Source organism: Lygodium microphyllum, chromosome 15, assembly GCF_053477565.2.
Source record: "Lygodium microphyllum isolate KBCC chromosome 15, Lygodium_microphyllum_v1.1.10, whole genome shotgun sequence".
NCBI lineage: Eukaryota > Viridiplantae > Streptophyta > Polypodiopsida > Schizaeales > Lygodiaceae > Lygodium > Lygodium microphyllum.
In genome coordinates, this window is record NC_141149.1 from 54118828 (window position 1) to 54190916 (window position 72089).

Here is a 72089-nt window from a genome sequence, read left to right on the forward strand (position 1 = left end):
TAGTCATTATCTAAACAGGTTTATTTCAATGGTGTGGCACCTAAGGATAATGTGTGGTAGTTATGTGAAAAGATATGCAATCTTTATGATTACAAGGAAAGTCTTGCTTCACACATGTATTGGTTGAAGTAGTTATGGACCTTTGCATGAAGGAAGAGACTAGTGTATCCACACATTTGAATGGGTCTCACTTGATTTTCAACTAGTTGACTTCGCAAGAGCATTGAGTTTAAGGATAATCTTCCTCCCTTAAAGCAACACATGCATAACTTATTGATAACTTTTTTTTTTTGCTCTAATACCACATTGTCGGAGGGGTTTTTTTCGAAAGGTCAAATCCACCGGGGATCAGAAGTAGAAGGAAGTAGAGATAGGAGATGGAAGAGAAGATAGACAATACCCAAGTGGTAAACACTACAAAGACAAAGCACAATGAATTGAATCAATATGTATTGAAAGAACCTGGAATCTTCGCACTACTCAGAAGCAATCCCCACGCATTAGATCTCTTGGAGCTTCTTTGTAGACCAAAACGTGCATCAAAATTACAAATCCTTCTCTGCTGCTCGAAATCCAAATCTAATGGCTCCGTTGGCTTCGAAAGGGGGGTAAAACTCAAGACACCTGATCATGGATCTCCTAGATCACTCCTTCTTCTTCCTTCAGTTCAATCTACAATTTGTAGCCTATTTATAGCGATCGCGACGCGCGCGATTTCGTCAATCTGTCCCCCTTGTGAAAATCCCATAATTGGTTGAAAAAGCAACTAGCTTTTTGCATGCCATCCTAATCTAAAAGCTTTTTCTAACTTTTTCTAATTTTTACAATAAATAATATCAAAAATAGGCTAAAATTATCCAAAAATCTAGTATTTTTGGATAATCCATGCAACTCACACTAGTACTAATGGCTCAGGTCACATTGACTCTCTAGATCAATAAAGAAGTCAAATGATGATGCATTCCATACTTTTTTACATTGTGTCCTCATAACATCACAACAACGTGTAATGTATCCAATTAAAAATCCCTCAATGACACAATTTACTAGTCCATTAAGAGATTTTCCTAACAGATGCTACCCAGTACTCCTTAGAATAACATGACATTCATCACCTAAGTTCTCTCAAGTCCACTTTGTAATAAAAGGTTTTGACCGTAACCCATAAGAATGTACCTAAATTTGAGTTCCTAATTTTGATACCAAGGTTACCTAACATCTCAGCTAGCATTGGTTCTTGAGCCATTACATTTGCAAGTCAACTCAAGCCAAAGCATACCGATGCTGCACTTGATCCATAGTGAGCGAGAAACAAGGGGGAGTGATACGTGTCAACCCCTCTATCCATAGGGTGTAGTCTCAACTCCGATCTCTTGAAATGGCATTGATCGGGTTCTAAGACAATACACTAGATAGTCAAGCATTTAGCTTTTTTATAATTCTAACACTTTGGAGGAAAACTCTTGGGCTCACCGAGAGACCACCCATCTGTAGGAAGCACCCATTGAGGGTTCTGCTCTTTTGCTTTCCTCAAGGGTTTGTTTTGTTATTTAATTATCCTAATACATTTACATTTGATATATAAAGACATGTTCCTTAATTAGTCATTAACATTGGTTCCTTCACATAATTTATTGTCAGAGACACAAAGATAATATGAAACAGTCCTTTGAAAGCAATTACAAAACAATGAATTGATCTTATACTTTTTTCAAGATGCAATATATATCATTTTCTCCTCCTTTGCTCTCTCCAATTGGGAGAGCAGCTCAGCAACGTATTCATTGTAACCGACTGGTGGCGTCATTGTTGTGCGGGTGGGGGTGGTTGAGGCCTCCATGCATGGGCGCTTTTGATTCTGCCTTGATTCAGCATCTGCAGCGCAGGCCTTTTTGGTCCCATGGTCATAGTTTCCATGCTTTTTCCTTGGGCCATTTCCTTGTGCTGATGAAGTATTGCATCTGGGCCACCAGGTTGGACACTTCCAAGCTGGTGGGGATGCTGGGGGTGGGCGTAGTGGGTTCAGTGGGGGGTGCCATGAGGGTGGGGATGGGATGCAGGGGTGCTTTGTCTTTTCCTTCTGGAACTGCGGGGGGCGTGGGTTCTGGGGCCTGCATGCTGGAGCTAGGCCTCTCTTTCCTGGGCTGATTCCAGGCTTCTGGGTCATCTGCCCTGCACCGCTGCTTGATGGACCGGCGTGTAGCTTCTGCCAGGTCCTCCTCCTCTTTTCTTCTTAACTCCTCATCCTCCTCCGCGACTCTTCTTTTTCTTTTCTACTCGGCCTTTTTGCATTCTTCCTCTAGTTTTTCTTTTTTCTCCTGCTCTTCTTTTCTTCTCCTTTCGGCTTCTCGCTTGGACGCCTTTTTAGCCTACCTGACTTGTTCTGTTGTCTCTTCTTCTTCCTGCTTTCTCTTCCTTTCTCTCTCCTCTGCCTCCTTGAGGGATTGTCGTTTCGCTTTCTCCAAGTCCTCCCTCTCCTTTCTACGGCCTTCATCCTGTTTCTTCTTCTTCTGCACTGCTTTTTTCTTAGTCTCCTTAACCTGCTTTTTGCTCTTCTGCTCTTCTCCTTCTTCCTCTATCTCCGTCCTATCGCTAGACCTGTCCTGGTGTTGATGGGGCGGTGATCGGTCGGGTGTTTCTCCCTCCCCCTCTTCTACTTCCTTTACGGCCTCCTGGATAAGCGCCGTTAAAATGCCCCCGTATGCGATGAATGAGGCTTTGGAGGAAGCCCTTTTTCTTTCTGCAGTCTTCGACATCGGTGATTCTCCTCCTGCTGGCAGGCTTCCTAAGGCTAGCGCTCGAGCTGCCTGATCGATAGTCTTGCGCAAGTAGTTGTTCCAGTCGACTTCGTGCAAGGTCTGGGCCACTACATTTTCCAAGATTGGTACGCTGATTCGATGCATCAGCGCGTTATAGCACTAGCTGGAGAAGAGCGCATGTACGAGCTTCGTCTGTAGCCTGGTCTCTGCACTGGGGATGTCCTGGATACTGATGCCATCGTTCGTCAACACATCCTCCTTTCTCATCCCCAGCATGGCATAGACGTCCCTCTTTTGCTTCTTTTCCACCTTCGGTTCCAGTCCCAGTGCCTTCTCCACCAAGGCCGGGGTTAGATGGACCAGCACCTACTTAGCATTTTGTTCTCTCCCCACTGTGACAGTGCCACACTCTCTATCAGGATTGTAGGACCTGAGAAATTCCACACAGCTCGTGTACTTAGGTTGTCGTGCGAAACTTTCCAGGTACTTTTTGAGGTTGCAGCTGTCCATGATGCTCCTGGCCGCCTCTTCCTTGGCCACTAATTCTTCCAAATTGTGGATAGTTCGGAATTTCAATTGATTATAGACGCAGTTCTCCAGGTTGATGTTATACCATGTTCTCTCTTCCTCTGTGAAGGGGAGTCGGTGGGCTCGGTCCTACTGCGACATTTTTTGTTCCTATTATAATCGTAATTTTCGTTAGTGCTTACGACATAGTAATCGCTAAAACAGAAAAAACTTTATGCCTTTGAATGAACTCATTAAAGTCTAGTACAGGTTCACTTTTCAGACTTTGACTTTTTGCCGTTTAATTTCAAGTTTTTGTGTCCTCTTTTCTACCCCATCCGTTTTCCACAATGTATGTCTACGTACTTCACTAGCTTTGATTAGCTTTATTACTTCTGATCTGATTCACCTTACCCCCTCCCCTTTTAGTTTGAGAGGAATCCTTCCTAGGATGAGGGTTAGAAGGTGTAGGTCTTTCAGCATGGATGGCTATTTGTGAAGGAGCCAAGTAAAGAAATTGGGATTGTATTCCAAATGGGCTTCGCAGTCCAGGTCGGAGGGTCCCCACTTGGGTGATGTAAGTGAGAACATCAGTCAGGAAGTCACCCGAGTTGACTCAGCTAGTAATGTGTAACTCCTCTTCGGTCAACAAGCGATCGAGGTAGGGGTGTCCCTTGATGTGGTCTTCTATAGGACGGCCCCGCAGCGTGGTTAACACTCGATATGATGTCGGCGCGACGTATGTGGGGTCGTACTCTGCCGTTTTGATAGCGCGTTGCTGCTCGGCGTTGGTCATTACTCGACATCCTTCAACCTCCCATTGCAGTCTAAGATCGTACCAATGCCTTAAGAACTGGGATTTCGTCTCAGCAAGTTTTTACAACTCTCCCACTTCTTGGTCAGTGATGGCAGAGGTGGTTCGCTGATCATACGACGTGATGAGGTGTTGTTTGATTGCCTGCTCTTTTGAGATCTCACCGCTGAGCAACTTAGCAGCAGGAGGTAGGGGCTTTTGCAAATGCGAATTCAAACGTTTCCCAAGAACAGGGCATCGTTTGAACTTCGGCTGCGAAGGATTCATCCAATAGGCCTAACTGGAGGCGATCGTAGCTCAGAGCTAGCGATACAAAAGTAGCGTCCAATCGCTTAATGTAATCCACCATGTCATCCCTTGTTTCTTCAACTAAATCAGCTACTAGTGAGAGAAAGGATTTCCTCTCATAAGAGGGCCTAAGGCTTGCGGGTGGTTGGGTTTTGGTGGGACTTGAGCCTTTGACGGCGGAGAGTTGCTGTGGTAGGACTTCAGGAGCTTGCGATTGGGTCATTGGGACGGAGGCTAGATTAGTGATGGCCTCGAGTGACGGTGTATTGCTTCTAGGATGGATTTGGAAGGCCGGATCATTTCCTGCTAGTGATGATGCTCGAGCTGGCGGTTGTTGATTGGTCGGACAGGCTTGGGCGATTCGTGTAGATTCGCGCGTGGATGGACTCGATGGTTGTGGGTCAGGGAAGCTCTGCGGCTTGTGTTTTCGGGGTCCTACGATTTTTGGGATGAACGAGCTTGAGTTTGGCGTACGCGTGGTGCCTCTGGCCACGTGGGCCTTAGGTATCCATAGCCAAGCATTGCCCTCATAGTAGCCTTGCGCGCGCAAGAGAGCCTTGGGGACCCATCTTTGGCTGATCATACGTCTATTCCTATGACTATGTTTGGGCCTCCTAGGTTTAGAATTTCTGGTCTTCTGAGGGTAGAAGCGTCGACTCCTAGGCGGCTGTTGCGAATGTTTAGGCACCCATTGGAGGTGAGGTTGTGGGGCCTCAGCTTTGGCTGGTATGAGTTGCGGGCGATGAGATTCAGGGAGTGGCAGCTGCACACTACCCCCTCTTTAGAATTGCCTACATGTGTTTCTATCGGTGGCTGGGTGGCCCGGGATGAGGTTGCGCAGCCCTTGCTGAAAGCTGTAACAATGAGAACGTTGCCTATTGCTAGGTGGATGCGCAACGACGCGTAGTCGACATTCCAGTGGGTCTGCTTTTTGAAGGTGTGCCCTAGTAGTGACTCCGTGCCTGCATTGTTAGCTTTTGGCAGCATGTAGAAAAGCATTGGAACAGTCTTAGACTCGATAGAAACGGCCGCCTTGCACTTGTCGATTAGTGTATAGGAATGAGCACCATATGGGCTTGAAGTTGTGACTGGCCAAGTTGAGTCCAATGATCGTAGGTCAGGATGTTGAAGTCTGCTCCCTCGTCGATCAAGGCGGTGAAAGCACATGTTTGTTTGGCCATGACCATGATACAAAGATATGCGGGTTCCATGGCTTCCTCGTCCTTGTTGTCGATTTCAGTGATTGTGGCTATTCAGACCTTGATAGGCAGTTCTAACATCGGTGGTTCGTGCAAAGGATGCGTAGGGGGGTAGAACTTCTTGACACGGCTGCCATTGAAGAAGCCTATTCCTTCACCGTTTAGGGTCTCGAGTTCGACGTTGCATGTTTGGCTCATTGCACGAACTTTGAATGGTCCAAGACATCTAAATTTCATATTTTGCTTATGCCCTTTAACTGAGTAGAGGAGCACTAAGTCACCCTGTTCGAACTCGCGCTGCTTGACGTGCTTGTCAAACCAGCTCTTGCGTCGGGCTTTTTTGCAGATTAGTGTATGGGTGGCAAGAAGACAAGTCTCTGAGAGATGTTCGAGCTCAACTAGTCGTTGCCTCCATGCCTCCTTTCCTTCCCATCGCTCTTGAAGTGCTATTCTCAGGCTAGGGACGAAGAACTCTAACGGTAGAATCGCTTCTGTCCCATATGTCAGCCTGAAGGGGGTTTGACCGACAGCCGTTTTATAAGCGGTTCGGTTAGCCCACAGAGCTGCCATCAACTTGTTGTCCCAATCGATGCATGAAGCAAAGATGACCTTGGTTAGGGCATTGAAGAGAATCTTATTTGTTGATTCGGCCTAGCCATTTGCCTGAGGGTAATATGGCAAGGATTTGCGATGGATGATGAGGAAGGTGGACAGGAGGTGCAGATCACTTCATTGATGAAGTGTGTGCCTTGGTCACTGACCAGTTCGATGGGGCAATCGAATCGTGAGATTACTTGCTCCCATAAGAACTTAGCCATCATTCTAACATCGTTTTTTCGTGTGGCTCGTGCTTCTACCCACTTAGTGAGGTAATCCGTGGCCACAATGATGTACTTAGCTTGCGCGAATACTGTGCTACAGGACTGATGGGCCCAATGAAATCAATTTCCCATTTTTTGAAGGGTTGTTGAGCAATAACCGGGGTTAATTCCATTCAATCTTTGCGAATTGGAACCTTTGTCCACTGGCACTCATTACAGTGATTGATGAATCATGCTGCGTCGCGGAAAAGTGTGGGCCACCACAATTGAGACTGCAACACTTTTCGTGCTGTCATGTCTCCACTAAAGTGCCCTCCGGCAATGCCGCCATGCGCTTCTGAGAGCACATCGTGCACCTCATGTTCGCACACGCATCTATGCAACAATCTGTCTTGCCCCAGCCTATAGAGTTGGCCTGCAATCAGCTTATAGGGCTGGATCTTAAGGATTAATCACCGAAGCCAGGCTTTTTCGATTGATCGATCAGGCAATCCGTGCTCAAGCACTTGGACTATGTCATCTGCCCAATACGGTGTTAGATCAGCCTTAAATAGGTCTCTCTCGCTGGAGAGGTTAAACAGATGGGCATCGGGCAGTTCATCGATAACACCTTGTCCAGTGGCCTCTCTGGTGGGAATGCGCGACATGTGATCAGCCATGTAATGTTGTTTTCCCTTCCATACCACTACGGAGAAGTCAAACTCTAAAAGCAGAAGGAGCCATCGAGCTATGTGTCCTGTAGCACAAGGTTTGTTTACTAGATATAGCAAGGCTTGATGGTCCACAAAGAAGGTGAAGGGCGTGGCCAAAAGGTAATGCCAGAATTTCTTTACTGGGAATACCATGGGTAGTCCTTCTCTTTCCGTTGTTGAGTAATTCATTTCCGTCTCAGTGAGTTGTCTGCTAGCAAAGCTCACTGGATAATCTAAATTGTGTTCGCCAGGCTGGCACAACACTGCCCCCACGGCAAACTTAGAGGCGTCGATATGCACGTGGAAGGTGATGGTCCAATCTAGGGCTCGTAGGATTGGTGATGTGGTTAGAGCCTTCTTCAACTCTTCGTATGCCCTTTGGCATGCTTCAGTCCATTCAAAGACTATAAGCAGCTTGTACAATGGTCTGGCGATCAACGCATAATTGAGTACAAACTGTCGATAGTAACCGGTATGGCCTAGGAAGCATTGAACACCTTTGTAGTTGCTTGGGGGTGGAAGGTCAACAATGACCCTGACCTTCGAGAAGTCAATGGCAATGCGGTTCTTTGACACCATGTGCCCTAGAATGCATCCATGCTTCACCCAGAACTAGCACTTTAAGGGGTTCAAGGAGAGGCAGTATAACCGACACCACATAAAGACTGCTCGGAGTCTGTCTAAGTGTTTGACCCACGTCGAGTGGACACAAAGGTCGTCGACAAAGATTTCTAACTCCTTGCAAAGCATGTCCTTAAAGATGGTGCACATGAGGCATTGAAAAGTTGTAGGGGGCACTAGTCAACCCAAAGGGCATGACTATGTAAGCAAAGACACCCCACTCAGTGGTGAAGGCAGTCTTATGCCTATCCGCAGGATGCACTTGCACTTGGTTGTACCTTGAGAAGCCGTCCAGGAAACTGTAGGCTTCCTTGCTTGTCACTCTCTCAAGCATGTGCTCGGTGTATGGGAACAGATAGTTGTCCCTCTTGGTGGCAATGTTCACCTTCTTGTAATTGACGCACACTCGGATTTTTCCATTCTTCTTCATCACAATGACTATGGGTGATACCCAGTCGATGTGCTCAATTTCATAAATGAATCCTGCTCTCATTAGCTTATCAATCTCCTCCTTGACAGCATGAGCATGTTTAGGATTCATAGGGTATGACGGCATTTGCGTCCGGTGTCATGGGTATGTTGTGGGTCACGACACGTGGATCTACCCCCTTAAGCTCTCCTAAGGACCAGGCGAACACGTCTATGTACTCTCGCAAGAGAGCGACAAGACTCGTTTCTTCTTCATTAGTCAAATCATCAACAATGAAAACTAGTTAGGGTGGTTCCCCCTCTTGGGCTAAGTCCACCTCCTTGACCTTGGCTGGTCCCTCAATTGGTTCGCTTGTCTGTGCTTAACATTTGGCACCTAACAGCACTACCACCCTATCCCCCTTTTTGAATTTCATGAATCGTTTAGGGAGATCTTGCGGTTTTCGCTGCTCTTGAGCGTCCCTAGGTTGTTTTGCCTTTTCCTGTCTCAATCGCCTACGCCTCAGGTGGACCGGTAGGTCCCCCTTGGTGCATTTGGTTATGGGCGGCCTAGGGATCTCTGGATCACTATCTCAGCTAACCTCTGATTCAGAGTCAAATCCCCCTCCCTCGCTAGAAGAGGTGGTCTCTCCTGGTGGGCGCAGTTCAGATGGTGATTCAGTTCTAAACACCGACGTCATTCCTGGCTGGGCTAGTCCTGCTTGCTCGAGGTCTATGGCTCCTATGTGTTCCAACCATGCGCGGTCACATTCCACGCTCATGAATCCTCGCTCCCTCTGGAAGATACTCGTTCTCTGCAGCTTGGAGTCTGCTCATATTTGCTCTATTTCTTGTCCTTCAGTGTCTTATTCCACAGTGTCCACCTCACCCTCACTTCCATCATTGAAGGACTAGCAATCTTCGTATTCGTCGTTCGAATTTTCTTCATCAGACTGCTCGTCATCTCCTAGGACTCGGTCTATCCTGTCGTTGGTCGAGCATCAGGGCTCAGTTATACATGAGGTTTAAGTCATGCACTCTGGTCCATTGCCATTTGGATTCATCTAAGAGATCCTGGAGTGGTTTGAGATTCGCAGCTAGATTGCTAGATAGCTTGTCTGATAGATATTACAGTACCTCCTGGAGTTCCCTTTTGTTGGTTGGGATGTGGGAGTAGATGGGCTTTGGCTTCCCTTGGAGGCTTCCTGCCATCATGCAGACTGGCACGGAGGGTGTGTCGTCAGCCTTGCCGATTGTTTTGATGGCTTGCTCATATGCTTCATGATCAGAGAACGGAAGGTCGATTGTAGCAACGACATGAATAATCCCGCTCGTCCTCTGGGCATGGGATATACCTAGTCAAGGGTCTGTAGGACTTCTTGGCCTGAGCATTACCTTTGAGCATAGCAGAGATGGCATCTAAGTCGATGGATGAGGTCTTCCAGGTGTCCATCTCTACTCTCACAGTGTCCATCCTATTGCCAAGGAAGATTAAGCCGTTACCCCAATCTTCGATGACCCTAGCATTGCGCATCCAGGACCGGCCTAATAGGATGTCGTAGTCCACTCCCTTCATGACTATGAAGTCAATAGAGAACTGGACACCTGCGATCTTCACTGGCCAATTCTTAAGCACCCCGAATGGCTTGACTCTCATACCGTTCGCTAGTGTGATATTAAACCTAGCCATCTCAACAGGTGGGTTTCCCCAAGTCTGGAGCACTGTGTGGCTGAGCACACTAACCCCGGCCCCCGTGTCTACGATTCCCTTCCTCGTTGTATCGCCTAGGGCTAAGATCGGTAAGACTGCATGCATCTCGGAGCCTTCCCAAAAGGCATTGACGTGCAAGGACTTCAGCGCAGTATGCAACGTCAAACTCGGTATTTGTGTTTCTGCCTCATGGTCATGAGGGTTTGTTGTGACCTACTCTTGTATCCCTTCAACCCACTGCTTAAGGTTCTGCCATAGGGTGGGGTGCTGCCTAAGCAAATCTCCCAAGTTGAGTGTTACAGGGGTAGTCACTAGTGTGGTTCAGGAGATTGTTGGATGTTCGTCTCTCTTCTAACCTAGATTGTCCTGGCCAGTGGCCGTGACTGAACCGCGGCCCTGTAGCAACGCCGAGGCTTGGCCTTAGTGATACCTCTTGTGGTGTAGTTGCTTCTCTTGACTTTGGTTATGGGAGTGAGGTCGGCGTACTTATGCTGGAGAGGTCATTGATCCCATCCTCTATGATGGGCTCGGTGTCCTTTAGGTGTTCTTGGGCTTCCTTCACCCATTCTCTCACCTTCTCTATGGCCCCTAATTGTTGCTTTGGTTGCGGGTATTCCCCTACCCTAGCGCTTCCCTTTTCGGCTGTCTTAGGCGCTGACGTCTCTACTTTTGCGTCGGAGACTTTCTTTCCAATGGGCAGAGTTGTGACACTCTCCGTCTTTAGTGAGATTTTGACTTCCGACTTCCTCTTCTGCCATCTACGACCCTTCTTCCCGATCGAGGCTGCATCAAGATTGCTAGGTCCTGGCAGAGAGATGCCAGCCTGCTTCGTTTGGGCATGGGTCATGACCCGCAAGGGGATAGGCATGGCCTCCCCGTCGTGGTTCTCAACACCGAACAGCCCTAATGGGACCGATGGTTCGTTGGTTGAGCTAGATGACAGTTTTTGCCTTGGGCAGTCGACGAAAAGATAGGTGATTCCGCATTCGGCACACCTTTGGTCAGCCTTATCTCTATTTTGCTACTCCCTCTTAGGGCAGCGCCATGAGACATGACCTGGGTGGCCACAAGTTCAACAGGTGATTGGGTCCTCTGCCTACCCTCCTAGGCCCTTACCTCGTCCTCTTCCCAACGACATCACCGGGACTGGGCAATAATCCATAAGGACAGTGTTGCTCTCGTCGTCATGTGAAACATAAGGGCATATGTAAGCTTCCTCCTCGTTTGGTTCTTCCACATAGTGGACAGGAGCGTCACTCGATGGGTGGGTTATGTAAGGACCAGGCGGCCTAGGAATGCCTGTAGGATTTATTTCCATCCTAAGAACGGCTGGCTTAATGTCGTTGGGTGCGGGGAGGGCCAGTGGGGCTCCCCTTCCAAAAAATGGCTACGGCCTGTTTACTAGGTAAGGCTAGCCGTATGGTTGTGAGTATGGAAGTCTCCTTGGCAGTCTACAATGCGCGACGTCATGACCAAACCTACCGCAGTTAGCACAAGGTCGTGACCTAGGGTCTTGACACTCGGCTGGCAAGTAGGTTTTGCCACAGTACACACATTGGATGTGTGGGCATGTTGGTCATCTCAACATATCTTGCAACTTGGCTAGTTCCATTCTAACGTCAGCCAAGTCTTGATTTGTTTCAATGGTTTTCCCCTTATCCTGGAATGATGGTGCTGATCGCTCACTCGAGGCTGATGCTCTTTCTGAGCTTTGCGAGTTGGCCTCCTATAGGTTCACACTCCTGGAGCTCTGCTCTTTCAGCTGATCGTCAACTCAGATGGCCTCCTCAAAGAACCTGGCTAGCGTGTCCCGCTGCAAGCTCGAGTTGCCTGCCAAAGCCTTGTATAGTTCCTCGTTTTGAATCCCGCTGATGAATACAGTTGACACTGCTCTTTCAGTCGGTCGCTCTCCAGTAGGGATTCTCTTGAAGAGACTTCGTACATGGGTCACGTAATCGCGAATGTCCTCCTTCTCTTTCTGCTTGACGTTCATCAAGCATACTAGTAGATTATCGAAGTATCCGGGCTAGGCAAATCTCTTAATGAAGAGATCCTTGAGGCCATCGAAGTTGGCTCGCTCCGTGTTATCTAAGCTCGTATACCACGTTCTACCCTTGTCGCCCAAGACAAGCCCGAACGCTTGCGAGTGTTGGGTCAGGTCGTTGAGGCCGTTGGCTTTGCAGACTTGCTCGAACTGCTCGACAAAGCTACATGGATCGTCATGGGGCTGGTACTTATCGAGTTGCTTGGCAACAATAGAAATTTTAGCCTGGCTCTTTGAGCCTTGGTTTGCTCCTAATCCTACGAGTAGCGATATCGCTAGAGCCGTGGCGCTTTGCTCTGCAGCAGCCGTGTTATCGAGTAGTCGCTTCATAAGAAGCTCACTCAGCATTAAGTCTCCTTCTAGTGCCCTCTCATGGTCCGTTTGATTCCTGCTAGCCAAGTTCAGTACCCGTTGCACCTCTCGCAACTCCATGCCTTGCCTTTGGTTCCTAGCCTGCTAATCCCTATTGTACTCAGCCATGCTTTGCAATGCCTTGCAGACCAGCTTTCTCTCCTCTTCTAGATCTGCAATGATAGCATCTGTCGTCCTACCGAGATGCTCGTACCGAGCATGAGCGTCATAACTACTGACCAGTTGTTGCTAAACTGCATCTGGAAAGGCTCCTAAGTCGAATTCCTCGTTGTATCTGTGGTCTAGACTTTCTTCTATCATTGTCGAGTTGTCGTGCTCCACCAAGCTATCGACTAGGTTCAGTAGGCTCATCAGATCCACTTTGTAGATGTCCCTTGCTTGGTCCTATCTCTAAGCGTTGATGGTTTGTCTCTGTATTGGGTTCTCTCCTATTGGTGGGTTCCTTGAGTGGTTTATCTGGGTGAGTTCCTTCAGTTATTTAATACAATCCTCAATTTATGGCCACTCAATGTGTCTTTCCTCGTGCACTTGTGCTCAATCAGGCTTTCAGTTTCCTTAAGTGTACTTCAAGTGCAAGAATTCAGGGTGAGTGCAGCAACCACTTCCTAGTCGTCTTACACACTCGCATTGTTTTGGGCCGAATAGGCTTGTTGGTCAACTTCCTGGCCGTCTTGTCAGGGTTTAGGGTTTCCCTAAGTTGTTGCCTTGTTCGTTTCTGGTCCGATTAGGTCTTACAGCTCAGCAATTCGCCTCTAAGCCTCTAGGTCTCGCAACTACCCACTTCTAGCTGCTAAGCAGTGGCGCCCTACGATTTTGCCCACTCCGCGTGCCAAAATCAAGTTCTGAGTGCCCTACGGGCTTTCACAGTCTGAGCTGTTGAGTCTTAGCCGAGTCAGGTCAATTTTTTGAAAATCTGGTAAAAATCTACACTCGGCCCAACTAGTCCGAATTGTAGGGTCCGAGTGGGTTACTCGGACGGGCCGAGGCGCATAGGCCGAGGGCCGAATCCGGGAACTTGGACAAGGTGGACTTGGACGGAGTCACTCGGACGTGGTCACTCGGACAGGCCGAGGCAAGCAGGTCGAGGGTCGAATTCGATATGTGGCCGAATTATAGACTCGGACGAGCCGATTAGGGTTTTGGTCGGATGGGCCGAATTTGACACATGGCCAAGGGCCGATTTTGGGACTCGGCCCAGGAGTGGCCACTCGGACGGGCCGAGCGCAGCGCATGTAAACAACAGAAACTCGATTTCGATTGTTTCTCGTGCTTCACTCAATCATACCATGCATAACCTTCCAGATCCAACCTAAGGGAGTAAGAGAAGGGATTCATATACCTGGATGGAGTGACGGGCTCATCGTTGGTGCGATCAAATCGAATCGGCCGGTCTCTCTCTCTCTCTCTCTCTCTCTCTCTCTCTTTCACATTGAACTGTTGCAAATGAGTGTTTCCTTGGCCTTTTGGCTCTTATATCCCTTCCCGGGTATGGTGTTGACGCCCCCAATCACTCACTTACCATTCTTAAGCATCACAAGCGAGCTTTTTGCCATTTTTGCACGATTTTTTGCCCTGTTTTGCAACAATAAACCCTACCCTTCTCCGGTGCGATTTCCTAATCCTATCCTACTCTAAATGCAACACGAATCAAAAGTAAAATACTGAACTGATTTCTCCATGTTTCCTAATCATTAAACAACCAAAATAACCCAAAATACTTACTTGTTTTGAAGATCAAAAACACCCAAACTTCCTACCTATCTCAAGCTCCATTTCGAGGATGAATCCCTTACTTCGATGCTCGATATGAGGCGCGCTAGTGCTCAAGCTTGAATCCGTTGGTCCCGGCAATAGAATCAAAATGTGGGAGCTTTCGCTCAACCACCAATACCCACGGACCGCTTATTGCTTCAAGCGTTCCAAGGAGCCCTAATGGCTATCTCTCACCTAGCCGACGCGCCGTCGATCGTACGAGTGTAGTGAGCTTACCTTAGTGCCTATAGGAGTTGCCTCCTCTCTTCCACACTCCGGTAGCTCCACGATCCTAGATGCTAGCTCAAGCCTCCTCCACCTCCAAGCTCCATCCTCCATAGCCGCGCGCGCAAGAAGAGAGAAGGGAAGAGAAGAAGAAGAAGAGGAGATGGTGAAGAGCTTCACCGTTTGATCCCTCACTCTCTCACACACTCACTCCCTCACACTCTCACACTCCCTCTCTCAAGAGCACACACAAGCAAGAAGGTGAGAAGGAGAGAAGAAGAAGAAGACTCCTTTTGCCACACACCAAAGAATGATCTCTTATTCACTTTTTGAACTTTATATATACAAACCCTAAAATCCCATGGGCACCCATCCCTTTTTTTAATAACCCACCATTGTGGCAAGGTCCTTTTTCCATTTTCCTCTTTTAGCCCCGTGCCTCTAGCCTACACCCATCTAATATTTTACAATGGGCACAGGAGGGAGCCTGGCGCTCTTTTACAAGGATTTTTTGAGTTTTTTGAGGCATGTGGATTTGATACACACAGACTAAGCATATGGATTTGATACACATATGGATTTTTTGAGTTTTTTGAGGCACACAGACTAAGCATATGGATTTGATATCATCATGTCAAAAAGAGACTCTTTCTAAAAGAGGCCAACTTAGTCTGTGTGCCAACAAAGGACAACCTTGCAAATAGTTTGAGAAAATATTTGCATCATGAGAAGTCCAATTTTTTGGAAAGCTTTGGGCTTACTCCCATTTATGGATTAATCTTTTTTTTAAAGGCTTAGAACTTTCTATGCATGAGTGCCAACTATTGTTCACCACATCACTTCTAGCGAGGATTTGTTACTATATGTTGGTAGTGATGTGTGTGAATGTACCTAGAACTATTGGGGTACTTCTTCCCTCACTAAAATGTTTTCCCCTTGGTATTTTATACATGGCAATTCACCCTAGGGAAAAATTAATCTTGTAAATTGCGTACTTGACACCTCTAAATACACTTTCTTCTTTTGTGCTCTCAAGCTTCTTAACTTGTGTGTGTGACTTGCAACCCTAAATCCAACATTGACTGGCTTAGGATACACTTGAAGGTAAATGGAAAAGGTGGCATGGCATTCATCTAAGCTTGTCAAGTAGATTGGTTGTTTTCAATGTATACTCTATGATTCATTAAGATTCATTGGTGTAGGTTTTCTTTTTAGCAAAGTTGCATGGGATAAAGTAGTTCAGAGACTTCTTTTGGGCCTTTGGTGAAAACAAGTCAATAACCCCATCCCTTTGTATCTAATTATGATTATTAAATTAAAAGGGAGCTTGGAATTGAAATCTTCGAGGTAAAAGGCCTATAAAATTTGGATCTCTTAGCTAGGATTGACTCCCTCCAAGCCTAGGCTACATTATTTCATGTAAATGGTGAAGCTACTAAGCAATGGGACTATAGACTTTTCAATGGGGACTTCATCTTAAAGTGAGAAATTTTCGGGCAAATAATGCCATTTTATATTATGTATTCAACATGGTAAGCGACTCCAGTCACTTACATCGGTACAGCCACAAGCCTTTGGGATAAGCTTGATTAGGCCATGGCCTAGAGAATTAAATACTTGCTGCCTCTGCTTGTCCATCCTTGCCAATATGGCTTCATATCTGGTAGAAAGATATAGGAACCAATCCTTAATCATCCGATCATACTCATTGACTGGGCTTTAAACAATGAGCAGGGCAAGCGCATACTCATCAACATGGACTATAAAAATCTTACGACCGAGTATCATGGACTTTCATGATGCACATGCTGGAGAGGATGGGATTCACAGCTAGCTTTCGCACAATGGTTAGTGTCCTCTTCCAAAATGCCACAGCCAAGGTCTCAATGAATGGTTACCTTTCTAATGGCTTTCATTTGCAACGCTCAGTCCGATAGGGGTGCCCACTCGCTCCTATACTCTTCACCATGGCTATGCAGCTCCCAGGTGGTGATCAATTCATCATGCTGATGTTTGTCGATGATAACGCCAACTTGGTGCTTTGCATAAAAGGAGACAATTCAGGAACTCCAAGAGGTCTATTTTGATTACCACCTCACTTCTGGATCCAAAATCAGCCTTGCTAAAACTAAGTTATTATACCTAGGTTGGAAGGACATGCCTTCCTGGATAAGCTCCTTAGGCTTCAAGATTATCAGCCAAGGCTCAGTCCTCTATTACCTAGGGTGCCCAATTGGTGTGGGTGTTTCCATGACACAAAAATTTGAGTGTTTTTTTACCATAGTGCAAGCCAAGTCAAGCCATTGGCCCACTGTCCCTAAGTTCTCCATCCCATTGTCATTGGAGGATAAAATGTTCTCTACAAAGGTCAAAATAGTGATCAAAGGCCCAAATTTTGTCAAGTCACTAGTGGGTAGTTAAAGGAGGAATCTCAAACTAGTTAAGTGGTGTGATGACAGCTAGGGTAACACTTCTTAATGGTTGTGATCAAGAATGTATGGACTACAAGGAACTCCAGGTGGAAAGGTGGGTCCATGTTTTGTGGAAATGGCATAAATGGCATGCTTATTAAGTGCTTAAATGAGGCTAAAGGGTTATTTAAAGCCTTCAAGGGTAAGTGCTAGTGCTTTAGGATAGTAGCAAAAGTATTTACTTAGGCTTCAGTCTGCAATTTCCCTTTGTAGCCAAAGTCCCTTTTGGTCTTCAAGATTGATCCATTTGGTTGCTATACCTATCTTTTTTTACTTCAATTAATACATATTTATTTGTCCACATTAAATAATAATAATAATTCCATTTTTCAAGCATGGAATTCTTTCCTCATGAAATCCTCATTAGTAGGAGTTAAAGAGAGGGGATCCACTAATATTTGGAGTGGACTTACAAAAGGCTTAAATAGCTAGCTCAATGACTTTTTACTAGTACCATAGACACCTTTCTAGTGGTGTAACTATCAATATAAATGTAATAAGTATTTATTGCATTGAAAAACTTATTCACCTTCTTTTTCATTCAACATTTTTTACTAAATAGTTATATTGTATTGCTTATATTTTTACATATTGATCTTTGTTTTGATATCCTAAATAACAATTGCATTAAGTTGTGTGCATATTATAAGAGTTCACTCATAAACAAGAAGCAATATTGTATTAATCAACTTAAGAAAAAAACAACACTATCGCCATGAAAATGATTGCCCACCCAATGTTGCAACCACCATGGCATTATAAAAGAGGTGAGAAAGAAATATGTCACTTTGAATTTTTTAAAATCCAACAAAGCCCAAGTTTTAGACTTCCTACTTGTAATAGTATTAAGAATATTTCTTGCTTAGGTAAATAAAATGCAAAATTTAATATTAAAAATTCACAACATTCATAATATGATACCCTTATTGTACTACAAATAAGAACTTTATATGACTATCTTCATAGGAAGAAAGATTGTGTTGTATAAAAGGAATAGTGTGTAACCTATTATACATGTCTTCTTATATCTTTTGCACAAAGTTTTTGTGAACCTAATTGTCCTTTTTAATCCCTTTATTATGAAAAGACATCATAGTCAGACCCTTAAAGTGATCAACAAAAAGGTTTTTAGGTGAGGCTCCACATATCTGTGAAAAATAAATTGTAAAAGACCTTGTACTATTACTTTCATCCTAGTTCAAGCAATGAGGATGCTTTGTCACATGTGGGATAATGTTTGCTCATAAAGAAATGTGAGTATGTATATCAAGATTAATTGACTCTAGTGATTTTTAACATGTTTATAAGACATATCAATATCAAGGTCTAGAGATTTACCATGCTACATTTGTCACTCTAGTAAATAGCCTTTAAAGCATTGCCATGACCTCATTTATGTTAGAGAAAAATGTATCTCCTCACTAGTAAATAGCCTTTCAATCATTGCCATGACCTCGGGGGAAACAATAGTTTCGTATCCTTGAAGAAGAGTTTGAGCTTATCCCCATAGAAGAGAGACTTGATAAGGTTCAAGCTGCCTTCATAGTCTTTGATTATGGCTCCAACTTCATCTTCAATAGAAAAAATAGCCTCCCTCCTTTATTTCACCTTGAAGACATTATTTCCTTCAACATTGCATTAAAGATGTAAGGGTAAAAGTGAAGGAAATGTGCACATGCATTGTTTTGAATGCATGTTAAGGTATGAAAGTGACCCATATAAAGAAATGTATACAAGATGCATTCCATAGATACATTTCTTTGTATGGGTCACTTTGGTACCTAGCCATGAATTTAAAATAGTGAATATACACATTTAGTTCATTTCATACTTCAAACCTTTCAACACATTGCATACATGAATTTCTTCTTTCCCCCTTAATAAGCACAACAAATAATCCTTCAAAAATCACCATATAAGGTCTTAGTGGAGGAAGTAAGATTTTCATAGCTATGCAATTCAATGCACTCTTAATATGCTAGTAGTAAGAAAATTGATCATTATTACATTTCTACTAGTGCACACTTTTCTAATAAGACTACATGTTTCTTGTATATATGATAGTGAATGCCTTTCTAATATACTAACTATTAGAAAATGTTTTAGTCTTATATGTCCATTTGTGAATAACTTCGAATAACTGAACATTAAAAAAGGATAGCTCTTTTGGGTGAGACATTAGAATGCTTTATGAATTTTGAATATATCATCAACAAAGAACTGCATGCATGTGGTTGGACTCTCTATTTCAATCTCATATACAAATAGGAGGAGGAGAGATCTAGTATACTGCAACTATGTGGAACAAAAGTGTGTGGGTAGAGGGTTCCCCCATCCCCTAATCATGAAAGTATGTAGGAGGAAGTAGGAAAAAACTAATTAAGATGGAAGATAAAAACAATGATGATTTGGAAGCTTTTAGAAATGGTATATAAAGGGATGCATTTTTGGAACATTTATATTGTCTTCTACACTTCAAAGAAGGAACCTCCTACACTTTCATATTTGTCCCATTCACTTGTGTATAAATAGCACCACCCATTTTGAAGAGTATAATAACAAGGAATCAACTTAGTAGATGTCTTTCCTCGGTGTATAAAAAGCTAAGTTGTAAGGCCCAATGCATTGATTCTTCATTATGATGCACTTTTCTACCTTTATAAATATGCGAGCATGTGCATTACAAAAAACTTGATAGATAATAATGAGTATGCAGCCACCCATAGATGTGTAAAGATCTCCATTTATAGTCCAATATAGGTGGGTTATAGTAAAGCCATGGTGAATCAAGAGGAAAGAAACTAGGGAAGACTTGATCTTGAAAATATTTCAAGAGAGAAAGAAACTAGAAAGACTTGAATCTTGAAAATATCGCTTCATTGAATTGATATAGACACTACTATAATTGATGTAAGGCGAGCATTTCATAAAGTTATTGCCAAAGTCACAATTCATTTGTAAGAAGAAAGTTCATCCTTTTATTAACAATATGATATAAATTTGAAGGAATAATTTCTAGAGATCCAATGTACAATAATGCTTTGAGGTCATCCAATAGTAATTCCTCATTCACCCCACCATATATATGCCACATGGGATGTTGTGCCACTTTATATCAAGTAATAGTAGCTCTAATGCACAAAAGTGCTTTGAGCTCATCCCATTCTAAATCCCTTATTCACCCCACCATTACATGCCACATCGGTTGTCATGCCACTTCATATCTGAATAGGCATATGGATAGTTAAATATGTGTCCATCTTGTTTTACACAACTTTGTTGTAATGTTGAACTTAGTGCAATGAAGTATATATTCATGTTCCACTTTCTTCTCAAGAATTCAGCCCCACAGATGAACATTGTCAATCCATTCTAAAAAATCATTCAGCTTTTTATTTATTCGGCTTTCTCTCACATGTAAAATTGAACAAGTGTATCAATATAGATCATACAACATCCATTGAATATTATCTAGCCTAGCTTGCATATTATTGGTCTTAACTGTTATGTAGGCCTATTTTTTAATGATAAGATTATCTCACAAATTTTAATAATTATGCTTTCATGGACTTTTAAGTTCCTTCCATGAATAAAGATCACTATAAACATCTAAATTACAATGATGAAGTCACCTCAATCTTTGAGAAATGAGCTATGCTTTCATTGTGGCCTTTTATAGATGCTTTTTATACACCCATGAAAACAAATAATCAAAATAAAATTGCTTTTCCTCAAATCAAGCACGTCATGTTTTTTACATCCCTAAGAAAAATAAGACATAATGACATCATATGTGTAGATGTGAGTAGGAGATACCACTATGGAAATCTTGCAATTTTCAAAGCACAATATCATTATACCTTTCAAAGCACAATCCTCAAAGGCGTGTGAATAACAAAGCTAGTAATTGTTTTGGGACTATTGGACATAGTTTTATTATGATTATCAATATGTAAAGTAAGATTTGCAACATAGATCTCACTTTCTTAGTTCTTGAAAGCTTGTTGAATCTCATCATGGTAGCATTATTATGAATGTCAAAATCTAGTTGGAACCGAGCTATGGCAAGTGACTAGTCCAAGTATGAGAAAATTAATTGGCAACAATGATTATTTCTCATTAGCAATGATAATTCATCTTTAAAATTAATGTGAGAGCTTTATAACAACTCTCATTGGCATGTTTTTTAAAAGCATTATTCAATGACAAGAAATTAAGCACACATGCTAGAAGCATGCAAGCAATTACCACAAACATATAATAAACGTAATTCAAAATATCGATAAAATAAATTAAAATGCACACATATCAAATAGGATACTACATTGGATGTGTATGTGTGTGAATATTTATATTTCTTTTTCAAGTTTCTTTGAGAGAGAACAAGTAAGAGAAGAAGCACCAAAAAGCAAAAAACAAAATCACACAACATGCTTACATACAATTAGAGTTGGTGGTTTTTAAATAGTTAGGATTTTTTAAAGGAGAAGATAGGGTTTTGCTTTTCAACCTTTAAGGGACTATTTATATAGAAAATACAAAACCAACCAAGTGAGGAGTGAAAAATAGGGAGAATCAAGTCCATTTGCTTGGCAAGTCATTTATTCCATTTAAATGAGTCATGGCCTCCACCTCACACATGTGCATTGGGCAAGAGATCACACAAAAGAATGAGGTTCCACCTTCATCAACTCAAGCACATGTCCCCATCTTTGTATTCTATTTATACTCTCCCTACAATATATGGTTTAAATATTGATTGAATGAGAGAGTTAAGATGATACATGATAGATGATTACTACTCAAGTTTCGAATGTCCTTATGGATTCCCTAGGACTTAATGCACATAGATGATAAAGTAGTTGCCTATTAGGATTGAACTTTTGTAAGGAGTATCCCAACCTATGATGAAACTAAGTCCATACATAACATGCTATCTTAATTGATTAAATTGTCTTTACTTGCAACAATGGGATGATTGTTTAGTAGCTATAAGGGATCGTCACTTAAGATTATAATTAAAATAACAATAGAATTAGTACCATTCTTTTCCTTAAAGCAGATGAATAGTACATGCAATCATTTTAAGGCTAAAAGAAGACTTTACATTCTTTTGATGATTCATACTTGATGAGATTCTATTCTTTGAAAGGATTGACTACTAGAGTATTTATTTCTTAACTATGAATTATTATCTATTTGATTAGTAAGGTAGGGAAATTTAAGACAAAATAGTTTAAGAGGACCTCCAAGTCTATACACTTAGAGAACCTTTTTCCAAGGTCCCCTACAAATGAAGGTTTTCAATGACCTTAGAATAGACCATTGTGATGAATCCTTGTAACTTAAGTAGAGGCTAAGGTTGAGGAAGACTAAAGGCCTCAATGAGATATGAACTTGAACTTAGGAATGAATAAAGTTCCAAGGAAGGGGATGGGATAAACTAAAGGTGCCATAGCAATCCCAAGATCAAGTTCCTTCCAAAGATGTGGATTAAGTTCTACCTTAAGTTCATTACAACTTGATTGATTGAGTAGAATCCCGTGCTAGAGGGAAAAATACTTAAATAAACCCTATGCAGAGATTGTATTGCAAAGGATTGCTTGATGCATTGCAAATGATTGTTTAACTATTTGTGTATTCTAAGTCAAGATTGTGCCAAACTAGGTTGATTTTGAGGAGTGTGCTTAGTCCCCCCCAAGGCTAGATGTTGGGTTGTTTCACCTAGGAGCTAATTGTCCAATCCAAATACTAAGATGGGTATCAAATGTGAGAGCTCTCTTCGTAGGGACTTGTAGCTAGCTAGGAGGCACCAAGGAGCTAACGAGGCTCTGGTTGCAATTCGTTGGACATTCTAGGACTTGTCTAATCCCCTACAAGATCAAGATAGGTCTCTTGAAAGGTCTCGATGCTAGCTAAGGGCAGATTGGCGGTTTTGCCTTCATACAGAGTTCTCTTTATGGACTAAAATTTATGGAATAAGGCAAGGATTGTAAAATTCTATTGGAATAAATATTTACTCTTTGTCAATGACTATTTCTCCACTTGCATTTGATTTTGGGTGAAAATTAGTAAATGTAAGCATGAGTTCGACCTCACTTTCCACTAGTTTGAAAAGAGGTAAAGGGAACTTAAGCTGTAGTGAAATCTCAAAAGATAATGGATGCATCTAAATAATAAGATGTATACAATTGCACATTTGGGAGCCAAGCTTAGAGTTTCTTAAGCAAGAGTGTCTAAAATCTACGCTATGAATGAAAAGTACATAGCTTCCAAATTTGAAATTGCTAAAATGTGCCATACATTTGGCTTCTTAGTCCCACTAACCCAAATGTTCTTGAAAAACAAAGTTCAAGTATGCCCAAATTTTAGATTCACTTATAAAGTGACTCTTACTAGTCTTGAATCCTTTTAAGACATAAGAAACTTGATAGAAAAGCAACACTAAGCTCAATCATGTCTTGTTTATAGAAACTCAATCATGGGCACATGCACACATACATGTGCAATTCATTCCATGCATTTGAAAAGTTTGATATATTTAGCTCAATGTGTGTCATTACATGCCATAGTTTGTGTTTTTGTGTAGATCTATGAGAAGAAAACTCAAACTTTTTTTACTGAGGCCCACATGACTTTGTCTAATTGAAAAGGTTTAGTAGCCTTTGTCATACTTATAAGTACAGATAAGATATTATTGTATATTTAACCTAAAGTTCACAAGGATGCTAACTACCTAAGAGTGCCATGCACTCTCTCGAGTATTTTTTTTTTCTTGAGGGTGTAAGTGGGTTTAAGAAGAGGACAATGACACATGGACTAGCCATAGCAAGGATAGAAATGACATGTTTTGTGCCCTAAGGCAAGCAAGATTTGGAAAGGACTTAGCTCATAGGAGCTCTTGTTTTCTAAGTAGTTGGTAAGGTTTTCTCTATTGGCTAGCAAAGGTTTTATTTGGCAATGCCATGGTTGTGAGTTAAGAGTTTGGTTTATTTGGATGAGTGACTCAAGGTACAAAGACTGACAACTTGAGCTTGAAGATGGGTCTATCATCACCAACTGGGATTCTAGAGCATGAAGTCATATTGATGAAGGCTATGCATTCATTTTGAACAAGTTGCTCATGGATACATACATTTTATGATATCGTGGTTCCCCAGAGTATGTTTTCAAACATAGATGGACTATACATATCTTGAAGGACATGTGCACGCATGCAACCAAGTTGTTAACACTTTTAGATGGACACGATCATGGAGATAATCGGAAGCATATTCTATTTTTTAGTATGGGCAACCCTTGTATGCACAGAAAAGGAGTGCCAATGAGACATAATGACATGATGGTTATCTAATTCATGTGGATGGTCTAATGTTGATGATGATGAGGTGGAAAAAGTAGCAGCCAATTTACATTGCCTTTCTTAACTACCAATAAAGTAGATGGATGATGCTTTTTTAAAGGATATGGAGTCAACAATGATACCATAGAGGAAAGCAAGGAAGCTTTGCAGATGAGATGATGGCTAAAATGACCACCATTTCTTAAAAGTAAAAGTATAGCCATGCTATGTGGAAGAAAAAGTTTGTATAAAGCTCCAAAGAGCTTATATAAAGGGTGGAAGTTTTTGATATGAGAGGGGGGGGTTCTTGAGGGTGTAGATGCATCACTAATTGGTGTAAAGGCCAAGGAGAACTAAGGAAAGTGGAGGTATAATATGTTGAAATATCAAAGTGAGAGCATGAGAGTGTGCACAAGAGGGAGAGATAGAGCTCAAGTATAAGAAGAAGATCTTGCTTAGTGAGTTGTTTACAAGTACAACTAGTACACTCTCCTCTACATTGAGAGTAACCTTTAGCTTGTTTATATAGCCTCTGGATGGCTAGGGTTACGGTCTCCCCTTGCCCTCTAGTTCATTCACACCCAGCTACCCTTATTCACCCTTGCATATGTAGGGTTCACATGCCTATCTCTCAAGATCTCCACCCCTCAATGCCAGAGTGGCTTTGGACTACAAGATATGTTAATTCCCCCCCTCAAACAAAGTGGGATGCCTTTATAAATCAGGCTATAAGGACAATTAGGTTTCAAGTGGTTTTTGGTTTCAAATTGGGTCAAGTATGGATGCTAGAAGCAAGGGGGCTACTTAAGCTAACAATAGACTCTAAATCAATTGTATCACATAAAATTTTGGTTTTTGGGCTTCATCTTTCCCCATCCTAACTTTCTACAATGTGATGTTTGGCTTCCTTCTCCTAAGGTCAACATAGCATAGATCCTCCTTTGAGGAGCTTCCCAGCCCTCTCACGTCCCAAGTAATTAAGGTGAGTCAATTGTAAGCCCTCATCCTCACCTTTGAGCACTTCATATATGTTCTTGTTGATGAGTGGCTTGCGGGCCAATTTTTAAAGCAAGAATTTCAATTTCTTTCATCCTTGAGTCTCCTTCTTTCATAGTGTTTGATTCTCCTTGTTGGCATTAGCCATTAGCCTCGCTTACTCCTTATTTGACTACGCTTTAACCCTATCCTTAGAGTCATACTTGTGTGGGGGTGTGGCCTCCCTTGCCTTGCCCTTCCCCTCCTCAAGTGCCTTCTTCTTATTGAGTAGGGGATGAGGGAAAAGCCATGTGGCAGTCACTTTAATGGCAATAAATGCCTTTTGCACCATGTTCACCCAGTTGCTACATCAGAACCCAATGCAATTTCTCCAGACTCCCTCCAACTTTTGTCTGTTAGCATCACCTGTAAAGGCATGTTGTAGTGATGGTTAAGGGGATCATTGCTTCTTCTTGAGGGAAATTTACTTCTAGTTAATAAGCACTTTGTGTGTTTTCTTTTCTTTGTTTCTTTTTTTTTTTCTCGTCTTTTGCTCGATTCCTCTTTTAAGGACTAGATTCTTTCCCTTCTGAACCATCAAATTTAGGAGAAGAGGAAAAATAAAAAACATTGGTCATTTTGAGTTATTTGTTGATTTTAAATTTATGCAAGTGTTTGGTACTGTTAGGTGCGGGTGGGGTCAAAAGGGAGTAAGTAAACGTCAAGCAATTCAACAAGCAATTCAAGTGTCTCTTTCGTCTATTCTTTCCTTTTCTTTTGCTGCTGCTTCATTGGGCGCCATAGCCAAAGCCCCCCCACCCTCCAAGGAACAGACAGAGGGCGCCTCTGAGGGGTTCTGACCTGTCAGAACAAGGATTTGCGGCTTCTCCGAGAGAGAGAGAGAGAGAGAGAGAGAGAGAGAGAGAGACTCTGGTCGGCACATCCGTGTCTCTCTCTCTCTCTTCTGTCGGTCCGTGTGCTCTTGTATGCCCTCGCCTTCTGTGTTTGTGAGGTTATGACGAGGAACTTTCACAGATGGGAGGTGGATCCCTTCTTCTCCGCGGCAGAGGAGGTGCAGGATTCGGCTGACAGGTGAGATTGCTCGTTCGATTCTTTCGGATCGATCCTTTGCAATACCTAATTGTCGATTCGTATCCTTGGTCGTACATTTTGCCAAGCTATGGATTCATTCAGACGGTCAAAATCTGGCATTTTGGCACGGGTTTTCTCTGTACATGACTGTTTACAGAGTGCATTTTTTTGTGTAACTGTGGTTACACGTGTTTATGAGGTCCAACCAAGGTATAGGGTGTCATTGTTTTGACATGGTGTCACATACCCCTGCACGTGCTTATGGATTGAACTTGCCAGGATTTGGGGTGAACTCGTGAAAATTACTCTGTACAGTTATTTTGATATGGTGTCACATACCCCTGCACATGATCATAGATTAAGCCTGCCAGGATTTCCCGTGAATGCCTGAAAATTACTTTCTGCAATTATTTTGACATGGTGTCACATACTCCTGCATATGCTCATAGATTAAACTCGCCAGGATTTGCGGTTGAATACATGAAAATTTGTGTGCGCTGATTCTTCTGTTGTTTTGTTTTCTATGTTTACATCTATCTCTTTGGGTTTGCACAGGCTTGAATCAGTGTACAGGACTTGGATACATGCGAAATCTATTGTAGAGGTGGCAGATGACTGGAATTCTGTCAATTTTTACAGACGAGAGCTGACCACAGCACTTGGCACCACAAAATGGCAGGTTAGTGAATACCCTTTATATTAATACTTCGTGGATTTGCACTTTGCTTGTTAACAAAACAGGACCTTTGTGTAACTATCAACACTGATGAGGCCCTTACTTCTATGTTGTGTCTTTACATTTGAAAGCTTGAGGAGTTTGAGAGGGCTGTGGCACCTTTGGCGATAGATGGTGAACAGTACTGTCGAGATGATACCCCCTCAAGGCATAAACAGTTTATAGAGGCAATTCGGAGCCAGATTACTTCCATTGAACAGGTGCTATTGACCTCAGAAGATAGCAGTGAGGTGAAGGCTCTTCCCACTGTGAACCTTGCCCAAGAAGAGAAAGATGATCTTGCAATGTTTTTGAGTGGATCTAGGGTGCATCCAAGGAGTGAAGTTGGGTCTCTATCAAAAAGTCCCTGTGCTTTAATAGACAGGGATGTTCCTTGCACTTCACCTGAGTCTGTTGAAAGTAAGATCGACATAACAGTGCTGTCTTCGATTTCTAAGAAAGCTCTCAACCATCCAATCAAGTCAGATATATCTCACCAGCCGATGTACTTTGAAAATATAGATGGTCAGCGTGCAGGTCGTTTTCATAGACCTGGCAGGATAGCTAATACATTTCTTGAAGTAAGTGTTGATCAAACTGAGAAAGCAGCTTCTGATCCTGCTCCTGAGCATTCCCACACAGATGACAGCGATGGAATTGGAATTTCAGCAGAAAGAGTAAATGGACATCACCGAAGCGCCAGTGTTGGCAGTGGCTTAAACTTCTGGAAAAGTGGTACTGTCACTAGAAGTAACAAGAGGCAGCTGCACAATCATGTTGAGGATGAGTCTAACCTGTCAGGCTTTTGGAGCTTCTTGAAAAAGAAGCAACACACAATTGAATTGAGACTTTCTAAAAGTGGTTTCAAGAGATGGAAAGATGGAGATGCAGATATAAGAGACCAGAGTGAGGTGTCTAGACTGATGGAGGGTGTCAATGATGTCGAGAAGGTTAGTCTGCTGTCTTTTGTTTGTGGTGGTAGCAAAGTACTCTTTAGTTTGGACTCCTTGAAGTCTTCAGAAGGTTAGGTATTAGATGGTCACGCTTTGAAATTGCTTAGTTATCATATCTTTACTTTTACTGGGTTAACTCTGGCCATAAGTGGGAAATGTCTTGCCAGGTTTGTTGCTAACTGTCCTTAGAGGGGGGCCGTGCCACAACTTGCTGGAATTTTCTAAAAGACAAATAACCTCAAGTTTAGGTGGTGTGGCATTGTCTGCACCTCCTTACTTTCTAGAATGTGATTATTTTTGCTTGATTAGTTTAGTTAATGGCTAGGTGTGGCATGACCCTTACTGTTAACGTTTTCAGGGGGCCTCATGCCTTCAAACAATTTTCACTGTATGGTTGTATGTAGGTCAAAATTAAAGGATAGGTTTGCAGGAATCTGGCCTTTACTGTTGTTGACTGAAAATTTCATGGTTCTAGTTTAAGCTGCATCATGCTCAGCTTATTTATTTCATGTATACCAGACACGGCTGTTTGAACAAGCTGTCTATACTGACTTTGACAGGTCAATGCGGGTATTCGGCTCGGAGGCAATCGTTCTGGAGCTTTTCAGACTTTACAGTGTTCACACCAAGCTCTTTCTTCTAGCCGACCTGTACAGATAGCTTCAGCTGTTCTTGTTACCGTTGGGTTCGTAGGTCAGTATTTTTGTCTCCTACATAAGCATTTCTCGCTTGAATCAAAATATTCATTGCTGTTATATATAGATTGAGTTTTTAAATTTGTGTTGTTTTTCATTGTGTAAAACTGTCCTTTGGGGGGTTTACATTCTGAAGCACCATCTGATTCTTGTCTTATCTAGTGATCAATATGCTTTGAAACTTGAATCTGTATTATTTGACCCTTATACAAGTCTTATTTTTTGCCTTTATGGCTGTAGGTCTGCTTTCCTTCCACGTGACTTCTTCAGCTCTCTAAGTTGACTGCTGGAGGTCCTATTCAAGAATGTAGCACTCTTTCATTGGCTACTCGTTCAACATTTTTATCCCCACTCTGGCTTCCTGCTTTTTTGATCCAAATGTATGGCTGTACAATATAATATATTTGAATAATAGCAGCTGTATTTTCTGCTGAAAATTTCAAAATGGTTTGGTGTTATGAAGAGTATTCATGCCAGTATGCCAAAAATTTGAAAATGCACTGGGGAGGGTTATGTGCTTTATTGCTGCGCATACTTCTGATTACAACTTTGACTAGGGGTTGCCAGAGTAAACTGCAGGAATGCAAGCCGAACAACTAGTTTCCTTATCCAGAGAGCAATTGCGACCTGAAAGTCAAATGAGCAATTATCAAACAATGTTGCATATGCTTTGAATAAATGTTTTTTAGAAGATACTTGTGAATGTGGATGTTTTGCATTCTTTGTAACTCATTTTTCTTTTGAAGGCATGTTGGGACGTAGAGAAAATTTGTGCAGTTGGCACTGTAAGTTGGTGTCTTCTGTAAGTTGGTGTCTTGTTATTTTGACTTGATAAGTCATATTGTTTGTAACATTGGTGGGATGTCACATGTATACATGGGAGCTATGCCTGGACTCACATGATATGGGGCTTTGGTCACCAAGGTGTGAGTTTGGGTTTAGGGGGTGTTGTAAGGCTAGGTTGAGTGACCATACTCAACTTTAGGGCACAAGGCTTGATTTTTGAGCATAGAAGGCGGCTGGGAGTTAAATCCCTATTATCCATTATGAAATTTGTTGCACTGATATCAGAATAGTGAGATGCATGTGGAGGAGCCTCCATGCCTTGGTATAGTTGTGATTGGGTCTTGCAAAAGTGGGTGGTATCTTCTCTAAGCTTCACTTATTAAGCTGTGTGGCAAGAGCAAGCCCTTTTAATTCAGTGCAAACTACCTTATTGTCATAGTCAGGTTTAAGGGTTGGAAAGGTTAGGCGTCTTTACCAAGCCTCTCAAATTAAGCTTTTTTGTGGCAAGAGCAGCCCAAGTTTACGTAAGTGCAAATTGCATCGCCAATAGCCCAAGTAGTGCAGCCATGCAACCAGCCAGCGATGATAATCTGGCTGATCTTCCCTTCCTACTGCAACTACGTAATCTCTTAGCAAATTGAGGACATGTGCATCTGTGAGATAACTCAGTTGGCATGTAGGTTGCAACACATTAGCAGCCAACACTTATTGTGTAGTGTTATAAGTAGAACTATGCTAGATCTACAGTTAGATATCAAAGTGTGATTTGTCTCGTATCAAATGATGCTTTGTCTTTTAATTTTCATTTATGAATATTGCTGCAAATATGGGAGACTCTTTTGGGCCATTGCCATATTTCAGGTTCAATTTACTATTTTTGAGATCCTTTCTTTTTTGGGGGGGGGGGGGGGGGATTACGTTTGCTTATTTAATTACTTGGGATGAATATCAAGAACCTTAATAACTTTATACAAATGAAGAATTGTCATAGGAAAAAGCTATTTTAAAAGGACTAGTAGGAAAAGCTACTTTTGAACACTTGGAAGCCTTGGCAAGGGCTAGATGGTACAATAAAGGGGTCGATAAGGTGATGCTTGCCAAAAGCAAAACATGTCCCCTTCCAATGGAATGATACTTTTCCATAAAAGATGCCTTTGTTTAGCTATTTAAAGTTACAATACTAATTTTTTATTTATTGTACGTAAGCTAAATGAGAACTAAACATTTGAGCCATGCAAAATTTATATTTCGAATTTTGTGAAGCCTTAAAACAATGCATGCTTGAGTGACATTCTATTGGCCCCTCATTCGGCTTTAGTGAACCTTTTCATTAATAACTAAGTTTATTGGATAAAAATATCAAATTGCCCTAAATTTTTTTAATTGCAAAGCAATATGATGTATATAGTTCCATTGTTATATTTTTTTCACTAACCCAACTTAGAGCACCATCTAATAATCCCCCATTATATCTTTTTTTTTTTCAAGTGATTAGATATTGCTTTGTTAACCACTTCAACTTGGAAAGTGATGGCAATGAAATTGCACAAAGATTAGAGAGATTTAATATGATTTCACATGCAAAGTAAGAGTGTAGTTCATTACATTATGATGATGGTCCTTATGAATACCTCCCATTTGCACGAGGGCTATCCTTTTTGGACTACATGGACATTCAAATGGCATTAAGCCATTATTTCACCACTATATAGATTAGGATGATAGTGCACACCCATTTGTATGTTGTTCCCCTAGTATAACCTTTTAGATTCATCTAGGTTTTATAGTTGGATTAGATAGGAATGGTGGTTATTATATTGGACCATTACTCCATCATGTTTACCAATGTCACACTGAACTCGAGAGGGAATACTTCTCTATGAGAGAAACACGATGTTTTAATATCACATCTTAATTGTTATTATGAAATTGTAGTGCATAATTTATTATCAATTTGGTTGATATTTTTTCCATTAATGATGTTGAATTTGTTATGGAAATTGCTAGGAAAATAAGATGATTTTATATTTACTTATTATACATTTTCATTGTTTATTAGTGAATTAATATGTTTTGTGTTGTGATGAGCAGATTAATAGGCAAATAGACAATGAAAATAAATAACTAAATATAAAATCATTTTGTTCTCATAGTAGTTTCCATAACAAAATTAAGCTACACTTAAGAGAAGTTATGAAAGGTTAGATATTCTATTAGTAGCTTGAAGATCTACTTGCAGGTTTTTAACTATTAGGCATAGAAAAAAATTTGCTACTTGAAACATGGCTTATAAATAAAGCCTCATATGGTGAGAAAATTTGATACCTAGCACAATCTCTTGTGTAGGAATGGGATACATTAGGTGTAGTCATTGACCTTGAAACAAAACTAGTTTTATTGGTAAATCTCATAGATCTTATGACCAATAAGGTGATCATCAAAGGTATAAAATGCCACATACTAGCTAGTTGTTTGCTCAAATGTGCTAAGTAATTTATGAACATTCATTAAGATATCATATCACTAGGGTAGAATCAAGATATAAGATGCACCTAAGTCAACCTTTTGTACCACTATGGGTATCATGAATTTCTATTGAATACCATTCGTGTTTAAAAAAATCCTACTACTTCATGGCATGTCCAATAGAGTTTTGAAGGTGTAGTTTGGGGAGTTTATATTGGCCTTTTTTTGTTCACATACTATTATTTAGCCAATGACAACATTAAGATCTTCAAAAAGTTTGGAGCTTTTGCATGGGCATATCCTATTTGGTAAGAAATATGATCTTGTTACTAAAATTGTTGGTTGAGTGTACACGTGCTTAAGGTTTTCTAGAAGTAAATGACTTACTTTTCTATATCGGTAACACTATAGGTTCATCTTGGTGAGTAGCACTGTGCAAGATGGTGAATTGAATAATGAAAATGGGGATCAAATGGAAGTGCATGTACAGGTGTGCAAGGCCACCTATAAAGTCTTTGCCTTAAGGTTTTGCAGCTTTGCATGAGTATGTATGCATCTAGAAGGTAGAAAGAAATGCTATTTAGTCCATGAGCACATGAATTGCTTTTCAATACATGGTCGCGGTCCTATATCTAGCATTAAGCTTGTCATCCATTACATATTGTTCATTCTCTATAAGATACTTGTCGTAATCTTTTCTCAATGGGATCCTAGATGGGCAAGCTTAACAAGGCATGGATGTGCTTAGCATACTTATGTTAGCTCTCTTCTTTTGCCTAAATTTTGAAAAAATTAGTAGATTTTTTGGTCCTAGTCATATATTTAAACATTGAGCTCATTATAATGTCACAATTACACAACTCTTTAGTAATAAAAATGCATAATTATTAGGTATTTAAATCAAGGTGCAAAAGTTGTCTAATAAGTGTTTACATTGAAGAAAAGTAAAATGTGCAAATGTGCTCACACTACAAGTTGCTAAGCAGTAGTTGAAGCAATTGAATTTACTTTGTACACTCAAAACACAAGAAAACTTGAAAAATAAAAATGACATATTTAACATGGAAACCAAGTGAAACCATATGCATAGACGCGTTTGTTTCAAAAAATTATTTACTCTACAATTTTATGATACGTCAATTTGATATAAGGAGTGCTTAAGACTAATCTCAAGGGAAACATATATAAGAGTGTGCTTTTTGTGGCAATAAAATATTAAGACAATTTTTTCAAAAGGAGTAGAGAGGGTGAAAATATAATTTATTTTAGAAAAGTAAGAGGGATAAAAAATGTAATTAACTTTTGAAGTGCATGACATTCAAATTCCAATTAGCTTTTGCCTTTTTAGCAAAGAAAGCATTTAGTATTTAGAAAAAGTATGTCCTACTCTTCCCTTCATCTTCTCTATGTTAAGTTTTCTTTTTAGGAAAAATTTCAAATAGTTCTAATTAGCTTGAACCCTTGCATCCATGTATCCTCGAGGTGTAGAGGAGTCCATTGGTGCCTTCAATAAAGTTGGCGAGTTTTCACACACTTCAAATCAACTTTAACCCTTGCATCCATGTATCCTTGAGGTACAGAGGAATCCATTGGAGCCTGCGATAAAGCTCTTATGATGATTTGCCCTCTCTTCTCTCCTTAAGCATCAAGAAACATAGTGCTTGTTTTGCTACTCTCTTTCTTCAAATTCTCCCAAACATTCATGCTATCTCCAAACATTATGACACTTCACACCTAACCCTTTCTCCTCACTATCAACGATGTTTGTAGGCAAAGACTATGGGAGGCCATGGGAACAAGCAAATAAAATTGGATTGAGCCACAAAACTATGAGAATACTACTAGAGTCCTACCCATAGCAAAACAATGTTTGGAAGTCATACTCTTGCATGCATATAAAAGTTATCCCCAATACTATTTTCTTTAACCTTGAAGCGACATATAGAGTTTGTGTGCAAATTAATTGATAACGAGCCAATGATTGAAGCTTATATGCAATTTGAAGTTGAAGCACAACCTAAGGAAACTTTAAAGGCCCCACAATCCAACATTACCATGTTCATGTGATGACCCCAAGTTGTGGTAATTAATACCATGTAAGGACATTAGCCTAATGATGAAAATCAACTAGGAAAAATTTAAAAATTAATATTGTTTCCTTAAAATTCTCTTTTAATTTCTTGAGTATTTCACTTGAATTAATGATTTTGAATTAAGCGAGCATGAAAAGAAAAATTTGAGAGTGTTAGATATGCATACTAAAAATTGGATTTGATTTATAGAAATAATATCGATAGAGAATCAATATAAATGAAAAGGAAGAGACCTTGAAACCATTTTTAGAGTCACTTTGCTTATTTTTAAGGATGATAAAACAAGAAAAAGTAAGGGTATGTTTATACATGACATGGTTTGTTAATAAATAAATGATGCTTTGTGTTTACATTTGTGATTGAGATTAACACTTATCATGGATTGGTGCTTGTGTGACAGCCAGATGGAGAAAAGGGTATTATGGTAAGGGACTGATTGGATCCCCACACCAACAAGACTTGAGCATTATGTGCAATTCCAAAAAAACTCATATTGCTAGATGAGGGTCCTACACTCTTGTGGAAGTGATAGGTGTTTTGCTTTATTATGACTACTCGAGTACTTGTTAGGGCAGAGGATTGAGCGCTAAGTGCTCTTATGATGTGGCCGGGCTTGTAGGTAGCATAGAAGAGCTTAATAGGGCTCTGAGCTCATAAATCTCTTGGACATGGAAAGAATGCAATCACGTATGACATTGCAAGGTTGAAAGGTCCCATTCTAAGTGGGAAAATTTTGGCCACTCTTATGAGAGTGAAGGTTGAATTGTCCCATTCTAAGTGGGACAATTTTGGCCACTCTTATGAGAGTGAAGGTGTTGTAATAAATTATTTTGATTAGTGTATTATTTTTAAAATAATATTTCTTTTGTGCTTAAGGCTATGGTAAGGATCCTTATGTAATGGGATTATTAACCAAAAGTTGCTTTTATATGTGCTCACAGTGTGGTAGTATGCCTTGATAATTAAATAACTAAAATGAACATGTCAAGGAAAGTAGGAGATCTCAATCCTGAAGATAAAGCATCTATGGTTGGGTGGACTTGATAAGTAGGGTAGGCTTTCTACACTAGATAGAGCGACTAGAATACGACCCTCCATTTTTGTTGAATAGGATTGACATAACACTGTTTGAGCACCATTTTAGGGAAACAAAGTGCAGATGAGTATTGGTACTAATGGTTGTGGAAAACTAAAATATAAATTATACTTTTGTTAGGCCTTGGCTTTGACATGCCATTTGCTAGTATCATATTCTAGTATATCTTAGACTTCTTTAGTCATAGACTTGGATTATATGTAAAGTGACTTTATCTTTCATGAGATGAGTTAGTCTCTATGCTATAACAAGCACGACTTGCATTTTTAGGACATCATTCTTGACCACACTTGTATGAGGATGAGAGTATTGTATGAGGGGTTGGTGACATAATGATCATTATGTCACCAACCCCTCATACAAGTTTATTCTTTTTTTACTCTTCATTTTATGCTGTTATTTCTCATAATCTAATGTCTTTCAATGGTTTCATAACACTGTTGCTTGTGTCTCATTGCTAAATCTCCTCATGCAGTTCTACAGTTTGTTACAATACCTACAATAGTAATGCAATCCCTCCATATATTATGTATAAGGATTAGGATTGTAAAACCTTGGAGATCTCGCCTATGATACCCTATACCTTTGCTTCAAATCTCATGCAAAAATGAGACTATTTGATGGCATATTTTTGGAATTCCTGCAAATCTTGAAGGGATGGCACACTCTATTTAGTAGGATAATGTAGGTTAAGGGGTTGGTTTTGCATTTATGTTTATATGTTGGGGCTAATTACACTTAACCATCAAATTTTATTTTGACAGCAAGAAAATCTACAGAGTTGAGGAAATTAATAGAAAAGCAGCAGCAACAAGAGTCACTACATAATGAAGGAGGAGAAGTAACCTTGGATGAGAAAATATATACAAATTACACATAGGATTACCTAGAAGTGGGTACCTCTAGATGAGTATCCTTGGTGTATCATTCTCCTACAAGTTGTGCTAATGAAGAAGAAGTAGATCTCTTCTTCCAAACTAGATCACTCCTCCTCATCAAGTGGCTAAAAGGCTACAACATTAATGCTTGCTACTACTGCAGTCCTTTAGCAAACTTCTATAGTGGTAGCAAAGAAGTCTTCGAGTTTCAATTATTTATATGCTTTGAGGAAGAAAGACAAGCATCCTACAATGGCTCGACATTGCCATTGCAAAAAATCTAGTGTTTCATGCGCGCACCAAACATATAAAGATGCAGTATCACACTGTGTGCGATTTGATAGGGGATGGGATAGTGGAACTGGTCTACTATCCAATAGAGGAGAATGGAGTAGATATCTTCACCAAAGCACTTATGAAGGATCTGCTTCAAGTTCATCTTTAGAGACTTGGCATTGGGGTGAGAAGATAGTTCACCTGCGGGTGGACATTGAGGGGGGGTGTTAGATATGCTCAATGCCCATGGTACTCAAATTTTTAAGGGCCCCATTAAGGAGAAGCCATGTTTGAGCCCAGATATTGGTTAAGTCCTGACTTGTATGTCAGATGAGGTCTATGTGATCGGATGGCAAAAAGGTGACCGTTGTGGGTCTAATCTTTGGGTTAGATGGAGTAGTTAAGTTGGTAGCAACTTGAGGTGCATTGAATCAAGTTGCAGGGTAAGGGAGTTATTAGGGGCCCCTATTTTAGGGTTCGGGGGTTTCGCGGCCATTAGCTAGGGGGTCAAGGGAATATTCCTTGGCCGACATGGAGGCTCATATGGTAAGTCGGTCAAGCCGACCTAATCACCTTCATGGGCTATAAAAGCTAAAACCCTTCACAGCCACTCATCATCTATCTTTCACTCAATCAGAGTTGTTCCAACTAGCCTTAACCTCTTCACCTATCTTCTATCTAGATCGCCATCTAAACTTCACAGTGAAAGCGCACAGGTGGACATTGCCACCTTTTTATCAATTGTTTGGAGCTAAAGATTCTTTTTTAATTCTCCTCTTATATGTTGTGTACTCTCTATCTCTTTCTCAGATTCTGTTCGTTGCACCGTGTAATTTTTACAGGAATGAGAGAGAGAGAGAGAGAGATATATATATATATATATATATATATATATATATATATATATATATATATATATACACACACACACACACACACACACACACACACACACATACATATATATATATATATATATATATATATATATATATATATATATATATATATATATATATATATATATATATATATATATATTGAATAGCCACAATCTCTTGTAAGTGGTCATGAAGCCAAGGATCTCGTACACAAGAGGCAAAGCTTGAGAAAGGCTTCAAGTTAAAAGATAGCTCCTTTAAAGGAATCTAGGTGTTTCCTCTTCCCTTTGTCTACTTTGTGATTTATTGCTAGTCATAATGAGTTTTTAGATCACAGCCTTAATTCCTAGATATCTAAGCTAGTTACTATTGCATAGAAATGATAGAATGATCACTCATTTAAGTAAAACTTATGGGGTTGGAATGAAGAAAATCATGCACAGATTGTGCATTAAACCTCCCCCAAGATTATTGGAGGGAGCCCTTTACCAAGGGGTTGGTTTGAATGCACTAGAGGCTAATACCAGTCCCATATGTGAGAGGCCTCTCCATAGGAAGGATGTTAGATAGGCTAGGAGGTGACAAGGGTGCTAGGGGAGCTCTGGCCATAAATCCCTTAGGTGTGGCCTAAACCCTACGAGCCCATGATGGAATTCCTAGAAGGCCTTAATGCTAGAAAAGGGAAGCCAGATTGGTGGATTGTGTGCCATGAGACTTGGATACAAGTCCTAGATTAAGGAATGGATTACTAGGGGGGTCACATTGCACCTTGGAAAAGGTGCAATATAAATACATTGTTTTGTAACTGCTTTCAAAGAAATTTTTGACATCGTCTTTGTGTTTGTGATAATATATTACACGAAGAAACTAGTAGTAATGGCTAATTAGGGAATATTTATTTGTAAGTCAAATATATATGTGTTAGGATAACTAAGTAACTAAAATACAACATCGAGGAAAGTGAAAGGGCACAATCCCCAATGGGGATGGGTGGTCTCAATGAGCATAAGAGTTATCCTTCAAGGGGCTAGAAGTAGGAAAATACCAAACACTTGACTCTGCTTAGTGTATCACCTTAGATCCAAATCAATGCCATTTTAAGGGATCTATACCCTATGGGTAGAGGGATCGATACATATCACTCCCCTCATTTCTCACTCACTATGAACCAAGTGTAGCATTGGTTTGCTTCGATTTGAGTTGACTTGAAAATATAGTAACTCAATGATCACATGGATGCTAAGCTTCACGGCGAGGAAAAATTCATCTTGAAGCAAATCAAGCCATGTGAGTTCATGGGGGATAAAGGATACCATGTTGAGACTAATGATGAAGTCTGGATCAAAACCCTTGAAGTCTATTTTGATGGAGTAGAAAAAGGTATAGCTAATGAAGCTATGATTGCCAAGTTGAAGCTACCAGGCAAGGCATACTTACACCACTAAAACATTACCATTGATATTCTTGTAAGCTAGGAATATATCAAGAAGAGATTAAGACAGAGATACTTGCCGCCTTTCTATCGTACCATCAAGATGAACAAGTTTTTTTCCTTGTATCATCTAGGATTAAGCTTGGAAGCCTATTATTATTATTAATAAACCCATTTACAACTAATAGCTTTTTTTTTGTTCAAGTAAAGGCACCAACTTCCATGTGTCATTATCCTTAAGTGTAACCATTTTTTCATCCATAACATAATCCCAATACTCATTATCCACCACTGCATCCTCAAAATAGGTGACTTCCATATCCTACACAATCTTACCTATGTATGCACAATGATGAGCTACATAGCTATCATATGTCAATCGTTGTGTTGTCTTTCTTATCCTACTTGACCTACATGGATTTGGATCGCTACTAGGTGTGTTATCATGTTAGAATATCAAGCTCTCGTTACTCTTCAATCACTCTATCTTTATGTGTGTGATCGACATTAGCCGGATACAGTTGTACACGTGTGTGACATTCAATAAGTCAGTGTAGTTAGTGACTTAACCACAGTTAGTCTTGGTTAGTCATACCTATGTGTGTAAGTCTCTTTTAGCTAGTATGATGGAAGAATAACGGAACAAGAACAACAATGAGCTAAGGCTCATCTTCCGCTCCACTCTGTCTCTCTCCCTCTCTTCCAACATGGTATCAGAGCTTGAACGCCTGAATCCTGAAGACTTGGTAGTGGCCATTTGACATCAAGACATCAGATCTGAAGAAAATGTCATCAAAGGAAACTGTACTTGCAGCCCAAAGTACACTACATCAAACAACGTACCTGTGTAGACTGACTGTTTACTTTAGTAAATAGCAGGTGATTCTAGGGCACTAGTGGCTTTCATCCTAATAATGTATATGCCCTTATTATCATGAATTTGAGCATAATATTGGAGTGTTAAATGCTCAATTTTGGAGCTTATTTGCAGGCTAGAAACAATGAACTAGTTGTTGTCCTGAATTTGGAAACAATATACCTATAGGGTTGAAGTATCTGTGATGCTTATTTGCTACCGACAAATGCTTGGATCATATCGTTTGAGTGGTAGATGCTTTTTGGGATATTGTGAGTGCTGAAGTCCAAAGTTTGGATTGATTTGTTGCTGGTTATACCAGGGTATTGACTGGTTATTGTTTGCACAAAGGATATTTAACATCTTCACTTGACATACATGCAATATATTCTGACTAGATGGACATATATCAACTCTTGCATAGAGATGTTTTGGGGCTGTTTTGAGGTCTGAATACTCTTGTTTTAACAGAGAAAATGCTATTGGTTATAGCAGTGGGCTGGTTGTATTTAGTACTGCTACTTGCATATAGTGTACAAACATTGATACTTGTATGGATATAGTTTGTTGTTGGGATGTTTTGCCACTACCATAGAATGTTTTGAACTGATTTGAGCTTGGTTTATGCTCAGTTGACTGTGCTTTTTCATTGTTGGAATACAGTTTATAGCAAGCAGGTTGTCATAAATTGCAAAAAACTGTCCTGAATAGTAGGAAATTGGTCCTGCACTACTGTAGGAAAAGGAGTCAGATACTTACACGTTGTATACATCACTGAATACCTAACCTGCAACTATGGCAAATGCTCAAGGCACTCATAGTATCACTCAAATTGTGGGAGAAAAGGTGGACAACAAAAAATTTGATTTATGAAAGTTTTGTATAAAGTATTTTTTGGTTAGCAGAGGTTATTGGGACTTATGTACAGGTGGAGGCTGAACTTGAAATACATGAAAGGAATCTGACAAATGATCAGAAAAGGGCTCATAAGCTATGGATTGAGAGAGCATTCAAGGTGCTACATTGGTTTTTCCTATGTATATCAAATGCAATGGTTATACAGATTGCAGTTCTCCAAAGGATGCATGGGATATTCTCATGAAGAATTATGGAAATGTAACACATCCAAGAAAGATTTAGCTAAAGCAATAGTTCAATAACATGTGTAGGAATGGCAGAAGCATTTAGGCCTACACTATAGAGATCCAGAACATAACAGATCAACTTACCATAATTGGATGTCTGAGGATGATATGATTGCAGTGACATTGAATGGACTTGGCAAAGAGTATAAAGCATTTGATATGTCTATTTCTGTGAGAGATGAATCCCCTGATTGGGATGAGCTGATTGCTTTGCTGCTGCATGAGGAAGTTAAGCTTGGGTTGAATATAGGTTCAAGTACGTCTCAAAGCAAAGACAATGTTCTTTACTCTAGCCAGTGTGGTAGAGTCAGCAGAGGACGTGGCTCTTTTCGAGGTCGAGGAGACACTCGAAACACTTATGGACAGCATCAACAGAATGCATGGCATGGCACAAATACACAGGGCCAATGTGGATCTGGTGGCTTTAGAGGTAGGGGGAGATCACCCCATGATAGAGGTGGTGGATCTGGTTCATGGCAGTCAAATAGAGATAAGGACAGTCATTACTGCGGGGCAGATATGGACACATTGCAAAGGATTAATACAAGAAGTAGGGAGATATGAAGGAAAAGGGTAAACAACATGGGCACTATGCATCTTCTAGCGGTGCTCATGATGAGCAGGTTGATAGATTGTTTGCCATGCAGCATGTGTCTAAGAATGCATCTAGGCAGAACAGAGATGAGAGATGGTACATTGATTCAGGGGCTTCAAATCATATGACACCCCATGGAGAATGGTTTGATGAGATGGTTGGAGGTTCACATGGTTATGTGTGTATTGGGGATGACACCCAACATGACATTCAACACACATGAATTGTTCCGTTGTTGATGCCTGATAGCAAGAAAAAGAGAGTGCATAATATACTACATGTACCTACAATAACCAAGAATATTTTGTTAGTTGGACAGATGGTAGAATAGAATCTGTAGGTGAGATTTAATAGAGATGGATGCTTTGTTGAAGAATATGGTAATAGCTACAAATTGATTGCTAGAGGCCAAAGAGATGGTAGAATGTTTACTTTTGATGCGTCAATTCCAGAATTGAAAGCAACCATGTTTGCACATGATGGTGGTGCTATGTGGGATGTTCAGATATGGCATAAGCGGATTGGCCATGTGAGTGTACAAAAGCTAAAATCTATGCATCAGAAGGAGATTGTGCTTGGACTGCCTAAGTTCAAGTATCATGACTTTGGACATGTATGTGATGCATGTCAGTTTGGAAAGCAGACACGGTTTCCAATTATAAGACATGTACGGAATAGCTCACGACCCTTGCAGTTGGTACATTTAGATGTATGGGATCCATCCCATACTGCTTCGTTTGGTGGTGCTCGTTACTATGTATCCTTCATTGATGATTTCAACAGGTACACATGGCTTTACATACTGAAACATAAGGATGATGTGTTTGATGCATTCAAGGACTTCAAGAAGCATGCTGAAAATGAGTTGAGATGTAAAATATCATGTCTCAGATCAGATGGAGGTGGAAAATATGTCTCTAATTACTTTGATAGGTACCTTGCTAAACATGGGATCAGAATACAATTAACTTGTATCTATACACTGTAGCAAAATGGTATAATAGAAAGGAAAAATAGGGTACTGATGGAATCAAAAAGAGCTATGTTGAATGAGAAGAGTTTGCCAAATGGTTATTGGGTTGAAGCAGTAGTGACTGCTATCTATGTGCTGAATAGAACCCCTACATCAGGGATTCATGATGTAACTTCATATGACAGGTTGTATGGTCATAAGCCTGACATTTCACACTTGAATAAGGGAAAATAAAAGATGCTTAAGGATGTAATAGGTCCACTTACAGTAGGTTATGAGTCATCCAGTAGTGATAGTTCGGATTGTGAGTTAGACATTCCATCTATTATGACGCCTGGAGCAAGGCAGAGTCGTTATGTATCGCCTCATGAGAGGCGAGACACAGTTACATAGATCTGAGAGAGTCAGAAAACCAGTTGATAGGTTTACATACACTGGTTATTTAGCTTGCCATTATGCATATATGGCTAGTGTGACAAGTTACAAAGAACCTACAAAGTTTGATAATGCAATTACAGATGATAACTAGTGTGCTACCATGGATGAGAAGTATGCAGCCCTGGCTAAAAATGAGACATGGGAATTGGTTGAGTTGCTTGAAGGAAAAGTCCCCATTGGTTGCAAATGGGTGTACAAGGTTAAGTGTAAGTCAGATTGTTCGTTAGAACGCAATAAGGCCAGGCTAGTTGCAAAAGGGTACGCACAACAATATGGCCTTGACTATGAGGAGACTTTTGTCTGGTGGCTAAAATGGCAACAGTCAGAACTATCATTGCTTTGGCAGCATGCAAAGGTTGGAAATTATGGCAAATGGATGTCAAGAATGCTTTCTTGAATGGTGATTTGGTTGAGGAAGTATGTATGGAGCATCCTGAAGGCTATGTTCACCTGGACTTTCCTACACATGTATGTAAGCTGAAAAAGGCTTTATATGGACTGGAACAGGCACCTAGAGCATGGAATGCTCGGATCAGCAATTATTTATAGCAACATGGATTTAGATTGGCTGATGCAGATCAGAGTCTGTTCACGAAGAAGATAGATCATGGATATGTGTTTCTAGTGGTTTATGTAGATGATCTTATCATCACTGGAGATGATGAAGAGGGCATTGTTGAAATTAAATTATATTTACAGGTTGAATTCAGAGTCAAAGACCTTGGTGAACTAAAGTATTTTCTTGGAATTGAGATAGTCTCTATGCCTTAAGGTATATGGTTGCTACAGAAGTAGTATGCTCATGACATGTTACAGAAGTATGGTATGGCTGAATGCAAGCCTATGGAGATACCTCTTGATCAGCATGTCAAGCTGCAGATTGATGTTGGGAATCACATAGAGAATGTGACCATGTATCGACAGATGGTGGGTAGCTTGATATACTTGACTATTACCCGTCCTGACTTATGTTATGGAGTGGGGATGATTAGTCAATTCATGCAGAAGCCTAGCAAACCACATTTATATACATTCAAGAGGATCATGAGATATGTAAAGGGTACTACAGATTATGGGATGTTTCATGCATATGGAAAATCTCTTAAATTGACAGGGTTTATTGATGCTGATTGGGCTGGTTGTGCCTATGACAGGAGGTCAACCATTGGTTATGCATTTGGATTGGGCAGCAGTATGATCAGTTGGCATAGTAAGAAATAACCTACTATTGCATTGTCTAGTACAGAAGCTGAGTACAGAGGAGTTGCCTTAGTGGCTTGTGAAGTTGTTTGGTTGATGAAACTGTTGAAAGAATTGGGAATACTGCTAGAAAGCAGAGTGAGATTGCATTGTGATAACCTCAGCAGTGTTATGTTGGCTAGAAATCCTGTCTACCATACTAGGTCCAAACATATTGAGGTTCACTACCATTTCATCAGAGAAATGGTTCTTACAGGGCAGATTGACTTGATTCATGTGAAGACTAAAGACTAGGTAGCAAACATATTTACCAAGTCTCTTGGTAAAGAAAAGTTCATATACTTTAGACAGCTACTTGGAGTTTATCAGATGGTCTGAGCTTAAGAGGGAGTGTTAGAATATCAAGTTCCCATTACTCTTCAATCAATCTATCTTTATGTATGTGACGGACATTGCCTGGATATATTTGTACATGTGTGTGACATTCAATAAGTCGGTGTAGTCAGTGACTTAACCACATTTAGTCTTGGTTAGTCATACCTATGTGTGTAAGTCTCTTTTAGTTAGTATGATGGAAGAATAATGGAACAAGAACAACAATGAGCCGAGACTCATCTTCCACTCCACTCTGTCTCTCTCCCTCTCTTCCAACATATCATCCTCTTTTTCCTTCCACGCACTAGGTGTTTTAATAGATGGAATCCTAAACTCCTCATCTCCTAGCTCTACTCAGAGCCATCTAAATCAATATCAACATGTTAAGAGAAACCTGATGATACATCTATCATAATAGGTGAGTCCCAACTTTCTCTTTACCTTTTCTTGACATTTGTGATGTATTTGGTGGAGTAGCTTGTGACATCAATCTGCCACTCCAAGGTTTATCAATAGAACTATGACTAGGAGACTCTTGTAGTCCACTCATTGTGTGTGACTGTTGATCTATTTTCTACACAGCCACACTCTCATGCTCATTAATCCCAAGTGCATTCTACACATTACTATACCAACTACTCATTTCATAAAAAACAACATTCCTACTAGCTCTTAGCTCATTTGTAACAAGGTTATAACATCTATATCCCTTTTGCTCAAGAGAATATCCCACAAATACTTTTCTACTTTGAGATCCAATTTACTATGCAACTCATTAGAAATATGCACATAAGCAAAACATCCAAATACTTTTAAATGAAATAGATTTGACTTTCTACTCGTAAACTTCACTTCGGGTGTCGCACCATATACAACAACAATAGGTGTCATGTTCATACTGTATATAGTAGTAGCAACTACTTCATCTCTATAGTAATGATGCAAGTTTCTTTTTGGCATCAATGCATGAGCCACCTCTATCGTATGCTTTTTTTTTTTGCTCAACAACTCCATTTGGCTGCGGAGCATATCTACATATACACTACATATGTATGCCACTTTTTTGTAAAAAATAAAAAGAACTCATTAGAGAGATATTCTTCCCCTCCATTCGACCATAGGCATTTAATATGCAACTATGTTGCCTTCTCAACCAAAGTCTTAAAGCCTTGAAAGTGTGAGTGAACACCTCACTTTCTCACACATAAAGTAAATCCATATGTTGTGAGTATGGTCATCAATGAAGGAAACATAATACTTGCAACCACTCAAAGTCATAGTCTTTATAGGACCCCACACATAAGAATATATCAATTCAAGTGGCTTCTTGCATACATGCATTTCATGTAGAAACACATGCCTTGTTTGCTTTTCAAATTGACATGCGTCATATACTTAATGCATCCTATCAACTCTAAACTTGGGCGGCAAGCCATCCACAGTCTGTTTTGACTACATGTCTTTTAGCCACTTCACATTCACATGACCAATTCTCCTATGCCAAATTTCAATATTAGCCACAACACTTGAACTTTGTATAAACATGGAAACATCCATTTAAAGTAGACTTACATCAAGAGTAAACAATTTGGCCAATATATTTCCCTTTTTCAATCAACCTATAATCATTTTTAAGATCATTTACATAACAACCATCAGATGTGAATTGAACTTGCAATCCTTGTTCTACCATCTAACCAACAAAAGTCAAAATTTTTGGTAATATTTGGTACATGCACCACATCAGCCAAGTACTTATTTTTATTATCTTGCATACTCAAAGGAATATTTTCAACATGAGTAATGGAGTAGCCTGGAGACTCTAGACTATGTATCTCTCTGAACCACTCTATGACAAGTCATGTATTTAGAGGCACTTGAGTTTACATACCATACATCATTCTTTGATGTACCATAAGCAATAATATTATTCATAAAGTGTGATATAATAAATAACTATTCACTTTTATCATCATTGTTTCTGCTACTGGATGCATGTTTGCGTTGATGCTTTTTCTGTTCAACCTTTTTTTTTTGAAGCAATTTTTAGAAATGTAGCCTTTCTAAACACAATGTTGGCACTCCTTTCTATCACTAAAATTTTGTTACCTATTAGAATCGGCAACTTGGCCTCTTTGACTCCCTCTTCATCGAAATCGTCCTTCTCTATTTTACTGTGTATCATAACTTTGACCACGGCCACCATCTTAGTCTCCTTTGCTATGATCTCTACCTCTACTAGTAGAGTAAAACACCTAGTTAGACTTGTTCTTGCTTTGAGAAGAAGAGAAATCTAAGCCAAGGTTCTTCTCAAGCATCAACATAGAAATCAAGTTTGAAAAATTAGGGACATCCTCTCTTATATTCATAAATGACATGAAGCTCTTATATTCATCTCCAAGTCTATCTAAATATGCACCTACATATCATCATCAACAACTACCACATTGATAGATCAAAGAGCTTCCACGATACTTTTGACCTTCAAGGTGTAATCATTAATGGATAGGTTCCCTCTTTTTACTTGTTTCATTGAGCTGTAGCTTTTTGGCCTTTGTGTTTACTTCAAACAACCTTGCCAAATTCTTTCATACAATAGGGGCATATCATATTCTTACAAATAGCTCATCATGCTATCGATCACACTAATAACAACCAATACATGACTTTACTCTTTGTTAGCTCCTAATCTTTCCTAGACCTTTACCTATTCTGTAGTAGCATTTCATGTAAAAACTTCAGGTGCTATTGCTATGTATCCTTTGGTATAATTTCAAAACACCTTTGTCTTTCAAGAAATTTATCATCTTGAACTTCCATGTAGAATTATTGTTCTTATCAAGCTTCTTGCAGACAATCTAGTTGAAGTTGTCTGACATTTTAAAAAACAGACAACCTTGCAAAAAATTGTAATTTGCAAGTAAGCTGATACTAGGTTCACCACAACTAAACACATTGCCTTTTTTTACTAATTGCATAAAAATAATCACGAACTACAATCTATATGTAGATTCCTTTTATGTTTATAACTTAGCAAAAACCTAAAACCTTATAAATTCAAGATTTGTAACTTGTGTACTTGTAAACAGTTCACATAATTGAAACTACAATATACCCAAAAATTGCTATTGAAATCACTTGTAGATCTAGAACGGAGGCCAAAATGACATCATATACCAAAAAATCATATCGAAAAATCTCTAAGCTAAAGGGTCTATCTCTAGTACATACATTGTTCTTCCTGCTCACCAAGTTTTTACTGTAATCAAAGACTACAATCCCCTACCAGCCTTAGGAGCCTCTTATGGCTATAACCCAAGGCAAATTGAGCAAGGTGAAAGAGCTTTTCTGAGAGAGGTGAAGAACCCAAGAGTACACACACAAAAGCTGTTGAGATTTGAGAACATAGAGAGATAGGGATAAATTCTTGTTCTTCTTCTTCCACACAAAAGAACTAAGTCTACAACATGATAAAAGACTAATATGAAAGTATCACAACATATGTACACATGATTACTAAGATTGAACCCAGTAAAAGGAAAGAAGAGATGACACAATAAATATGCCATAACCAAGGATGGACTATGTGGGTGCGGTCCCCAGCTATAGACTCACTAGCATATCCTCATGTCCATCACCTAACATGCCAGTGAATAATATATTGCCTTATCACCAAGGCGCATAGTGGATGTCAAATCTCAATACCTCCCCACCCTCTGAGGTGTGAATTAACACTTGGAAAAGGGAGTTTAACTTTTGACCTTTAAAGAAAAATTTGAAAGAAGATGAAGAAAATGATAAATCAGCCTTGCAACTACCTACTATCATCATCAGTTCAAGCGGTCATCCCTCCTCATAATCATCACAGAATGATTACTACTCTGATGACATCATAAGCCTCTCCATACCACACAAACGAGTGCCATTAAGACAACCTAAAGGACATCATTAAGCGTGAGAGAGTGTTTGGTAGGGAACGGCCATACTTGTGAGATGGAAAGAGAGATAGCATTTATAAAGGATATATGAGCCTTAGTATTAGGCTAATGAGCTAGCCTTTTATTTTGAAACTTTGAGCATGGCATAGAGAGAGAGAGAGAGAGAGAGAGAGAGAGAGAGAGAGAGAGAGAGAGAGAGAGAGAGAGAGAGAGAGAGAGAGAGAGAGAGAGAGAGAGAGAGAGAGAGAGAGAGAGAGAGAGAGAGAGAGAGAGAGAGAGAGAGAGAGAGAGAAGTGGAAGAGAAGAAATAGGGAGGAAGAGAAGAGAAGATAGTGGAGAGAGGAGAAGAAGAGGAGGGATAGTGAAGAAGAGGAGAAGAAGAAGAGGATAAAGGAGAAGAGAAGAACATAGAAGAGAGAGAGGAGAAGAAGAAGAAGAGATAGTGGAGATAGGAGAAGAAGAAGAATAAGAGAAGATAGTTGAGAAGAGGAGAAGAAGAAGGAATATAGGAGGAGAATAGAAAAAGAGAGAGATAGAAAGGGAGAGAGGTAAAGATGGGATAAGGAGAGAGAGAGAGATTTCAAATAACCATAATTTATTGTCGAGTGATCACGGAGCTAAGGATTGCTTGCACAAGAGGCAAATATTGGAAAAGGCTTCAGAACAAGACATGGCTCGTTTAAAGGACTTCGAGTGTTTCCTCATCCCCCATTTGTCTACTTTGTGATTTATTGCTAGTCGCAATGAGTTCTTAGGTCATGGCATTAATTCCTAAATACCTAAGCTAGTTGCTATCGCATAGAAATGATGGAACAATTATTCATTTAAGCAAAGCTTAATCATGTGATTAGAATGAAGAACATTGTGCATGATAAAATATTGAATCATTTAGGGAAAGGCTTGTGATATAAATGAATGGCTAGAGATCGTTGTTATTTTAACATATAATTGGCATGCATTTTTTTGAGATTACACTAAAGAAGAATAAGTTATCGTGGATTGCATATACTTTTGTGAAATATCTAAAGAATATCCTTTTGATTTATTAACTTTTTCTTTTTAAGATAAGGTTTTTTACATTGGGAAAGAAATTATTTTCCTAGTTAAAGATAAGTTGGGTGACTCTTATAGAATATTCGATGTGAATTTTAGTTGATATTATGGAAAATGAATGTTTTTACTAGCTATTTATGATAGGCTAATTACCTTGGTTGTGTATTTGTGGGAGCTTTTGCTCAACTGCCAAGACCCACGGACTGCTTATTGCTTCAAGCATTCCAAGGAGCTCTAATGGCTATCTCTCACCTAGCCAACGTGCCGTTGATCCTATGAGTGTAATGAGCTTACCTTGATGCCGATACGAGTTGCCTCCTCTCTCACACACACCGGTAGCTCCATGATCCTAGATGCAAGCTCAAGCATCCTCAAGCCTCCTCCACCTCCAAGCTCCATCCTCCATAGCCGCGTGCGCAAGAAGAGAGAAGAGAAGAGAAGAAGAGAAGAGGAGATGGTGAAGAGCTTCACCCTCTTGATCCCTCACTCTCGCACACTCACTCCCTCACACTCTCACACTCCCTCTCTCAAGAGCACACACAAGCAATAAGATGAGAAGGAGAGAAGAAGAAGAAGACTCTTGTTGCCACACACCAAAAGAATGAGCTCTCATTCACTTTTTGGACTTTATGTATATAAACCCTAAAATCCCATGGGCACCCATCCCTTTTTTACATGACCGGCCCTTGTGGCAAGGTCTTTTTTTTTTCCCATGTCCCTCTTCTAGCCTTATGCCTCTAGCCTACACCCGTCTAGTATTTTACAATTGGCACAGGAGGGAGCCTAGCGCTCTTTTACAAGAGTTTTTCGAGTTTTTTGAGGTGCCCTTCATTTAAAATTGCGCTTTTTTGCCTTGGCTTGGTTCTGGAGGTCGCCTGCGTATCTTTGCTCTTTTTCCATATTTATTTGCTTTTTTTTTCTTCATTTTTTCACCATCTCGACCTGGGGCCATCTTGATTTGGGGTTAACATTACCCCCTCCTAGACAGGTGCCAGTCCCATGGCACTTTTGTGTTGTTGTAGGTTGGCTGGAAATTGGCCAAGTGGTGCAATGGTGAGGGCCACTTGGAGACTTAGGTGCTTGTAGGAGCTGTGACATTGTTTGTCGGAGGAGCCAAACGGGCATTGCGTGGTTGACGGGGCCTCCAAAGTCGGTGGTTTGTTATTCTCTGATGTTTGGAAGAAGAAGGTGCGGTACTGTTCCTAAGAGGAGTGTCTATCTCAGTGTGTTAGTGCATTGTGTTCATGCTAATGGAACGGGGAGGTGGGTCTAACAGTAGGTAAGCCTGGGTGATGTCCCACACTTGAGGACCCCATTTGTGCAAAGGGGGGTGCAGTGCCAGTGGCTTAGGATGACAGGTCTAACCATAGGTGAGTGTTACCTCCCTAGGTGTGTCCTGCCCTTGATGTGTCAAGAATCGCGTGGTGGGGGGAGTTGCTCAAGATGCTGCACCGAACACACATAGAATGCACAAGGAGAATCTCACTCAAGAGACAAGAAGAGAGATGGATGCCAAAACGTTTTCTTGCTGGTTTTTTCTTCTTCTTCCACACTCTTTACAATGTACACGAAGTATAGATAAGATACAACATAAAAGAAAGTGGCCTACTAAGTTAAACAATGCATAACAGACTACACTAGTTGACTGGTGCTATAACTATGCCAGCTGTAAATAGGTGTAACAATCTGAATATAATAAGTAATGAGTCAATGGCCATGTGAGAGTCATAATGACCACCGACGTGCTAAGTGTAGACGTGTGGACCCATCTAACAAGGCGATCCATCATCAATGTCCGCATGTGTTGAGCTTGTCATCTCAACACTCCCCCTCAAGCTCAACTGCATCTCTGCAACTCCAAGTAAGCTTCGAAACTTTTGAAGCTTCTCTGTACCCAATGCCTTCGTGAAGATGTCAGCTATCTGATCCTATGTGCTGACATACACCAAGTCAATCTCACCTGCTAGTACCTTCTCTCTCACAAAGTGGTAGTGTACCTCAATATGTTTTGTCCTGGCATGGAACACAGGGTTCCTAGCCAACTGTATACTGCTCATGTTGTCACAATAAATGACAACTGGACCTTCCACCTGCACATCCAAATCAGCCAATAGCTTTTGCAACCATACTACCTCACATGCTGCAACAACAACACCTCTATACTCAGCCTTTGTACTCGACAAAGCAACTGTAGATTGCTTTTTGCTGCTCCATGCAACTGCTGCACTACCAAGAGAGAACATGTATCCGCTGGTAGATCTTCTATCAGACATATTACCAGCCCAATCTGCATCTGTGTATCCAAACACCTGTATATCTGTACCTGCCTCATAGAAAAGTCCATAATGTAATGTGGACTTCACATATCTCAATATGCGTCTGACTGCATCCAAATGTGGCTTTCTAGGTACTTGCATAAACTAACTCACAAGACCAACAACGTAGCTCAAGTCTGGCCTTGTAATGGTCATGTAGATCAAACTCCCCACTATCCTCCTAAACATAGTGGGGTCTTCTATCTCATCCCCAACATCAGCACTCAGCTTTACATTCTGCTCCAATGGGACTGAAAGTGGTTTACATGCAGTCATACCATACTTGGACAACATATCCAAGCCATACTGTCTTTGGGACAGCCATATACCATCATCACATCTGATCACCTCAATGCCAAGGAAGTACCTTAGCTCACCTAGATCCTTCATCTCAAACTTCATCTTCAAACAGCCCTTGACTTTAGCACTCCCACTATCACTATCACTTGTAATAATCAAGTCATCCACATAGATGACTATGATGACCAAACCTGCATCTCCCTTTCTCACATAAAGTGAGTGATCAGCATCAGAAACATAAAAGCCAATATTGACAATATACTCTCTGATCTTGTCAGACCATGCTCTAGGTGCTTGCTTGAGCCCATAGAGTGCCTTCTTCAACCTGCACACATACGTGGGATGCTCTAAATCTTCATAACTTGCTGGCTGATCCATATACACTTCTTCTTGCAAATCACCATGCAAGAAGGCATTCTTTACATCCATTTGCTGCAACCTCCAACCTTTGGCTACTGCCAAAGCAATCACACATCTGACAGTTGCCATCCTAGCAACTGGACTGAAGGTTTCATCATAATCTATGCCATATATTTGGGCATAGCCTTTTCCAACCAGCCTGGCTTTGTACCTGCTAATAGAACCATCTGCATTGTGCTTAATCTTATAAACCCACTTACATCCAATAGCTTTCTTTCCCTTCGACAATGACACTAGATCCCAAGTCTTATTGGCCTCTAATGCAGCCATCTCCTCATCCATTGCTGCATCCCAATGAGCATGACCAACAACCTCCTCAAAACATGTGGGCTCAACGTCCTCAACTAGTTTCACCATATAAGCATAATGGTGAGCTGCATAACCTTCAAAACCAAATCTTTTAATAGGGTATCTCACCCTGCTAGACCTGCGTACCACTGGATTACTCAATGGAGTCTTTGCATTAACGCGTGCTCTCTGCACACCTGGAGTCCTCACTGAAGGAATGCCAAGCTCATCATCCAAGCTCTCTGAGCCACTGGAGTCTCCATCAAGAACTGCATCAATGCCTTCTGACACTTTATTCTTTCCTTTGTCTTTACATGTAGTACTACTAGATGCACTCAAAGATGTAGAGGTACTCCTTAGTCTCCCAGACCAAGGACTACCAGATGATGTCTCTGGTCCACTAAGAGTTCGTGATTCTTGCTTTTCAACTTGCACATGAGTGTCATGATTATCATCATTATCCAATGCATCACCACTAGATGCATACCAACTACTCATTTAATCAAAGATGACATCCCTGCTTACTCTGAACTTACATGTGACAGGGTTGTAACAGCGATACCCTTTCTGCTCTAAAGAGTATCCAATAAAGACACACTTTTCAGCCTTTGGATCCAGTTTCTTCCACAACTCATCTGGCATATGAACATACGCAATGCAGCCAAACACTTTCAAATGTGAAACATCATGCTTCTTACCTGTAAAACATTCTTCAGGGGTCATACCATGAACTGCAGTTGTGGGAGTTCTGTTCATAATATAAACAGCAGTATGAACAGCCTCAGACAAAAAATGCTTAGGCATATTCTTTTTAGCCATCAAGGCACGTGCAACTTTTGCAATATGCCTGTTTTTCCTTTCTGCAACCCCATTTTGCTGTGGGGTATACCTGCATGTGAACTGTCTCTTTATCCCATGAGACCTCAAAAAATCACTGAACTCATTTGAGAGATCCTCTCCCCCTCCATCTGACCTCAAGCACTTTACTTTCAAGCCTGTTTCTCTTTCAACCTGCAGCCTTGAAAGTTCTAAAGTGCTCAAAAGCTTCACTCTTTTCCTTCATAAAATATACCCACAGCTTTCTAGAACAATCATCAATGAATGTGACAAAGTATGAACTACCTCCAAGAGATACATTTTGTGTAGGCCCCCAAATGTCTGTATGCACAACATCAAGAATATTTCTGCTTACATCTCTGTCATGTGAAAAGGGTTGTCTTGCCTGCTTACCAAACTGACATGCTTCACATACCTTCTGAAATTCTGCAACTCTAAATGTAGGCAAACCTGTAACCAACCCTTTGGACTGCATTAATTTCAGCCTCTGTACATTTGCATATTCAATGCGTTTGTGCCAAATTTCAATGTCTGTAACAACACCTTTTCCTTTGGCATACATAGCAGCATTCATAGTAGGAATTCCAGCATCCAGAGTAAACATACATCGAACTCTACTTCCCTTTGCTACCAACCTGCACTTGTCATTGAAGTTTTCTACAAAGTAGCCCTTTGCATTAAATCTGACTTGCAGCCCTTGCTCTACCATTTGACCGACTGACACCAAGTTCTTTGTAATAGATGGCACATGTAATACATCTGAAAGACTCTTTGTCTTACCATCATGCAAGGACAAGGGAACTTTTCCAATGTGTGAAATTGGGTGGCATGAGTCATCACCCGTCTGCACATAACGTGCATTCTACAAATCCTGCATCTCTCCAAACCATTCTGCATGACTGGTCATATGATTGGATGCACCTGAATCAACATACCAAACATCTTCATGTGTTCCCTTTCCTGTAACAGCATTCAGCATATGCTGCATAACGAACAAACGTTCATTTTTGTCTTCATTCTGTTGTGAAGACGATGCATAGTTTCCTTGCTGCAACTTACCACTGCGGATATCATCTTTCTTAGCATAACATTGGGCTGCAATACGACCTATTTTGCCACAGTAGTGGCACACAATACCAGAGTTGTTAGAACCTCTATTCTGCCATCCACCTCTTCCTCTAAATCTCCCCTTGCCTCTAAAGTTACCACGACCTCCTGAAACCTGCATATCGCCAAATTGCTGATTCAATCTGTTTTGCTGATTATCACTACCACGTCCTGTACCACGGCCTCTTGAAGAGAACCTACCACGTCTGTCAAGATTGTGGGAGAGAAGGAAGGAGTCTCACTTGTAGCTTTCTTGCTTGCACAATGGGGGAATACACACAAGGGTGGAGGCTGAAAACAGTTTTCCTCTTCTTCGTTGTGGAAGCCAAAAGAACTCAAGTACAAAGAAATAGAAAAACCCTAGATATGGGTCTCAAACCAAACTCAACTAACTAAGGTGGCATACTAACTGAGCCACGAACTAGAGTAGATAAGGATAGCTATCATGTAGCTATTATTCAGGGGCGGTGTACCAACCGCATCTGCAACTGACAAGTCGATGACATAAATACACAACGGTCACCCTGGCGTATCACGAGTGGAGCTCGATATCTCAACACTCCCCCTCGAGCTCAATCCCAATTCCTGCACACCAAGCAGGTCTCTGAACTTGTGCAGCTTCTCTGCACCCAATGCCTTCGTGAATATGTCAGCTACTTGATCCTCTGTGCTGACATAAACTAGATCAATAAGACCTACTAAAACCCTCTCTCGCATATAGTGATAATGCACCTCAATGTGCTTTGTTCTAGCATGAAAGACTGGGTTATTTGCCAAGTGTATACTACTCATGTTATCACAATAAATAACAACTGGCCCATCTGTAGACTGATGCATATCATAAAGTAGCTTATGCAACCAAGCTACCTCACATGCAGCCATTGCTGCACCCCTGTACTCAGCCTCTGTGCTTGACAAGGCAACTGTAGGCTGTTTCTTGCTGCTCCAAGTGACTGCAGCACTCCCAAAAGAGAACACATATCCACTGGTAGATCATCTATCAGAAATACTACCAGCCCAATCAGCATCAGTGTATCCATGCAACTGTATCTGAACCCCAGTCTCATAAAATAGTCCATACTGCAATGTGGACTTCACATACCTGAGTATGCGTCTAGCCGCATCCAAATGTGGTTTCCTTGGAGCCTGCATAAACTGACTTACCAATCCAACAGCATAGCTCAAATCTGGCCTGGTAATAGTCATATAAATCAAACTTCCTACTATGCGTCTGTACATAGTAGGGTCTTCTAGAAGCTCACCTGCATCTGTGCTCAGCTTCACATTCTGCTCCAAAGGAACTGAAATAGGCTTACAGCCTATCATCCCATATTTGGACAGCATGTCCAATCCATACTGCCTCTGCAAGAGCTGTATCCCACTTGGTGATCTAATCACCTCAATGCCCAAGAAATAATGCAGCTCTCCCAAATCCTTCATCTCAAACTTCTGCTTCAATAGCATTTTCACATGAAGGATATCTTCATCACTGTCACCTGTCATAATCAAATCATCAACATAAATGACAAGTAGCATAATACCTTTCTCTGTTTTTCTCACATAAAGTGAGAAATCTGCCTTGGAAATCTAAAAGCCAATAGTGACAAGATACTGTCCTATCTTGTCATACCATGCTCTAGGTGCTTGCTTCAAGCCATACAAGGCTTTCTTCAACCTGCAAACAAACTCAGGATGAACAACATGCACATAACCTGGTGGCTACTCCATATAGACCTCTTCTTGCAAATCACCATGCAAGAAGGCATTCTTTACATCCATCTAATGTAAAGACCATCCCTTTGATGCAGCCATAGCAATGATTGCTCTTACAGTTGCCATCCTTGCAACTGGACTGAATGTTTCTTCATAGTCAATGCCATATGTTTGTGCATACCCCTTGACTACTAATCTTGCCTTGTATCTGTTCACAGAACCATCTGCATTGTGCTTCACCTTATAAACCCACTTACAGCCAATTGCATTCTTACCTTTAGGCAAAGGTACTAACTCCCATGTAGCATTTGCTTCCAAGGCATCCATTTCTTCATCCATGGCTTTCTCCCATTTTTCTTTTTCCATGGCTTGCTCAAAAGATGTTGGTTCTGGTTCCTGTATCACTTTGACCATATATGCATAGTGAATGGCTGTAAATCCATCATATTTCAGTCTATCCACAGGATACCTAGCTCTCGTAGACCTGCGCAAAGTAGGTTCACCCCCAGGTGCTCTCAAAACATCCCTGGTCTTCCTTACTCCAGGTGTAACAATAGAAGGAATACCCAACTCATCATCAATGCTCTGTTCTGAGCCACTCGATTCACCATCCATATAAGAGTGACCTGCATTCACATCAAACATGGGCTGATCAACCTTCTCTTTTCCTTTTCGTGATACATGCATACCACTATCTGCATTGCTTTGAGAAGATTCTCCTGATCTCAATCTGCCTGTCCATGGCGAAGAATGTGAACCACTGCTAGAGGACGCTCCAGGTCCACTAATATTTTGTGACTGCTGCTGTGAATTCTGTGCAGCATTACCATTTTGTGCATCTACATCATCAATCACATTTACTGGTTTATACTAGCTACTCATCTCATAAAAAACAACATCTCTGCTCACTGTAAACTTACGAGTAGAAGGGTTATAGTATCTATACCCTTTTTGCTGTAGAGAGTAACCAATAAAGATGCACTTCTCAGCTTTTGGATCCAACTTGGATCTCAACTCATCTGGCACATGTACATAGGCAATGCAACAAAAAAATTTCAAATGAGAAATATCTGGTTTCCTACCAGTATACCTCTCCTCTGGAGTCATCCCATGTATTGCTGCAGTGGGAGTCCTGTTCATTATATAGACTGCTGTAGCAACTGCTTCAGCCCAATAAAAATCTGGCAAGTCTTCTTCATTGAGCATGGCACAAGATACCTCTCCAATATGCCTATTTTTCCTTTCTGCAATTCCATTTTGTTGTGGGGTATAACTGCATGAATATTGCTGCTTTATGCCATGCTCCTGCAAGAACTTTGCAAACTCATTTGAGAGGTACTCTCCCCCTCCATCTGACCTTAGGCATTTTATTTGCAGACCTGTTTCTTTTTCAGCCATCGCTTTAAGGGTTTTGAAATGCCCAAAAACTTTACTTTTCTTTTTCATAAAATACACCCAAACTTTTTTGCTATAATCATCAATAAAAGTGACAAAATAATGACAGCCTCCAAGAGATGCAGTTTTAGTAGTCCTCACATCAGAGTGGATTAATTCCAATGGCTTCTCACTCTCTTGAACATGTCTAGGAAATGGTTTCCTTGCATGTTTTCCAAACTGACGGGCTTCACATACCTTATGCATTTCTGCAACCTTGAATTTTGGCAATCCTGCAACAATATTTTGGGCCTGCATTGATTTAAGTCGCTGTACATTAACATGACCAATGCGTTTATGCCAGATATCAATATCTGCAACTACACCGATCCCATGTGCAAACATTGCTGCACTCAATTCAGACATGTCTGCATCCAACGTAAACATTCTGTCCTTCTTCTTTCCTTTTGCTATCAAGCGACCTTTATTTTTCATATCCTCAACAAAGCATCCATGAGGATTAAATCTGACCTGCAAGCCCTACTCAACCATTTGACCGACAGAAACCAGATTCTTGGTGATATTCGGGACATGAAATACATCGAACATGTATTTCTTTTTCCCATCCTGCATAGACAAGGGAATTTTTCCAATCTGCACAATAGGATGTGGAGTATCATCACCAGTCTCCACAAATCCTGGTTTTTCCATCTTCCTTGCATCCTCCATCCATTCTGCATGACATGTCATGTGGTTTGATGCACCTGAGTCAACATACCATACATCATTGCTTTCTTTTGCACTTGTCACAGAATTGTTCATGTGCTGCACCATGAACAAATGCTCATTTCTGTCATCACCCTGTCTGCTAGAAGATGCATGATTCCCTTGTTGCAGTTTTCCATTCATGATGTCATTCTGCTTTTTATAGCAGTCTTTAGCCATATGACCCATTTTACCACAGTAGTAGCATTCAACATTACTGTTTGCATTTTGACCTCTTTGCCATCCACCACGACCTCTTTGGCTCCCCCTGCCTCTAGAGTTACCACGTCCTCCTCCATAGGACTGGTTTTCTTGAGTTTGCTGCATATTCTGATTTCTACCACGGCCTCCAAATCGGCCTCCTCTACCTCTGCCTCTACCTCTTCCAGCATTTGAGTAGAAGACAGCTTCTTTTGAAGTTCCTCCTGAAGAAGATGCACCACCATTTCTTTGCTCCTCAGAAATTAGAAGAGCAATCAGCTCCTCAAAATCAGGAAATCTTTCCCGAACTGAAATGGATGTCCGAAACTGTGCATAATCCTTTCCTAGACCATTCAAGGTCACAAAAACTAAATCATCATCTTCCACTGGCGACCCGATGGAAGCAAGTGCATCTGCAATCTTCTTCACCTTCATGTGGTAGTCATTGATGCTCATATTTTCTCTTTGCACATTATTCAACTCTTGCTTGAGCTGCATTTTCCTGGCTTGCGTATTTGTGCTATACATTTTTGACAAAGTATCCCATGCCTCCTTTGGCGTACTTGCATCCTGAATATGCACAATCATAGAGTCTGAAATGCTGATAGACAGCCAGTACATAACTTTCCTGGCTCTCTCATGCCATGTTTTAAATGCCTGCATTTGCTGTTGATTGGGAACATCAGGAAGAACTGGTTCTTCTTCATTTCCTGCAACAAATTCCCAATATCCTTTTCCCATAAGGAAATTCGTCATTCTAAACTTCCATGCTTGGAAGTTGTTCTTGTCAAGCTTTTCAGTGACAATCTGTGAAAGAGAATCAAATGCCATTACAGAACACTGCAAAAAATTTTGTCACTGGAAAAAACACAGCTTCACCCTCACAAGGGAAAATTTGCAAAACTGGCGAAAGTGGTATTTGACCACACAGTTACTTCCTAGTGACGATTTTGCATCAACAGGCAACAGGGATGATTCTGTAACTCCCAATGTCTCTACGCACAAGCATACGATGCAATTTCTACAGTAACTTTTCACCGACCTGTAGAACAGTGGCTGCACAGCATAAAACTGGGCCTTTTTCTGAGTGCGTGCAGAAAACTTCCGCCTCCAAAACAGGCCCCGAAATGGCCTCAAATCAAAAAAACAAGGTCACCATGGGCTAAAGCCCTTTCCCGCAGCATATACTGCCCTCTTGCTTCACCGCAAAGGGCGTCTCAACCTGAGACAATGCACTTCTGCACTTTCCGACTGTGCTACCTATAGAGATCTGCTCCCAAAACAGAAAATAAAAGCAACACTGCTCCTCTTACCGGAACACCGCGAGCTTGGCTTGCTTTCTTGAGCTCCTTACCACGAACAAGGCTCTGATACCATGTCAAGATTGTGGGAGAGAAGGAAGGAGTCTCACTTGTAGCTTTCTTGCTTGCACAATGGGGGAATACATACAAGGGTGGAGGCTGAAAACAGTTTTCCTCTTCTTCGTTGTGGAAGCCAAAAGAACTCAAGTACAAAGAAATAGAAGAACCCTAGATATGGGTCTCAAACCAAACTCAACTAACTAAGGTGGCATACTAACTAAGCCACGAACTAGAGTAGATAAGGATAGCTATCATGTAGCTATTATCCAGGGGCGGTGTACCAACCACATCTGCAACTGACAAGTCGGTGACATAAATACACAACGGTCACCCTGGCGTATCACGAGTGGAGCTCGATATCTCAACAACGTCCCCTTCCTGAACTGGAGTAGAAAGCCTGGACCTGTTCACCACTTCTTTCAGATGTCTCACTCTCCATGTTGATTTCTTCAGTGATCATTAGAGAGACCAACTCATCGAAATCTGGAAATGACTTTCTGACATATACGGAAGTTACAAAAGACTTCCAAGCCTTTTCATTGTTAAGTCCACCCAAGGTAGACGACACCAAATCATCATCATCGGGCATTGCATCAATCGCTGCCAATGGATCTACAATGCTCCTTACCTTCAATGCATACTCATTGATAGACATCTTCCCTTTCTTCAATGTATTCAACTCTTGCTTGAGTTGAATCTTTCGTGCCTTTGTATTTACAGAAAACATACTTTCAAGTATGGTCCAAGCTGCATATGCATTCTCTGCATTTCTAATGTGTCCCAACATATTATTGTCAATTATTGCAGAAAACCAATACATGACCTTGTCTTTTGCATTCCATTCCTTTCATGCCTTTGTCTCTTCTGCAGTTGGAGGATCACTCACCTCCGGCTCCTTTTCTTCACGTGAAACAAACTCGTAGAGGCCTTTTCCAATAAGGAAGTTCGTGACACAAAACTTCCATGATGGGTAGTTGTTCTTGTTGAGCTTCTCAATGATGGGGCTTCCACTGTTCTCTTCCATTATCACAAAATTAATACCAACAGCAAGCAAATCTTCTGCAACCCTCGACTTATAGTGCACAGCAATACACCAGACAGTCTTTTTCACTGTCTGCTCAACAATACATGCAATCTGCAGCCTATTTGCAGATAAACCTTGTGTTTACTCACTGGTAAACACCTTTGAACTTATAGATCTGAAATCTGTAACCTGCGCACCCACGTTTGGTCAATACAGTCAAAGTCACAGTATACCCCGAAACTGCTGTCCGCAACCCTGCGGCTCTAAAACGGGCCTTGAAACGGCCTCAGATGCCCAAAATAACTGCGGGCAAGCCCTAAAGGGCTTATTTGCAGAATACACATCGCTCTTTGCGCACACCAAATCTCACTGCAATCTGAGATTTTTGCTCTGCCCTGCTTCCGGTGCCTCCATAGGCACTATCCAAGAGAAGGAGTGGAAGAATGGGAGAGATTCTTACCCATGGCTTGCTTGCTCGAACCTTGCTTCTTCTCCTTCACTTCAACCTTTGAAATCAGCCTCTCTCAGTGGTACAGCTCTAATACCATGTCAAGAATCGCGTGTTGGGGGGAGTTGCTCAAGATGCTGCGCCGAACACACACAGAATGCATAAGGAGAAGCTCACTCAAGAGACAAGAAGAGAGATGGATGCCAAAACGTTTTCTTGCTGGTTTTTTCTTCTTCTTCCACACTCTTTACAATGTACACAAAGTATAGATAAGATACAACATAAAAGGAAAGTGGCCTACTAAGTCAAACAATGCATAACCGACTACACTAGTCGACTGACGCTATAACTATGCCAACTGTAAATAGGTGTAACAACCTGAATATAATAAGTAATGAGTCAGTGGCCATGTGAGAGTCATAATGACCACCGACATGCTAAGTGTAGACGTGTGGACCCATCTAACCAGGCGGTCCATCATCAATGTCTGCATGTGTTGAGCTTGTCATCTCAACATGATGTGCCCTAAGCGTGAAGTGGGGGAGCAAAAAGGGCTAGGGGGTTCGGAGTGGAGCCGGTCGATCGAAGCCACTGGACATGCCTAACTTGAGAACCCCTAGGTGCAATGATTGTGCTTTATGTCGTGGCTAGTGCTTCCATAAGTGGGTGATGTTGACCAGTCAAATTTTTTTATTTTTATTTATTTATAGTGGAATGAATGATAGCCAGGCCTAATCCTCTTCATCTGAATGAGGGGGGGAAGGAGGGTAGATGGATTTGCGCAAAAATTGGTGGCTTTGCATGTACCCTTTCAGGTTCATGCAGACGTGGAGAGAGGTGGTGGAGAGGAAGGGGTGATTACACCTAGTAAATTGGATGTCACTCATGTCCTCTAGGAGAGCTAGGCAAAAGGAGGGGAGGAGGCTAGCCCTCATCATAAGATGAGCCATGGCGTAGCTATCAATGGCGTTAGGGTCGAAGAAGAGGGGAGGCAAGCCATTCTCCCGCGGTGTCGGATCTTGCTTGAGTAATAGCTTAAGAAGCCTAAGGTAATTACATGTAGTTATAAAAGCGGGATCGGGATAGGAGGAGAATTCTGCGAGAAAGCACGTCATGGAGTTGGTTAGGCTTCCTAAATCAAAAGGGAGGGCATTCTCGAAGGAGGAGGCATTGGAATTGTAGATGATGGGGAAGTCATGCTGCCCATGGAGGGTGGCGACAAAATCCACGCCTACCCTATGAGGATATGCCATGAATGTGGAGTCGTAGGGTAGGGTGTTGCAAAATGCCATCCAGGCGAGCATGTTAATATCGCATATTCGCCTTCTCCAGAGGGGTTAGCAGTTGTAGCCCCTTACAGTGTGTGGCACCTCGAACACTTTGTCTTGCCAAAACTTTGCTTCCTCCATGCCCCACAGAGTGGGGGTCTTTGCCCTATCGTCCAGCCATTTTTAGCCCAGTCGGCTGCCAACCGTGATCACCTCCTCCATTACTTGGATCGGCAGGATCCTTCTCAGGCTATTAGGCATAAGGAAACTGAAAGAAAAATGGTCCTTTTCGATTTGCTGCCATTCTCAGATCACTAGCTCCGCGTGGAATTGCGTTGGGAGGTCATCGGGGCATGGTGGGAGGGATGCGGATGGCCGCACGACTGGCGTGACCTGCAGCTGCCTTCTGGCTTCTTCCACCAATTTTTGCCGTCGCTCCTTGAGCGTGGCTGGTCTGTCCAGGGGCTGGTCGAGTTGTTGTTGTTCCTGATCGTGCCCGAGGGTGGTTGTGGGATCACATCCTCTCTGAATCTGCCCATGTCGAATTCGAGTTCTACTTCCTCCCCCTGCCGGTCTCCCTATGGTGCTCTCTCTTCAAATCCCATGGCATCCACTTCCTACGGGGTTAGGCCGGTCAGTAGTAGGTATTTCCTTTGCTCTTCCAAGCTCAGTCTAACCTCCGTGGGTTGGGGTGGCATTTATAGTCCTGCATACAGGGCTCTGCGTGCAATGTTAAGCTTCTTTTGTGCCATCTCCAATGATTTTCCCTCCTCTGGGCGGGTAGTGTCCATGATTGTGTTGAGAAAGGCCTTCTGTTGGGCATCAAAGGCCACCTAAGCAGCTTCTGCCTTGCTCTCTGCGAAGATCTTCTCTTTTTCCACTAGAGCGAGGCGTCATGCAAGTGTCTTCACCCTTCTTTCATTCTGCGTAGCCCACTCCTCTACCCTCTTGTTCATCTCTTCTAGGCTCTCTCCTTGCCTTTAGGACCAGGGTCGTGAGCCTTTGTTCTTGGTCTTCCCATTATTTGACCAGTTTTTCCTATTCTTCTTTTTTGGAGTTCAGCTGATCGACTCGATCTTGTTCTGCTACTGCTCCATATTCTGTTTTCTTTCCTCATCCCTGGCATTGAGCTCAGCCATAAGCGCTTTGACTCTGGCAGTTTTTGCAATGAGCTCCTCATATTGCATGATCAAGAGCTTGTGTTCTCTCTGCATTTTCACAAGTTCGTGTGTTTCATTGTCTAGTAGCTGCCTCCAGTGCTCTTCCCTATCGTCCCTAGCCTTCACTTCTTGCTTGATATCTGAGATCTCCCTTTGCTGATATCTGAGATCTCTCTTTGCTGCATGGCTATCATTCTAGTTTTGTTGAGTTGGAAGGTAGCTACCAACTCCTTTTCAGCTGCCAACTCAGCCACAGCTATCTTTCGTTCCTCCTTAGCTTTCTCCAATTGGGAGAGTAGCCCGGTGACGTACTCGTCGTAGTTAGCTAATGGCGTCATCGTTGTGTGGGTTGGTGATGTCGAGGCTTCCACCTTCTGTTGTTTGGGATCTTGCCTTGATTCTGCATCAGTGGTGGCTGGCCTCTTTCTCCCTGTGGCCGTAGTTTTGGTGCTTTGTCCCTGGCCCATTTCCTTGTTGATGAAGTACTGCATCCATGCCACGAAATTTGAAACATTGGCAGTGGTTGGGATGCTGGGGATGATGGTGATTGGTTATGTGGGAGGCACCATGAGGGGAGGAATTAGGTGAATTGGGGCTTTGCCCTTGCCCTCAATGACAGCTGGCGGCACAATTTCCGGTGCCTGCGTGCTAGAACCCGGCTCTCCTTCTTTTTGCGGACTCAGATTCCCCAATTCGTCTGCGCTGCTTTGTTGTTCGATAAACCGACGTGTAGCCTCAGCCAAGTCTTCTTCCTCCTTTCTTCTTAGCTCCTCGTCTTCCTTCGCGGCTTTTCTTTGCCTTTTCACTTCTGTTTTTCGGTGTTCTTCCTCCTTTTTGTCTTTTTCTTCGTTTTCCTTCTTCCTCCTTTTTGTCTTTTTCTTCCTTTTCCTTTTTTTTTCTCTTCTCAGCCTCTTGTTTTGACGCCTTCTTTGCCTTTTTAATTTCTCCTTTTCCTTTTCTTCCTCCTGTTTCTTCTTCTTCTCTCTCTCCTTGGCCTCGTTAAGGGATTCTTTTTTGGCTTTCTCCAAGTCTTCCTTCTCCTTCCTGTGGCCTTTATCATGTTTCTTTTTCTTTTGTGCTTCCTTCTTCTTGGTCTCCTTGACCTGCTTTTTGCTTTTCTATTCTTCCCCTTCTTCCTCGATCTCAGTCCTATCACTAGACCTCTCCTGGTGTTGATGAGGGGGTGACCTGTCAGGTGTTTCCCCCTCCCCCTCTTCTGCCTCCTGCGTCTCTTTCATGGCCTCCTGGATAAGCATCGTTAAGATGCTCCCGTAGGCGACGAACGAGGCTTTGGAGGAGGCATTCTTTCTTTCTGTGGCCTTCAATGTTGGGGATTCTCCTCCTGTGGGCATGCTTCCTAAGGCTAGTACTCTGGCTACCTGGTCGATGGTCTTGCACACGTAGCCGTTCTAGTCGACTTCGTGCAAGGTATGGGCCGCCGCATTCTCCAGTATTGGCACACTGATCCGATGCATCAACGCGTTGTAGCGCTGGCTAGAAAAGAGTGCATGTATGAGTTTCACCTGCAACTTGGTCTCTGCATTTTGGATGTCTTGGATGCTGATGTCATCGTTTGTCAGCACGTCCTCCTTTCTCATCCCCAGCATGGTGTATACATCCCTCTTCTGCTTCTTTTCCACCTTTGGTTCCAGTCCTAGTGCATTCTCCACCAAGGCGGTTGGGGTTAGGCGAACCAATACTTGCTTGGCATTCTGTCCTCTTCCCACTGTGACGGTGCCGCATTCGTTGTCGGGGTTGTAGGACCTAAGAAATTCCACACAACTCGTGTGGTCGGGTTCTTGTGCGAATCTTTCCAGGTACTTCTTGAAGTTGCAGCTTTCCACGACTCTCCTGGCCGCCTCTTCCTTGGCCACTAATCCTTCTACATTATGAATAGTTCAGAATTTCAATTGGTTGTAGGCGCAACTCTCCAAGGTGATGATGTACTGTGTTCTCTCCTCTTCCGTGAATGGGAGCCGGTGGGCTTGGCCTTGCTGCGATATTTTTCATTCCTGTCATAAACCAAAATTTTCATTAGTGCTTTCCACATAGTAATTTGCTGACTGCTGAAAAAGAGAAACTCTATGCTGTTTGAATGAATTCATTAAGAACCATTGTAGATTTTCCTTTTCAGCCTTTAACTTTTTGCCTGTTTTTCATAATATATGTTTATGTGTTTCACTAATTTCCCCTCCCCTTCCAGCTTAAGAAGAATCCTTCCTAGGATTGAGAGTCAGTATCCTTCGACTTCCCATTGCAGCCTAAGAGTGTACCAATGCTTCAAGAATGGGGAGTCGGTATCAGTGAGCTTTGATAACATTGTGATTTCTTGCTCACTGATCGCCGAAGTGGTTTGCTGATTGTATGACGTGATGAGGCGCTGCTTGATGGCTTGCTCCTTGGATATCTCACTGTTGAGCAATTCAACAGCAGAGCGGAAAGCATTTGCGAATGCTAATTCAAAGGTTTCCCAGGAGCAGGGCATGGTTTGAGCTTCAGTTGCAAAGGGTTCCTCCAATAATCCTAAGTCCAAGCGATCGTAGCTTAGTGCTAACGACATGAAGGTGACATCTAGTCATTTAATGCATTTCACCATGTCATCCCTTCCGCAAGGTTAGCGGCCAGTGCTAAAAAGGATTTTCATTCATAGGAGGGGGTAAGGCCGACGGGCGGTTGTGGTTTGCTAGAACTAGCACTGGTGGCAACGACGAGTAGCAATTGGGTGTGTTTTTGAGTCTGGTGTTGAGCTAGTCGGATTATGGGTAGATTAGGGGCAGTCACGACAGACAGGCTACTGCATTTAGGGTGGATTGGAGGAGTCAGGTTGACTTGGTCGGGTGATGACTTATGTGACGGAGTCTGTTGTTTGGGCCGATAGGCTTGTGCGACTTCCTTGGGTTTAGGCGTGGATGGGTCGGATGGGTGTGGTTTTAGAGGGCATTGTGGCGAATGGTTTGGAGGGCTTATGGGACTTAGGTTGATCAAGCTTGAGGGCGGCGTACGAGTAGCGCCTTTGGCCATGTAGGCCTTAGGGATCCACAACCAGGTGTTGCCCATGTAGTAGCCTTGCACGTGCAAGAGGGTTTTAGGGATCCATCTTTGCTTGATCATGCGGCTCTTTCTGTGACTGCATCTTGGCCTGCTAGGTTTAGAGTTTTTGGTTTTGTGAGGATAGGAGCGTCGACTCCTAGGCGGCGGTTGTGGCTGCTTAGGCTGCCATTGAAATCTAGGCTGTTGGGCCTCAGGTTTTGCTGTTGTGGGCTGTGATCCATGGAATCTGGGAGGTGGTGGTCGCGCACTATCCCCCTCCTTGGACTTGGTTACAGATATTTCTACTGGTGGCATTTCGGACAGTGATGAGGTCGTGCAACCCTTGCTGAAAGCTGTGACAATGCGAACATTGCCTATTGCGAGGTGGATGCACTGCGACTCATAGTCAACATTGCAGCGAGTCTGCTTTTTGAAAGTTTGCCCCAGCAGCAGCGACTCCGTGCCTGCATTGCTAGCATTTGGCAACATGTAAAAAAATCATTGGAACAGTCTCAGACTTGATAGAAACAGCGGCTCTGCACTTGCCGAGAAGTGCGTAGGAATGGGCCCCATATGGGCTTAATTTCGCATTAGTGGGTTGAAGTTGTGGTCTGCTAAGTTGAGTCCAATGATCCTGAGTTAAGACATTGCAGTCTGCTCCCTCATCGATCAAGGCGTTGAAAGCGAATGTTTGTTTTGCCATGACCGTAATATGGAGGTATACGGGTTCTACGGCTTCCTCATCCTCATCATCAACCTCCGTGATTGTGGCCACTCATATCTTGATAGGCAGTTCTAGCATCAGGGGCTCGTACAAAGGATGGGTGGGGGGGTAGTACTTCTTGATATGACTGCCGTTGAAGAAGCCTATGCCCTCACCATCTAAGGTCTCGAGCTCGACATTGCCTGTGCGGCTGATCACATGAACCTTGAAAGGTCCAAGACCTCTAAATTTCATTTTTTGCTTGTGCCCCTTAACTAAGTAGAGGAGCACTAAGTCACCTTGTTCAAAGTCACGCTGCTTGATATGCTTGTCAAACCAAATTTTGCGTCGGGCCTTCTCACATATAAGCGCATGGATGGCTAGAAGGCGAGTCTCTGAGAGGTGCTCGAGTTTGACCAGGCATTGCATCCATGCCTCCTTTCCTTCCCATCATTCTTGAAGTGCTATTCTCAGGCTAGGAATGAAGAATTCTAATGGTAGAACCGCTTCAGTTTCATAGGTTAGTCTGAAGGGGGTTTGACTGATAGATGTTTTATAAGCTGTGCGGTAAGCCCATAGAGATACCATCAGCTTGTTGTCCCAGTCGCTGCGTGAGATTGAGACCACCTTGGTTAGGACATTGATAAGAATCTTATTCGTGGATTCTGCCTGGTTGTTTTCCTGAGGGTAGTATGGCGAGGATTCGTGATGGATGATGAGAAAGGTGGACAAGAGATGTGCTATGACTTCGTTGATGAAGTGCATGCCTTGATCACTAACCAATTCGATGGGGCTGCCAAATCGTGAGATCACCTGCTCCCATAAGAACTTGGCAGTCGTCCTAGCGTCGTTTTTCCATGTCGCTCTTGCCTCTGCCCATTTCGTGAGGAAGTCCGTGGGCCACAATGATGTACTTGGCCTGTGAATACTGAGTAGCAGGACTGATGGGTCCGATAAAGTCAATTCTCCATTTTTCGAAGGGTTGTCGTGCAATAACAAGGGTCAAGTCCATCTGATCCTTGTGAATTGGGACTTTTGTCCGTTGGCACTCGTCACAATGCTTGATGAATCGGGCTGCATCGTGAAAAAGCATGGGCCACCACAGTTGAGATTGCAACACTTTTTGTGCTGTCGTGTCTCTGCTAAAGTGCCCTCTAGCAATGCCACCATGCGCTTCTTAGACCACATCGTGTATCTCATATTCGCATACACATCTACACAACAATCTGCCTTGCCGCAGCCTGTAGAGTTGCCCTACGATCAATTGATAGGGCTGGATCTTAAGGATCAATCGCCTAAGTCGGGCTTTTTCTATCGGTCGATCAAGTAATCCGTGTTTAAGCACTTGGACTATATCAGCCGCCCAATATGGCGTTAGATCAGCCTTGAATAACTCTCTCCTACTGGACAGGGTAAAGAGACTCGGGCGTCGGGCAATTCATCAACAATGCCTTGCCCAGTGGCCTCTCTCATGGGAATGTGCGACATATGGTCAGTCATGTAGTGTTGTTTTCCTTTTCATACAACCTCGGAGAAGTCAAATTCCAAGAGCAGAAGAAGCCACCGAGCTATGCGTCCTGTAGTGCAAGGTTTGTTTACTAGATAGAGCAGGGCTTGATGGTCCACAAAAAGGTAAAAGGTGTGGCCAATAGATAGTGGCAGAATTTCTTCACAGAAAATACCATGGCTAACCCTTCTCTTTCTGTCGTTGAGTAGTTCATTTCCATCTCAGTGAGTTGTCTACTAGCAAAGCTCACTGGATAGTCTAGGTTGTGTTCACCAGGTTGGCACAACACTGCCCCCACGGCAAATTTAGAAGCATCGATATGCACGTGGAAAGTAAGGGTCTAGTCTGGGGCTCGTAGAATTGGTGCAGTGGTTATAGCCTTTTTCAACTCTTCATATGCTTGTTGGCATGCCTCGGTCCATTCGAAGACGATCAGTAGCTTGTACAAGGGTCTCGCGATCAATGCATAGTTCAGTACAAACCGCCAATAATACCCTGTATGGCCTAGGAAACATTGGACTCCCTTGTAGTTGATTGGGGGTGGAAGGTCAATAATAACCCTGACTTTTGAAAAGTCAGCGGCAATGCCGTTCTTCGATACCACATGCCCTAAGATGCATCCATGCTTTACCCAAAATTGACACTTTAAGGGGTTCAAGGAAAGACAATATAAGTGACACTGCTCAAAGACTGCGCGGAGTTTGTCTAAGTGTTCAATCCAGGTTGAGTGAACCCAGAGGTCGTCAACAAAGACTTCCAACTCCTTGCGAAGCATGTCTTTGAAGATGGCATACATGAGGCATTGGAAGGTGGCGGGGGCATTCGTCAGCCCGAAGGGCATGACTCTGTAAGCAAAGACGCCCCACTCAGTGGCAAAGGCAGTCTTGTGCTTTTTCGCAGGATGCACTTGCACCTGGGTGTACCCTGAGAAGCCATCCAAAAAATTGTAGGCTTCCTTGCCTGCCACTCTCTCAAGCATGTTCTCGGTGTATGGTAATGGATAGTTGTCTCTCTTAGTAGCAGCATTCACCTTCTTGTAATTGACGCACACTCGGATCTTTCCATTCTTCTTCATCACAATGACTATGGGTGACACCCAGTCTGTGTGTTCAATTTCGTAAATGAATCCTGCTTTCATCAACTTATCAATCTCCTCTTTGACAGCATGAGTGTATTTTGGATTTATAGGGTATGGTCGCTGCTTGATCGGCGTTGCGTTTGGCGTCATAGGTATGTTGTGAGTCACGACACTCGGATCTATCCCCTTAAGCTCATCTAAGGACCAGGTGAGCACATCTATATACTCTCGCAAGAGAGCGACGAGACTTGCTTCTTCTTCCCCAGTCAAGTCATCGGCAATGAATACTAGTCGGGGTGTTTCCCCTTCCTGGGCTAGGTTCATCTCCTTGACCATGGCTGGTCCCTCAATTGGTTCGCTCGTTTGCCCTTGACGCTTGGCACCTAACAGAATTACTACCCTATCCCCTTTTGTGAATTTCGTAAATCGTTTAGGAGGTCTTGTGGTTTTCGTTGTTCTTCCGTTTGCATATCCCTGGGTTGGTTTGCCTTTCTCTGCCTCAATCGGCTGCGCCTTAGGTGGACGGGTAGATCCCCCTTGGTGCGTCTAGCCGTAGTCGGCCTAGGGATTTCTCCGACTCAGAGTTGAACTCCCCGCTGTCGCTAGAAGAGGTGGTCTCCCCTGGTGGGCGCAGTTTGGACGGCGACTCTGTCCTAAGCACTAATGACGTTCCTGGCTGGGCTAGGCCTGCTTGCTTAAGATCTATGGCCCCTACGTGTTCCAACCAGGAACGATCACATTCCATGAGCAAGGCTCCTTGCCCTATCCTGAAGATACCCTTTTTCTACGGCTTGGAATCTACTCGTATTTGCTCTATTTCTTGCCCCTCAGTGTCATACTCCATAGTGTCTACCTAGCCCTTGCTTTTGTCACTGAAGGATTGACAGTCTTCATATTTGTCATGAGAGTCCTCTCTATCAGACTGCTCGTCATCTCCTAGGGCTTGTTATATCTCTTGTCATTGGTCAGGAACTAGGGCCCAGTTATACATGAGGTTTAAGTCATGCACTTTGGTCCATTGCCACTTGGGTTCATCCAAGAGATCATGGAGTGGTTTGAAGGTGGCAGCTGGATTGCCAGCTAATTTGTCTGTTAAGTATTCCAGTATCTCCGGAGTTCCCTTTTGTTGGTTGGGGCTTGGAAGTTGACAGGTTTAGGTTTCCCCCGAAGGGTTCCTGCCATCATGAAGACTGGTGCATATGATATGTTGTTAGACTTGCCGATCATTTTGATGGCTTGCTCATATGCCTCGTGATCGAAGAACGGCAGGTCGATTGTAGCGAGAACGTGCATCCAATCCCTCTCATCCTCTGGGCATGGGATATACTTGGTCAGGGACCTATAGGACTTCTTAACTTGGGTGTGACCCCTAAGCATAGCAGAGATGGTGTCTAAGTCGATTGGTGAGGTCTCCCAAATGTCCATCTCTACTCTCACGGTGTCCGTTTTATTGCCAAGGAAGATCAGGCCGTTACCCCAATCTTCGATGACTCTAGCGTTGCGCATCCATCGTAGTCCACTCCCTTCATGACTATAAAGTCCACAGAGAATTAGATACATGCGATCTTCTCACTGGCCAACTCTTAAGCACCCTGAATGGCTTGACTTTCATACCATTTGTGTTGAGAAATAGACAAATGATGTATGCTCCAAGAGGAGATGTCCTGAATCCCATATGCACAATGAGGAGAGTGGAACAACTCAAAGCCTATAAAGCATTGTACTTGACTATGAAATGAACACAATATCATGATGCTTTGTACTTTCAGTTAAGTGTATGCCATTGTCGATTCTACACAAGATTGTGTTTATGAGTCCAAGCTAATCTATCTTGGAACCTAATTCACTTGTGTAATAGTTTGTCTCTACTTGTCCATGTCATTATGAACTTGGTTTACATCTTTGATCCACTATAGCTTGTGTCATGTCCTAGATCCACATCGTTCAACATGGTATCAGAGCCTAGTTGGGCATGGCACAACTCATACTCTGAATCTCTAGTCTCCCTTCACCTCTCGTGATCTCTAACCAGCCCACATTCAACTCATATCTTCAGTTTCAACTTCAAATCTCAGTTGGACCTTGTGGTAGCCATAGCCAGATTGCACCTACCCACCTTGGAGCACTTGGATCTCTCTCTACGGGCCATATCTTCAAGTGAATCCTTCTGGAAGTATCTTCCCTTACTCCAAGCGCTTCAGCCTATCACATCGGACAACAACATTAGCATCCACAATAGGCAGCATTACGCAA

The 72089-nt window shown here is 41.8% G+C and overlaps 1 protein-coding gene across 1 annotated transcript; it reads left to right on the top strand.

The window, feature by feature from the left end:
• The first annotated feature begins 25766 nt into the window (after positions 1 to 25766).
• Positions 25767 to 28914, top strand: LOC148024537 (uncharacterized). The gene is made up of 5 exons (XM_087694182.1): positions 25767 to 26093; positions 26649 to 26772; positions 26901 to 27758; positions 28322 to 28454; positions 28697 to 28914. Exons 1-5 carry the CDS (start codon positions 26017 to 26019, stop codon positions 28732 to 28734), a joined length of 1230 nt encoding a protein of 409 aa, XP_087550308.1. The 5' UTR covers positions 25767 to 26016; the 3' UTR covers positions 28735 to 28914.
• The last annotated feature ends 43175 nt before the right edge of the window (positions 28915 to 72089 follow it).

Bases quoted from the DNA above. Each gene is read 5' to 3' on its own strand.
- LOC148024537 (XM_087694182.1), top strand. From the start codon at position 26,017: ATGACGAGGAACTTTCACAGATGGGAGGTGGATCCCTTCTTCTCCGCG. The intron at 26,773-26,900 runs GTTAGTGAATAC...TACATTTGAAAG, and splicing joins TTGGCACCACAAAATGGCAG to CTTGAGGAGTTTGAGAGGGC. The intron at 28,455-28,696 runs GTCAGTATTTTT...TTATGGCTGTAG, and splicing joins TGTTACCGTTGGGTTCGTAG to GTCTGCTTTCCTTCCACGTG.